Source organism: Rosa chinensis, chromosome 7 (genome assembly GCF_002994745.2).
Source record: "Rosa chinensis cultivar Old Blush chromosome 7, RchiOBHm-V2, whole genome shotgun sequence".
Taxonomy (NCBI): Eukaryota; Viridiplantae; Streptophyta; class Magnoliopsida; order Rosales; family Rosaceae; genus Rosa; species Rosa chinensis.
In genome coordinates, this window is record NC_037094.1 from 57,782,587 (window position 1) to 57,854,049 (window position 71,463).

The 71,463-nt window shown below is 37.1% G+C and overlaps 5 protein-coding genes across 6 annotated transcripts; all 5 read left to right on the plus strand.

Annotated features, from left to right (window-relative positions):
• The first annotated feature begins 4,415 nt into the window (after positions 1 to 4,415).
• Positions 4,416 to 7,870, plus strand: LOC112178937 (splicing factor YJU2). Its single transcript, XM_024317217.2, has 5 exons — positions 4,416 to 4,689; positions 4,807 to 4,941; positions 5,550 to 5,621; positions 6,632 to 6,703; positions 7,474 to 7,870. Exons 1-5 carry the CDS (start codon positions 4,498 to 4,500, stop codon positions 7,567 to 7,569), a joined length of 567 nt encoding a protein of 188 aa, XP_024172985.1. The 5' UTR covers positions 4,416 to 4,497; the 3' UTR covers positions 7,570 to 7,870.
• Positions 7,871 to 9,194: 1,324 nt separating this feature from the next.
• Positions 9,195 to 16,961, plus strand: LOC112178256 (organellar oligopeptidase A, chloroplastic/mitochondrial-like). Of its 2 annotated transcripts, XM_040512107.1 has the most exons (18): positions 9,195 to 9,378; positions 9,734 to 9,983; positions 10,140 to 10,319; positions 10,600 to 10,723; positions 10,916 to 10,992; positions 11,913 to 12,056; positions 12,139 to 12,363; positions 12,459 to 12,549; positions 12,776 to 12,897; positions 13,324 to 13,431; positions 13,548 to 13,784; positions 13,893 to 14,038; positions 14,541 to 14,658; positions 15,249 to 15,399; positions 15,492 to 15,523; positions 15,645 to 15,710; positions 15,816 to 15,887; positions 16,520 to 16,961. In XM_040512107.1, exons 3-18 carry the CDS (start codon positions 10,167 to 10,169, stop codon positions 16,586 to 16,588), a joined length of 1,935 nt encoding a protein of 644 aa, XP_040368041.1. In that variant the 5' UTR covers positions 9,195 to 9,378; positions 9,734 to 9,983; positions 10,140 to 10,166; the 3' UTR covers positions 16,589 to 16,961. The 2 variants fall into 2 exon arrangements, 1 of the variants encoding a protein (XP_040368041.1); XR_005804098.1 differs by lacking the exon at positions 15,249 to 15,399 and having other exon boundaries at positions 16,520 to 16,596.
• Positions 16,962 to 27,331: 10,370 nt separating this feature from the next.
• LOC121050865 (splicing factor YJU2-like) lies at positions 27,332 to 28,080 on the plus strand. Its single transcript, XM_040512255.1, has 3 exons — positions 27,332 to 27,585; positions 27,712 to 27,849; positions 27,943 to 28,080. The coding sequence occupies exons 1-3, from the start codon at positions 27,370 to 27,372 to the stop codon at positions 28,045 to 28,047; spliced, it is 459 nt and encodes a 152-aa protein (XP_040368189.1). The 5' UTR covers positions 27,332 to 27,369; the 3' UTR covers positions 28,048 to 28,080.
• Positions 28,081 to 47,875: 19,795 nt separating this feature from the next.
• On the plus strand, positions 47,876 to 54,446 carry LOC112178922 (serine hydroxymethyltransferase 2, mitochondrial). Its single transcript, XM_024317195.2, has 16 exons — positions 47,876 to 48,048; positions 48,134 to 48,184; positions 48,312 to 48,398; positions 48,528 to 48,649; positions 48,999 to 49,075; positions 50,279 to 50,403; positions 51,080 to 51,172; positions 51,706 to 51,798; positions 51,896 to 52,093; positions 52,302 to 52,406; positions 52,564 to 52,629; positions 52,819 to 52,896; positions 53,268 to 53,379; positions 53,467 to 53,577; positions 53,672 to 53,846; positions 53,970 to 54,446. Exons 1-15 carry the CDS (start codon positions 47,956 to 47,958, stop codon positions 53,818 to 53,820), a joined length of 1,560 nt encoding a protein of 519 aa, XP_024172963.1. The 5' UTR covers positions 47,876 to 47,955; the 3' UTR covers positions 53,821 to 53,846; positions 53,970 to 54,446.
• A 1,982-nt stretch (positions 54,447 to 56,428) lies between these two features.
• Positions 56,429 to 61,459, plus strand: LOC112178921 (oligopeptide transporter 2-like). The gene is given in 7 exon segments (XM_024317193.2): positions 56,429 to 56,950; positions 57,073 to 57,170; positions 57,944 to 58,507; positions 58,831 to 59,083; positions 60,400 to 60,582; positions 60,852 to 60,981; positions 60,984 to 61,459. Coding segments are annotated over 7 exon segments (2,226 nt in total).
• The last annotated feature ends 10,004 nt before the right edge of the window (positions 61,460 to 71,463 follow it).

Genomic DNA, 71,463 nt, shown 5'->3' on the forward strand with positions numbered 1-71,463 from the left:
GGCACAGGTCGGAGCAGGGTGGGTCAGCAGGGGTCGGAGCAGAGCGGGTTGGGTGGCGCCGCTGGGCTTGTGGAGTACGACATGTCGTCTGGAGAGGACAGGCCAAAGACCAGGCTGGCTTATTGTGCTCCGGAGGTGGACTACTCCTTTGGATGCTCTTGGGCTTCCTAATTTGGGTTGGGGTTGCTGGCCCTATGCCCAACTCTATGTTATTAGCTTTTGTCTAATTACACTATTTTCTCTTAACTGTCTGGCCTACAGAATGTTGATATTCTGCATTCAAAGAGGAAGAGTTTCTTGATGCACCGCAATTGAGCGCATAGGCTTTAGAAGCTTTTCTTTGCTATTATTCCTAGATAGAATATTGTTGTTCTGATAGGCTCCTGAATAAAGGAGCGGAAATGTTTCAAGTGTAATGACACCTAATCCCTTGTGGGAACTATATATCCGTGTCATTCTGGCCTGTGTTTTACCATTAATGATATCTTCTTTACCTCAAAAAAAAAAAAAAAACTATTTACAACAATTCCCATTAGAGGTGTAGAGAAAAAAGATTCATAATTTTATCAATCATGAATCCATAATCCTTTTTGTACTCGTACGCGAGGCTAGATTATTTTTTATATTTTTTTTTATCAAAAATGAAATCATTAATACAGTTCGGGCCCAAAGCCCGTTTTGACACCAATAGGGACCGGCCAGTTTCCTGTCGGGCCAGGTTTTCGGGCGTTAGGGCCCAAAAACCTGTTTCTCAGAAAATCATAACTCCATTTGAAGAAGAACGCCAGACAATCACAACCCCGTTCCTCATACACCCCTAGAGCCACCAGTTCGTAGGCAAAGGCTTTTGAAGCTTCCAAGAAATAAACGAAGAGAGAGAGTCAGAAAACCACATATAAGCTATAATTATATAGGAATTAAAATGAATGCTAATAGTACAGATGCAGTTTGATATATAATCATGAATTTCAATTCCAATTTGATACAAGAATGAACCAATGATTCATCAGTCAAAGTGTCAAATAATCATAAATGAACAACAATCAATTCGACTCCCCAAAATCATGATTCATGAATCTAAATCAAAGTTGGAATCTAAAACATGCCCAAGTAGGATCAATGGTTGTTGGGTACTTGCGTGATAAACACACATGACGTACCTAATGCCTCCTAGAAGCAGAGCTTGTCCTCTTCCTCCTTCCAATTTGGTCTCAGCAATCAGAGATAGAGCAGCGCAGTCTCGGCGAGCAGGGGAGAGAGAGCATCGCAGTCTCAGCGAGCTGGAAAGCGAGAGCAACCCAGTCTCGGTGGCCGAAAGTCAGATATGATGGAGGTAGCTGAAGATTGAAGAAATGAAAAGCGAAGAGTGAAGAGCCAATATGGGGGACCATTTGGAGCTGTAGAATGAAGACCCTAATTGACTAATCCAGTGAGTTCGACCCCATGATAAGGGTTTTGAGCCTTACCATATGGCCAATGATATATAAACATCTGTCTATTTTTTGTACAACAGGCCTAATGGGTCTTTTCATTTCTAAAACTCGAGGCCCGGGCCCGAACCCTTTTTTTGCATATCAAGGCCCGACCCGAGCCATTTTGATGAAAAAAAAATGGGCCCGAACCGTACGGGTTGGGCCTTCCCAGGCCAGTCCAAATTTTCAGGTTTTCGGGCTTAAAATGCACAACCCTACTATTTGAGCCCAAAATGAGCATTTTGGCCTGACAAGGCGTGTCTTGGAGAAATTGAGCCAATGTCAGTGGCTCAAGCTATATATTGTCGACAAGTTCGAAATATATTATTCAGAGGCTAAATAAAGCCTACTATGGAAGATTATGCAAGCTACAAGAAAAGGAAATGATGGAAGCATGGAAACGAAAAGTCAACTTTAGCACATTTTCCTACTTCGGCTAGGAGAAACCGAGCTAAACAAGGAAGGAGGGGCGGCAGACTAACCAAACGAAATCAAAATGAACTAAAACTTTGCAGATCCATTCTAGACATCCCAAAGATAATTTCTTATGAAGAGTGCCAGAGCTAGTTTTGAGTGGAAAGCCTTCAAACAATCAGTCCAATTTTCTACATAAGCAAAACTGGAAAACTAGACCTGTAAGGAGTCCAGCAACATTTCCGACCCAACCACATGGAAGTAAGCTCTGAAATTTTTCCAGAATGATCTAAACTCATGGTGGATCATTTGATATGAAGAAGTCAAAGGCTCATTATCATTTCTTGGTGGAGATAAGATTGAAGGAATAAAGGAACAGAAGGTGCTTAAACCTAACATTCCATTAGTGTTTAGGTGCTTAAACCTAACATTCCATTATGATTTGTTTAAGGCCAACCACTATGGCTTGGTAGCCTATATATAGAGGCTTCAACAAGTAACAAGACACACAATTCATCAACAACAATCTCTAAGATTATCCAAGCCTCTCTAGAGCAACCCCTCTCCTTCTCTTACCAGTAGTCACACACTAGTCCTAGTCTTCTCAAGAGCCGATTGTTAGTGCCACCAAACCTTCCAGCCAGCAAGTTCTCCTCACTTCCCAGTGATTCTCGCTCTGCTCGATCTACAACATCGAGTATCAATTGTGATTTTGAAGAAGCTCAGCAAAAGTCCTCGCCACGAGGCACAAAGAATCCCACAACGAGGTTGGTGCTCTCCTCGTCCACAATCGCTTGAAAGAAGTCAGGTCAATGGACACCCCCGACGATAGCACCTGAACGGTGTTGGCACGCTCGCGCGCAGAAAAGAGACTGTTGACCAGCTCAAGAAAAACTGGAGCTGAACACCTACTTTTTAGCCAGTCCATTTCTTCAATTTGTAAATAATCATGTAAAAAATTAAGAAAATGAGAAGATCATCAGTGATTTTGACAATTACATGATCACTGACATGATCATTCACATGTTAATGACAATGACATGACCATTTACTTTCATTGGCTAGTGACATGGCCAGTGTCATGGCTAGTGACATGACCAGTAACTTAAGGTTAACAGTTATCTGGCTATGGACCTGACATTGCCAGTGAATTCGCTGGCCAGGTACCTTAATGGCTAGTGACTTGGCTAATGACCTATGAACTTATTAAGCATATATTTGACCTCAACACCATCACATCTACTTTAGCAAAGCATATAACACCAACATACAATAGTATCACCAAGATGAAACAACATCATATCCATTTTATCAAAGCATAGAACCTAAACAGAAAAGCCACAAATATTCAACAAACCAACAATCAAATCGAAGGATTCCATTTCAGAATCGTGCAATTCCATGCTAAACAAAGCATGACCTCAAGTCAAACAAACATATCTTATGCAGAATCAAAATAGGCAAAACGAAGAAGAAAACCAAACCCATTCTCAATGTATCATAATTAATTTAATCAAAGTGAAAAGACAATAAAAGGAGCATAAGGTTACCTTGAGTGAGAGTAGGAGGATAGCCTAGAAGAGCCGGTTCAGGTTGCCAAAAAAAATCGCCCAAATCAGTTTGTACGAACCTTAGAATTAGGGGTTTCGGGTCGTTGGAGTCTTCGTCCACAGTGGAAGAAAAGTAGCCGTCGGCGATGGTCTGCACCGATGTAGTTGTTTGAGGAGGGGAGAATTTGGAAAAGTGAAAATTTGAAGCGGTTTCAGTTTTTTAAAATTGTGAAACTCTGAAAAGGATAGAGACGGGTTCGGTTGAAAACTGGCACTGGCAGTTTTCGTAATTACTGTTAATCTTAGTGTTAGGTTTGTAAGATGTAACCTAAATTATCATAAGGTATTTTATATAACCTAGCTAAACTATCATCTAAGTGACATTTTTTTTTACCATTTCCTCTTTAAAATAAGGGATCTTAAAATTACCCACTAAAGTACTAAACTATGAAATACATGTCCTAAGAATCCATCACCTTGCTATTTTGACAAAATATAAAAAATGGTTTTTTTCTTTTCTTTTCCTACAGGCGCATAGCGTGATTAGAAGGCTTTCCTTCATACTAGACTCTAAACACACCCTATGGGTGTGGATAATCACGTGGAAAGTTATTTCACAGCATGTGGAGAAAATTACTGCACATATATATATTTTTTTAATTTTTTTCTTTTATTTGTTAATTGACTATTTTGTCTTTTTAAAATATTTCAGTTCAAATGTTTTTTAATATTTGAGGGATATTTCGGTAAAATTTTTATGTTTTGGCTGACAAATTCTTTTTTTTAATAATAGTATAGATAGATTTGTGAGTTTTATTTTTTGAAATAAACATATATGTGAGTTTCGTAAAGGATGAAAAAAAGAGTGTTATTAAAAAGGGTACCGCCTTTGTACCAAAAAAAAGGTACCGCCCATGTGAAATACCAAACGTACCCCGACCTGGTGTGCATAAATAAAACCGCGGAGGAGGAAGAGTCGATCGAAATCCCGAAATTGAAGAGAGCGTCAGAGCGTTTGAAGAGAAATCCCGAAATTGAAGAGAGTTTGTAGAGAAGCGGCGATGTCGAAGAGGTTTGGTAATCTGTTGATCGGCAAGACCTACAGTCTCACAGTCCTCCGCCGTAGAATTTATCTGTTTCGCGAAGGGGAGAGGAGCATGATACTTCCGGTGAGCATCCACTGCAACACTTGTGCCAATCGCATGCCCCAAGGCACCAATTTGAACTATGTAAGACGACGCTCCCTCTCCAAGGTATTTGGCCTCGTTCCCCTTTCATCTTAGTAATTAGGTTTTTTTTTTCCTTCAATTTTTAACCTGAGGTCTTACTAATTCTAATCTAGGGCATTGACCTAAATTATTGGTTTGCAGACTTCTTTGGGAGCTCCAATAGTTACATTTTTCTTCAATTGTACCAAGTGCCGGGCACTCATCCGGATGAAGGAAGACCCAGAGAATTCAGGCTATGTTGTTGAGGATGGTGCTACTGAAGTTCTTGAACATGAGTTAAACTTCTGTTTATCTTTAATTGTTCCCAAGTCCTGATTTATTCTATGTAATCTTCATCTTCATCTAATCATGAAACATGAAACATCTGACTCTAATTTGAAGGTAATAATGACATGTTGCGTTTTGTGTATCTAGTTTATACATTTTGTACATATGATTCTTGTGAATACCATATTTAACAAAAGTTAGTATTCATCTTTTCATCTCTTCCGAACCCCAACCGTACACTAGTTTCTTTTTGTTTTTGATAAAGTAGTTTCTTGTACTTGGTACCTTGTGCTCTTTCTGTACAACTTAAAATTTGAATTCTGGTGTCAAAGATTTTTGAAACTTGTGCCGGCCCTCAGGCACCTTGTGGCATGAAAGAAATTGAAAGTATCCCCAGTTTGATTTTAGTAGTTGGCCTTAACTGTTGTGTACATAATAATCCATGTTTGATGGAGCGGCTTTATTGTCTTGTCTGTGTTACTGTAATGTATGATAGTAGGCTTATGAATTTTGTTTCCACATTCTTTCTTTTGTTTATCTTTGTTCAGAGGTCCAGATTAATTCTTTGTCCTTAGTAATCTTCATCTCCATCTAATGTTTCTTGTAAATTTATTCAGAAATCAGAACACCTTCGAAAGATTCGTGATGAAGATGGTTTGGATCCTGAAACATCTGACTCTAATTTGAAGGTAATAATGACATGTTGCTTTTTGTTCACTATTTATGCATTTTGGAGCATTTGCATAGCATTCCGGCTGACTTTCACTTTATGATGTCTTATTGTTATCATCTTGAGGTCTTGTTTAATGTAGCCCCTTTTCATGGTGAGTCAGGTTTTTCTAAATTTTAGCTATGAAAACTTAATCCTTCTTAGTAAGTCCATTAAATCAAAAAGTGACTTTTGTGAATATCGTAATAGAGAAGAAATGGTTCTTACTTCTCATTCCTCTCATCCCAACACCAACCTGTTATCTGATGTATAGAGTTTCTGCTTAGTTGCTGCTATGTTTGCACGTGTCTACAATTACATATGATTCTTGTGAATACCATATTTAACACAAGTTAGTACTTATTTAGCACAAGTTAGTGCTCATCCTGTCTTCTCTTCCGAACCCCAACTTTAGTATAGTTTCTCTTTGTTTTTGATAAAGTAGTTTCTCTTAATTGGTACTTTTGTTCTTTTTCTCTGATGTTTCTGCTTGGTTGCTGCTATGTTTGCACGTGTCTACAATTACATATGATTTCTGTGAATACCATGTTTAACACAAGTTAATACTCATTTAGCACAAGTTAGTGCTCATCCTGTCTTCTCTTCCGAACCCCAACTTTAGTATAGTTTCTCTTTGTTTTTGATAAAGTAGATGCTCTTGCTTGGTACTTTGTGTTCTTTTTGTACAACTTAAGTTTGGATTCTGGTGTCGAAGAGTGTTGAAATTGGTGCCGGCCCTTAGGCACCTTATAGCATGAAAGGAATTAAAAGTACTCCTTGTTTGCTTTTAGTTGGCCTCAACCTTAGCTTACATATAATCCATGTGTGATGGAGCCTCAGTTTATTGACTTGTCTCTGTTTCTGTAATGTATGTTTGTAGGGTTGTGAATTTTGTTTCCACATTCTTTCTTTTGTCTATCTTTTTTCATAGGTCCTGATTAATTTTTCGCAATTTTCGTCGCCATTTAATGTTTCTTGTAATATATGCAGAAATCTGGGCATCATCGAAAGATTCATGATGAAGCTGGCTTAGATTATGAAACATCCGACTCTGATTTGAAGGTAATAATGATATCCTACTTTTTTTGTATCTATTATTACATTCCGGCTGGCCTTTCACTTTGTGATGTCTTCTATTGTTCTCATCCCCAAGGTTTTGTTTAACATAGTCTTTTCATTGTGAGTCAGTTATAGCTACAATTAAAAACTGAATCCTTCTGAGTAAGTTCATTAAATCAAACAATGACTTTGGTGAATATCGTAATAGAGAAGAATTGATTCTATTCTCCTCCTCTCTCCTCTCATCATAACCCCAAGCTGTTATCTGATATTTAAAGTATCTGCTTGTTGCTACTATATTTGCATGCCTTTACAATTACTTATGATTCTTGTGAATCCCATATTCAACAAGAGTTGAATACTCATCTTGTCATCTCTTCCCAGCCCCAACCTGGTATTGTATGTACCAGTTTCTCTTTGTTTTCGATGAAGTACCAGTTACTCTTTGTTGGTACTTTGTGTACAGCTCAAAGTTTGGATTCTGATGTCAAGAAAAGTTAAAGTGCCGGCCCTTGGGTACTTTGGGGGCTGAAAGGAATTGGCAATACCCCTTGTTACCTTTTAGTAGTTGGCCTCAACATTTGCTTACACAAAAATCGGTGTTTGAGGGAGCCACAGTTGTTGTCTTCCCTTTTTGTCTTCTCTATGTTTATGTTTCTGCAATGTGTGGTAGTATGCCTATGATGTGTCTTTCCCCAGTTATTGTCTCTGTGTATGTTTCGGTAATGTACACTAGTATGCTTATGATGTGTGTTTCCACATTTTCTGTGCAGAGACAAAAGCTTATGATTGGGCTTCCTAGCAACCCAACAGAGTCGTTCACTCTTTCGCTCAAGCACAGAGGTATGCTAGCACTGAGGCAAAGATGAACCATTTGTTGCTGGAGGGATGAAAAAAACCAATTGTTCAAGTGATGTAGTAGAACTATTTTGTGGAACTATGATCATTATGATTAGTTACCTACTGTATTGTGTATTAACTTCTCATTCTCAGCTAGTCTTTCCCCATGTGGAGAATTTCGATTGTGAATTGCTCTCGAGATGATTTTTGAATTTCCACTACCCATTGATATTACGATTGTATGTACTTCCCTAGGCCCTAGTTGGAGAAATATTACTCTCTGTTCCAACCTTAAATATAATATTACTGAAATTCTTGTTCTTGTCATCATTCCTGAATTGTGCATGTCTTTTTTACATGACCCGATGACTCAATCATTTAATACATAAGTAAAAAATCTCACAGATTTTATGGGACAAGTAAAAATTGTTGTTTCTACAAAAAAAAAAAAAAGACAAAAAAAAGGTGCATGTATGATTTGTGGTCATTGGAATATTGATTCACAAAGCGATCAATTTCTATTTTTTTTTGTTTTTGTATTTTTTGGAGGAGTTTCGATCTTTATTTTCAAAGAAGATAGCATCCAAAACGTTATGGGTTTATTTGGAATTGGATGCGGGTTTATTTGGAATTGTTTTTCAGAAACCCAAAAGCACTTTTGAATTAATAAAAAAAAAAAAAAACTCAACTATAAATGAAGAAAACTTGCACAAACTTTGATAATCTGCACACGTTAAATCAATTGTGGCCTTATATTTTTATGGCACGTTTACTTACTTGGAATGGAAAATAATCATGAATCGGAGACAAGTGGAATGTGAGAAGAAAAGAATCAGTATTGATTCCAGAGGAATGATTCCTAAACCCATCTCCCCCCTTCGTAATCGAATTCTTGAGTATTCAGGAATCGATTCCTGATAAATAGGTGGGACCTACACCAATTCCGATTCATGATTATGGAGTAAAAACACCTCTGTGTTTACTAACACATGAATTCTTTTACCTGGAATCATTCCGATTCCTTTATGTGTTAGTAAACACAGAGGTGTTTTTACTTCGTAATCATTCCATTCCATTCCAAGTAAGTAAACATGCCCTTAGTTTTATCAAATGTACTGATGTGTTTTTTAATATAATCAATTATGTTAGTTTTATCAAATGTACTGATGTGTTTTTTAATATAATCAATTATGTCTAGTCATTAGTGTTTTTATCAAGTATTTTGTGAATTGAAAATTTAGATCTAATGAGTTTTTATGTATGATGATGGTTCACTAATGTAAATTATATTGTATGTGACTACAATTTCAAAATACATCGATCACCCAATATTTGGCAAGAAAGCCAAGAGTTAGATAAGATTGATTGAAATTGGTTAGTACAGAGGAACCAGTGATGAAATTAAAAGTGCAGGCACTCAAATGATTTAGAATATAGTTACAAGAGAGGGAGGTAAATAAAATGAAATGTCTCAAAAAAAAAAAGAGTTTCAAAAATACTTAGAAGTAAGTATTGTTGAGAAGCGCGTAGCCACATACTCGTATAAAGCATTTATTTATTTTTTTAAATGCGTATAAAGACATTTCTTTAAAATTATTTTAAAATTTTTTAGAAGCAAGCAATCCCAAACTAGACCGTAGAGAACCCTAACAGCAAAAGGCGGGCGATTTGCCCGCTCTCGAATACAAAATGACACAGTCTCTTTGCCGCGTACGGACTCAGCAATATCGTTTAGTCTTCACATTTTAAAATGTCTCCTCTTCCTTCCTTGGTCTAGTGTTCTCGAGAGAGAAGCAGCAAGCAGGGGCAGAGCAATCGCGGCAAACCATCAGATAAAGGTGAGTCGGGAAAGCCTTGCACAGCTTATTGTTCTACATTCTCTCTCTCTCACACACACAGTGGATACTAGCTAATTTTGCCTCAAATAGAAATCCTAGCTTCCATTTCACTGATCGATTTCCTTATCTAAACTCGGTTCTTAGCTAAGTCTCCGTCGGTGCTAAAATTAACCTCACTTGACCGATACATTAATTTCCACATTCAATTCTTAGTTAAGCTCTGATTTTTGTTGTTTCAAGTTGAAGTTTCAGCTCTGATCACTGCTCTCCTGCAGTGGTATATTGTTTGTTTGTTTTTAAGTAGAAACCCTAACTTGATTTCACTGATTTGGGTCTATTTCCACTTCATTTTAAGCTCTGCTAGCTGCAACAAAGTACAGTGAACAATGGCGGACGCTAGTCCCCCCAACCCCAAGAAACAAGTAATCAAGGACTCGGAAGAACAATTTGAGGACCCAACCCCTTTGAAGAAATTAAAAGTAGGCCGAACAGACAACGAATCTATTGAAAATAACCCTCTTCTTGAAGATCTTTAGTTCCCTCGTTTTGATGCTATTACTGCCGATCACATTCGCGATGGGATACCTATATTGTTGAAGAAGCTGGTATTGTCCTGTTCCTATTTTCAAAATTGTCCTCTATTTATTTTAGTTTCTCTTTCGATTTGTGAATTTAATCCTAGATTGGAATTAGTTCATTGGGAAAGTGGTTTATAATCGGTAATATGTGATTAAATAAGTATACGTGTTTCCTCTTTATAGGAAGAAGATTTTACTGAATTGGAGAATATGATAGAGCTTGGAGCAGAAGTGACATGGTCTACAATTGTATTGCCATTTGAGAAGATTGTTGAACGGTTGACTAAGCCTTGCGAGATTGTCTGTCTCCTTAAGAATCTTAAACACTCTGAAAAGCTTCGTGATGCTCTTAAAGAAGTCTTGGTATGTTGTCTTTCTAGTTACTTTTTTTCTCTATTGCAATGCATCCTGTTACTTTTTTTCTCTTACACTTCTAAGTGATTAAGAGCTGTTCTTGTTTCATATATAGTAGCCATATTTGTCAATGCCCTAATTCAAAGTTCTCCTTCAACGATAACTACAGTATCAGCATTGATACTTTGCCCCTAAGTTCACTTTTCGGGTCCATGAATGCTAAGTTTTTGGTTTCTACTTTGTTTTGATTTGTTTGTGGTTGGATGCTTAATTTGGTGGTGGATTGCAGCCACTCAAGGTGAGTTTTGATATGAAATTGACTCAAAGCAAAGCAATTTATAAGGCCTTCAAATCTATTCGAGAATCTCATGATTGGGAGACAATGAGCGATGCATGGAAACGAATAGTTGAATGTGAGTATTACTTTCAATTATATTGTGCAATCATATATTGGCAATATGCATATAGGCCTGAAGGAACTTCGATAGATTAAACCTATTTCATCTAGCCTTGCTTTTTCTTACACAAGAATAATGAAAAGAAGAAAATTGAAGATCTGCATTTGGTGCTTTAACTGGATCTTATTGTTGCTTATGCTTCTGCAGGGCATATCAAGGAGTCGGACCTGGCCGGTATCAATCTTGATGATGCTAAGAGAGAGTATCTTAGAGATATTGAACAGGTGTGCTGTATTATGTTTACAGAGCAAGGACATGAATTCTTTTTTCTTCTATCAATGTCCTGATTACTGTCTTTCTTTATTTATTTTTTTAAATTTTTTTTTATGCACCTTAAATACTGTCTTTGATATATACGGTTACTCTGTTTACTGTCATCATTATATGAGTTGCTAGTTACTAATTAATATCGGTGGAGGCATATTTTAGCATCTTCATCATCACTTTCTCCTCTTCCCTTGCTCCCTCTTTGAGGAAAGACAAACCAAATCAAAGCCACCCCTAAAAAGTATAAACCAAGATAACACTTTCAGCATTTTTGGACGTCTCATTAATTCTAAACATCTGAGCAGATGAGATTTTAGGATCATAAAATTTCACATGAAACTATGATGGCTTTGGGGAAAGCCTTTAATTAGTTCATCAGTTGCAAGAAGAGCAAAATAAAGGAAAGTGATGATGAATTTCGTAGATGATGAAATTCGAGAAGTGCTACCAGATTAGGAGAGAGAGATAAAGAAGGTTGGGGGTTCGGGGAAGAACAAATTGAAGGGACTTTTTTATTTGATAAGTCAGAGACAGGTGTTGGAGTCTCATGTTTAAACGTACCTGGGTAAGCAATACTGGCTGCACATAATTATTTCTCTGTGTTCTTCTCAGAGAGGGTAGAGGTTAAATTAAACCCCTTTAAGAAAAGTTCTCTCTTCTGCCTTTTATTCTTGTTTCTTCTTTTATGGTTTTTTTTGTATTTTTCAGGGATATTAAATATTGAACTGTTGTCAATTTGTTGAGATAAATATATTGAATAGTTAGAACTACTGCTACGCCGTCCAAAACGAAAGATATATTGAATAGTTTGTAATGATGATCTGCATGTCCTCAGCTTCGTATTGCAATTATTTGATTTTGGCTTGTTTATCTGCAGAAACTAGAAGATCAATATAAAAAATTTGAGGAGAACGTGCTAGACGCCACAGAAGCAACTCAAATGCTAGTTATCGAAGTAGGCAATGTTTTGGGATTGCATATTGGTCTACTTCAGGCGGCTGCGGAACGAGCAATATTGAAGGTTTTCACCTAGGTCCATGTTTCTCTGTAATTGATATTCAATCTTATTTTGTATCACCTTTCATATTCCTGTGTCTCATCAGGGACATGAAGATGCAACGTCTGAAAAGGGGCCTTGGCTATTCACTCTCGAAGATTATGAGCAAATTCAGATGTATGCTGAAAACCGGTCTTTTCGTGAAGAGGTTTACTTTGCTCTTGGAACTTGTGTCTCAACCGGAGATTTAAACAATACTCCAGTCATCGAGTCAATTTTATCACTCAGATTGCAGAAGGCTAAGCTTCTGGGTTATAATAACTATGCCGAGGTACATTTTTTCATTTTAAAAGAAAATTCTTCACAATTTTGGGATAAATTTTTCATGAGATTATAACATATCAGCTTGACGATTGATATCATCAGGTAAGCATGAAAACAAAGTGTGCTACCATTGAAAAAGCGAAAAATCTGCTAGAAGAACTCCAAAATAAGCTTTGGAAAGCTGGACTTGAAGGTAGAGTTCTAACATAGGCTCGTACTTTATGCAAAGTCAACTCTATGATCAATATTTAATTTGCATTTTAAGAAATGTTGCCTTCCATAATTACATTTTTCCTGTCTTTTCAAAGAGAAAACAGTTACAAGTAATGGCTATGATTTTCTTTCTTGTGCAACAATCTTTGAAGAAATATTTTAAGTTGAATATATTGAGGTTGGATTGATTTTGTTGATCCTTGTAGAGATTGAAGAACTTAAGCATATTGCTGGAGAACAGAAAGCTGAAGAAGCTGAGGACTTCAGGCCTTGGGACACCGCCTTTTGGACAGAACTGCTACTTGAAACCAAAGTTCCAGGCTATCAGGTTCAGTCTCTTTTATCTTTGCGCCAATAGTTCTCTCTTTATGTGCTATCTTGTTTTATGAAATAAATGTATGCATTCCGATTAGGATCATATTCTATAGTTACAACTTACAACTAGGATCCTGTTCCAATAGTATTCTTGCTTTTATGAAATAAATGTATTCATTACAATAGTATTCTTGCTTTTATGAAATAAATGTATGCATTCCGATTAGGATCGTATTCTATAGTTACAATATATTCTATCATCTATGCCTTATCAATTGGACAATTTTTAGAGTTGTGTTGGGATGAAAACAACGAATTTCATGGAATTGTACAAATTGCTTTATTGTGTTTTTCTTGCTTTCATTTTGTTTAGTTTACTGATCCCTTTTTTGTTTAGAAAACTTGTTTATATTCCTTTTGTGTTATATATGAAAAATGGGAGGGCACGAACCGGTACTTCATCTATTCCGATGTCAAGGATGCACTATTCCACTTAGCATCTGTGATGTTCGACATTCATATTGCACCTGCTGATGGCACAGCTCCGGTTATTTCAAACTCTGCTTTTGTGTTTCTGATTTGATTTGTTAAATGAATAGTAAGTTTTCATCTAATTCACACTACGTTATAAATCTGATTTATTTCTCATTTTCTAAATCTCAGGTTTGGCACAAGGATGTGAAATTATATTCTGTCTCAGATTCTCACACCACTGTTGGATACATATATTTCGATCCATTTTCTCGCCCTGAGAAAATGGGTGGGGCAGCGACGGGTGGATTCTTTTCCAGAACTGTAGATTATGACATGAGTTCTAGAAGGTTGCCTATGGCATACATTTTCTGTAATATAAGTCAGCCATCAAAGGAGATCAATCAGATTTTTATGTCTTTTGATGAGGTAAATTCAATTACACCTTTTATCATCATCTCATGGATAATTAACATTTTGTACTTAAAATTTAACTGTGCTGTTGACCAAATTTATAATCCAATGAAATTGTTGCAGGTGCGAACTCTTTTCCATGAATTTGGACATGCATTTCAGCATGTACTGACAAAGCAAGATGAAGTACTAGTGGCTGGTTTTCAGAAGATAGAGCAAGATTGTGTTGAGGTACCCTCCACATTCATGGAAAAATGGTGTTACCACTGGTAAATTCTCTTTCCAAATCCTTTGGACCAGTAAAATTATGTACTTTTGTACTAATCGTTCCAAAGATTAGGAATAGGAAAGGATTAACTTATGAAACATGTTTTCTCTCTTTTATCACACATTTGAAATTCTATCTTCTTACTCCACCTTAGAGGAACATTGTCCTGTGAGAATCTGTATCATTTTTATGAAGCTTGCATAAGGTCTCTGCGCTTCTATTGTACAAACCCTTCCATATGACAATTGCAATTGACTAGATTGCTTTATGCATCATAATCTTATAGCATCTTACAACTTAATTCTGTCGTAGTTTTGATCTATTTGTATATGTTTCTATACTTTTTTTTTTTTTGGTTATTTAACTTCCAGTAAGGGTTATTGGCCTTTAGTGCAATTCCCAAAACTCAAAACCCAATTTTCTTCTATGCAACAAATATTGAGCAATAGTACGAATCCAAAGTTTCTCACATTAGTGACTTGTTTTCTTATTGGATTCTCTAGGGACACTTTAAGAAGAATTGCAGGAGTTCAACTGAAGAGAAAAGGGAAAAAAGAGAGAAGAGGTGGAAACTTGCAGCCTCTTAAAGATAAAACTCCAATTTTGGATACTCTTGATGAGGTGAGTGCACCATATGGTTGTTACGCTTTCCTCTTAGCTGCTTTACTTATTAATACTAGCTTGCAAAAACATTCTGCATCTGTGAGAAAAGTCCCATTAAAAAATAGTAAAATTATTTTAAAAAAAACACAAGAAGAGAGAGTTATGGGAAGTTATCAACAAAAAGGAAGTTTTCTTCCTTTTCACTATTTTTTTCTTTCTGTTTTTTGTTAATTACATTTATAGTCTTCATTTATTAAACATTTTTTAATATCATGATGTGGGAGTATTTGAGTATTCTCACACTCACTTTGGCTAACAAAGTAGGTTTCCTTAAATATAGGATAGATACAAATCTTTTTTGTACTACTTTTGCATAAAACATAAAGTTGGATTAGAACAAAAATGAGAGAAAATTAGATTTAGTAAAAATGTGCAGTTATGTAAACTATAGGCACAAAACACCAAACAATTATAAAAAGCTGAAAAGTTAAAAAGAAAAACATGAACCGGTACAAAGCTACTAGAGTACCCTTACTGAGAAATAAAACTACGTATATAAGCGGAAACCCTTGCTTTATTATACTTCTAAGATATATTATTTAATGCAGATAAGGACGGCAATTGTTGATTTAGAGCTGCATACAAGTTATACACCTGCTGGGTCAGAGTCTATTCATGATGTTTATCTTCGACCACGAAGTGTGATTCCTGTACATCCTGGGGACAAGTCAATTTGTACCTGGATCCATATATTTGGAGGTAAATTTATTTGAACTTTGAATAGAGGTTTTAATCTTTAATCTCAGCTGACTTTATATGTTTACCTATGTGTTACTCTTTTGTTTAATTAGGTGGATATGAAGCTGGGATGTATGGCTATAAGGTATTCATAGTTAGTTTAATCTGTATTCTACGATTTAATTTATTGAATCATGGACTTTTATAATATTTGTACGATTTCTATTAAAATTTGTATTTTAAATGAAAATTGCTCGATTTTGTAGTGGTCTGAGATGTTTTCGACCGATGCTTTCTCAGTATTTGAAGATGCCGGACTGGACAATGAAAAGGTAATTTGGAGAGTGTTGATCTTAAATGTTAAATAGCAAGGTCACTGTTTACATGACAACAGTTTACACATCTAAAGTGATTTGATATCTTAAAAGTTAAAACAGGTTCTCATAACAAAAGGGTGCGAGTTCCGAGATTCTGTTCTTGCTGTTGGAGGTGGGAAGGCACCCGAAAAGGTTAGACAAATTATTCATATTTGCATTAGTTCTTAATCATTTTCTGATTCTCTTTTTACTTGTTTTTTTCTTTTACAACTATGGGTGATTCTGTTCATGTTTCCCCATTTATTTGTCAACTATGGCCTCATTTCTTACCTTTTTTTTTTTCCCCTTCATACCTTTAACTATTATGTGCACCTATTTGTGGCAACGCGAAATTCAAACGGTGGCTTGATCATAAATTTTAAAAAAGAAATAACAAAAAAAAAATGAAATTCAAACGGTAGAAGTGAAAATATTGAAAAGAACTAGGTGGTAGAAAATATACAGGTGAAGGGAAACGTGAAAGCATGACTTGTATTTGTCAATTACATGCTACCTGAAACTTTAATCGTTAAACAAAATTGCATGGAAGTAATCTGATGAGTTTGAGTATCAGCAAACCATCAGCGCGATACATGTTTTCCTCATCGTGTTTAATTGACATCAATTTCAGATTAGCAAGTTAGATGTTATTTTGGGACATCATAAGGCCATAAGACTATGCTAGCTAGTTCTCTTTTGTTTTCATTTGTTTTTGCTGATCAAGATTTATTTTCTACATTCATTTTATGGTTACTAGAGTTAATAATTTTGATTGTAATTTTCAGATTTTTGAGGATTTCCTGGGACGTCAACCTACATTGGATGCACTAGTCAAGCACAAGCTTAGTTTGTAGGAAAATTCTGAAATACCACACAATAAGTAGTCATGAGTTGAATATCAACCAGAAGGAAGGGGTATGTAGTTCTGAAGCACTTAGGCCTAGAAACAGAGACAACTAGGAATCAGTTAAGCAAGAAGTTCAAACCAGAATTCAGGTATCCATGCATCCTATCACATATACAGTGGATCCATTCTCAGACTTTTGAACTTGAATCACAAGGTAGAGAAGATATACAAAAAATCAGGATTACAAAAGGACACCATTTTGTTGGTCATCACAACCACAATTAGCTGCTACTCAAGTTATAGAAAAGGATTGTATTTTACTCCAAATCAAGAATACAAAAAGATTGAATGTTACTTGTGAGACAACAATCTGTGTTTAATTTAGGACCATCGATTAGCAGGAACCGCCAAACTGAAATGAACAGTATGTTTCGTGACTGAGCTTTACCACTTTTATTAGCTTCGAAGTAGTCGGTCAAATTGAATTATCCATTTGCTACGCCTAGAGGGATAAGGAACGCAAATTCAAAGATAACATTGATGTGCGATTTTCAGATGAACCATCGACCAGCGGCAAACAAACATAGCCAAGGGGATCATTATCTCATATCACCTTAAATTTTAATCTTGAAAATCTGAGGAAAAATAACAGCAGAAGTCACTAGGAAGCATTATCAGCAATCCTCTTCGCATTCAGTCACTAGTTAACAACCTATTATGGGCATTGGGCAACAAGCCAGAGAGAGCTCTGTAGTACAGGTAGCACCTAGTCTAATTTGGGCAAGTTTCTGAGTTAAAATTTGGCAGACTTGACAGAAAATTTTCCATTGGGAGACAAACGCCAAACAGTTTTCTCATACACACTAGCACCTCGGCAGCCTCCACCATATGCCCAAAATTTTTCCATTACCATGACACGATGTATATCATGAACAAGATGCAAATCAATCAGAGACAAGTAAGTTCTGCAAAGAGATTGGAATAGGCTTCGTTGCAATCAAAGCAAAGTTATCCATACCAGTCCAACCTACTGATACCGGAAAGAGATGACTACATTAATGAAGTAGTATTTCCCCTCTATATCAAAACCAATGTACTGAGATATCTTAGTAATAATATCATTGTTAGCAATGACAACTTTGTGTGAACAAAAGAAGATTATGCAGATATGAACACTCTTTATCATAGATTTTATGTAGTAACGTCTACGCGACCTCCAATGATGATCTGCAGTTTGTAAATGGAAGATAAGTTAGTTTCCAATCTATATTCTGAAACTGCCTTTACATTCCACTCGACTGTGCCCAAGAGAAGTGAAAAAAGCCTCTGCAAGATACTGTAACCTGAAAAACAATAAACTCATCCCAAAATCCAACTATCAATGAAATGGATATTAGACTATGAAATTATAACTCATAAGTTGTTCAAGCAACCTCTAAATATTGACAGCATGCATAAAGCTTTTCAGAGTAATTTCATTAGGCTTAGCATGCCATAAAAGCTTCTATGGTAACCCTTATGAAGCACAGATGCAAGGTGTTTAACTGGTGATCCACATATTTATATCACCAGTATTCTGCACAAGACGCATATCCCATCCTGAAATTGGTATAATCAATTGACATCTCTAACAATCATCATCCTTTTCGCGACATTTGAAATAAGTTTCACAGCAAGATGGGGTTCTTTATAACAGAGTAAGTGGTTATGAAGGTGCTTTTATGAGTCCATATGATGTCGCCAGATTCTTGTTATGATATGTAAGATAATCTTCCTTCTGGTCATCCTCCAAAACATGAAGTACTGCAGAAGTAGCTGGCACATGTAAGAGTCGTTTAATCTTGGGCAACAAGTCCCCTCCCTTTTTGTACTTTTGACTAGACTCTGGCTATATTATCATCTAAAATGAAGATATGTGCAGCATTTCTTATAACTACCAAGTTCACCCCAGTATTGTTAAACAGTTATCACCATTCTAAGCCTGTACGAACCTATGGCAATGTTCCATTTCAACCCAACCAAGTGAGAGTATGAACAAACCTGTCCAGTGCCCCATAAGTTTTAGTATACAGGTTTGTGAAACTTCTTTTCTTTAGCACCAAAGCAACTTATGATTGAGAGGTCCTATTATTGCCATGCCATTTTAACAACAAAATACAAAAGGAAGATGGCAATCTACTACATAAACTTTAGCTTAACATGTCAGATTTTTGGGGTATCTACTGCCTTAAAAACTATTGGAAAGTGTTGCCATAAGGATTTACCAAAAAGTAGCTTTCCTGCAAGGATCATTAAAGGAGAGTTGATTCTAAACCAGAGACAAATAAAAAGATACAATGACAGATGAGAACCTGAAGAAGTGCAGTCATGCAAGATATGGAATGCCTGGGAGTTCTGATCTATTAGAATAGAAGTTCGACCCAAAATGCTAGCGTCACCTTGCATCTGCAAGATCAGGATTCAGGAGTAAGAAAAAGAAAAAGGAAAAAAAGGTGAGTATTTGCATCAAAGATTCAAAGGTATCACCAACTACTTTTGTTTGGGTGACTGAAAGGCCCAAACAAGTTGTCTAACTAAACCTTTATTTGATCTCATTGGTATGTAAAGAAATTAGTATCACAACCTCATTTTGTTCACTTAATGGCACACTTCAAGTCATTTTAAAGGCTTCTTATTCTACTATATCTCAGATGTCATGGTTAATTAGGTATTTTACAAATTTTCATCCCTCCAATAGAAATTATAAGCTATTCATAGTAGTTTGTGCTTACCACCCGAAGTAACTGAAATCCAATACCCTGGTAAAGAGAAATAGGTGTGGATCGTTTGGATCTTGATCACATAAGGACCACCCATGCTCATTCCATAACAACCCATTGGGGGACCTAGATCACTACTGTACATTCCACCTCCATACATCTGAGAAGACACAGCTCCATAGACAACATAATATGCCCCATATATAGAGCGCACCAGAACCTCCCAGGCTCCCACATACATGCTGTTGCCACTTGCTGCATATCCTTCCTCCATATAGTCCTCCACTTCCACCATATGAACCATACGTTCCAGGCATTTGAGACCCATAACCTGAGTTATACTTCACAGTAGAACCATAGCCTGTAAAGTTTAGGGTTGATGTTAGTTCAGTTAAAAGTGAGGTTGAGCTTTACTCAATTGAGTTCTATCTCCAACTGGAAAAATGCGATATTGTGCAATTCACAGGGAGTCCAACAGTTGTATCCTCAATTGTCAATCAAATACATCAGGTTGTAGCATACTGTTGTATAACTAAACAGTCCCAGCTTTGTTTTCGATCTACCTGTGTGATAAACAAAACAGTTCTCATACATTATATCAATTCTATTCACACCATTAATAAGGATGTGGTTGGTTCCTTATACTAGAGTATTAAAAGTGTTCAATATTTTATAATACACCCGTTCCAAAACAAGTATATTCCTTAAATAGACATACCGTTCCTGCGTTCCATATGATTTATAAGGGCAGTTTGCAGAAAGATAAAATACCCTTATGATTTTCAATCAGTTAAACAAAGACAAAACATATTATCTAGCAGATGTATACAGAATCTTCTCAGTACAATTTACCATACCGACGAAAGTATACCTTCTGCATGTGTTACTTCATAATTGGGTGCCTTGACGAGCAATGTGTTTTAGGTTGCGACGGGTCTAGATTTGATTGGTTTGCTGACAACTTGCATGTCCAAATTGCATATTTTGATGGTTTAATCTACAAATCTCAAGGTCTTGACAGTGGTTCTATTGTTGATAATTATCTTCAGAAGGCTGAAGATTTACCTTCAGTTTTTGCTTCTTTTTCTATAAGTAATTTTTCTATAAGTGTTTCAGAGCAGTATTTCATTGTACATGGAAAAATTGTTGGTGTACGTAGTATACCTTTTTGTTGGTTCTAGATTAGCTCTAGGATCATGCCATTTTTGGCCTTTATGTTCTACCCATTGGGATGCCCACTTGCACGATTTCTATCGTTAATTCAATGAATTTTGCCTTAAAAAAAAAAAAAAAAAAAATCACCACCTTGCTATGTTAATAAAAAAAAAAACATGTTTTTGTTTAAAGATATCTCTATTTGTGTTTAGCCCAAACTCTAGGTTACTTGATCTAGTGGTAATAGGGTTACATTAGAAGGATTTAGATTCATATTCAATGTATGATTACTTTCCTTGTATGATTTGGATTCTATACATTGTAATCCTCTATATAAAGAGGCCCCTATTATCAATGAGAATATACATCAAATTCCTCTCAATTACCGTTTTCCTAAAACACGTTATCAGCACGAGCCCTAACACAAGCTATAAGCCTAAAATCGGATTAGCCTCGCCTGTGCTACTACTGCCCCCGCAGTCCCCGCGTCACAATTCAATGCTAACCCTAGCTACCAGGTTAGCCTCGCTGCCCCTGCAGCACCTGCAAGCCCCGCTTGCCTCCTGTCCTCGCCCCCGCAAGCCCTGCTTGCCTTCTACCTTCGCGCGCGTTTGCTTTTTCTGCGAAAGCTCGCCTCCTCGCGCAACCCCCATGACTCCGCACCCTGCGACACCGCGACACTCCCGCAACATCGCTACACTTCCGCGAGATATCAGTATAGTACCCTCGCGCGCGCTCGCTTACGCTCGCCTGCCCTAGCGACTCTGCTTCTTCTCGCCTCCGCATCCTCGCGGCTCAGCATCCTCGCGGCCCCGCATTCTCGCGGCTCTACATTCTCGCGACACCGCTACCCTGCGACACAGCAACACATCCGCGACACGCCAACAACCCCATGACACGCCCGCGACACCGCGACCCTGCGACCGCTCAACCACGCGGCCACGCGACCATCTCTCTAGTCTGTTCGCCTAGGACTAAAGCTCGCTTTGCAATCCTAAAAGGTAAACTTTTCTAAAAGTTCCCGTTTTTGAAGTTTTCATTCTTTTCTTCTTTTCTCGGGGACTTCCAACATCCCTTCTTCTACCCCCCTTTCTTCTTCATAGGGGAGACCAAAAGCCGAACTGTGGGGGTTCGTGCTCACTCCAAGCTTGGAGCTTGTAGAGTCCTCCAAACTTAGAGTTTGTTGAGAAGAAAACGAGCGACCACATACATCGTTGTTTCGATCTAATCCAACACCCCTCTTGGAATCAGATTTTCTTGGAAGCGACTACGCTCAGAAAATCCCTAAATTTCTTGGAAACAACTACGCTCAGAAATTTAATAGTTTTTCGTGGTAGCCTTTTTCGCTCCGAAACTAACCCTAATTTCTTGTTCTCTTTCAGGATGAATAACCTGAATAAACTGGACTTCGCTCCATTGGGAACAACTGGCTCTGGATATCACAGGTGGGTTCGTGATGTCCGCTAGCATCTCAAAGCTGATGGAATCTTGGATATGATTCTCGAACCTAGACAGGACGTGCTAACTATTGAGCAAGCTCAAGCTTTGAAAGCAAATAGAGCAGCCTTAAAGGCAAATAAGGCGAAAGCCACCATCCTAATGACTCGTCATATGGATGATTCGCTCCAGTACGAGTGTATGAATGAAGAAGACCCCAGAAGGATATGGGTCTCACTCGAAGAAAGATTTGGCAATGTCCGTGACTCCCTGCTTCTTGACCTAGAAGTGAGATGGCATAGCCTCCACTTTTGTGATTTCAAGTCAGTTCTTGATTACAACTCAGAAGCACTTCGCATTAAATCCTTAATGGAATTCTGTGGTAAAGAGATCACAAATGCGATGTTGATTGAGAAGACTCTCTCTACCTTCCCCGTCTCTGCATTGATGGTTACTAAGAACTATCGAATCGATGTTACTGCAGGACGGATCACAAGGTTTCATGAGCTTGTTGGAGCTATGAATGTCGCTGAAAAGCATGACAACATCCTTGTGAAGAACTATAATTCGAGATCCGTAGAAACAGAGCTTATTTCGGAATCCAATTATAGTCATGCCCCTAAGAGAGGGGGTCAAGAGCGAAACCCTAATCTTAGGGATACTTCTGGACGTTTTGGTCCATATAATCGCTATACTTGGGAAGGTAACCGCCAAAATAGGCGAACACGGAACCGAAGAGGTCAACGTGGAAAGAGAGAGGGAGGCAACGCCTCTGGCCATGTTGGTGGCGCCACCAACACTAAGAGCCATCTAAATGATGCTTTCAAAGCTCCTCAATCAATGGAGTCCAAGAAAAGAGATGCATGTTCTCGATGTGGAGTATCCAGTCATTGGGCACACATTTGTAGAGCTCGTGAAGAAATAGTCACTGCCTACAAAGCATATTGTGAAGCAAAAGAAGCTCACAATGTGGAACAAGAAGATCAAGGAGATGATCTAGAGTGAAGGGTTGAAGACTACAAATCTGGCTGGGATCAATAGATCGCCAATTCTGTTTAAGTCTTTATTTTTCCAAGAGATGTAATGGGAAATTGCCATTTTGCATTAGCTAGCATTTGGATTAGATTCCCCTAATGGTTAAGAGACAATGATGTACTCCGTTGGCTTATGAATACAATTTCGAGTTCCTTTCATTATGACTCCATTTTGATTATGAGCATAATTCTTTGTGACTACGATGGCTTGGCCATTAGTATTAATTCAAGGACATGGAATAGCCAAAGTTCCTCTTGCCAAATGGCACCTTGATTACTGTCACAAAAACTCTCTACTCTCTTAGGGAAAATCGCACCTATGAATAGCCAACGGATTCCGTGCGAAACCGCATGTAGAGAACTGAAATGAGTTCCTTTGCAATACCTCTAACGATTGCGAACAAAGGCGCATCTTAGAGAAGTTTATGTGTCCCTCTAATGGACTCTATGTCACTATTCGAGCTATTAAATCCAATGAAGTTATGAGAGAAGATCTCTTGGATTTAGACACATATTGGCTTTGTAACGACAGGATAGATCATCCTAGTCATGATATGATGATCCGTCTACTAAAGACTTCACACGGACACCCATTCTTCAGAGTGAGAAGAAGCAAGAATAGAAAATTGATTCCCGGACTTAGCGTAACTGCCGCTACCGCCGCATCCGGCGCTGCCGCTGTCCTTAGCCGCTGTAGGGCAGCGAAAGTCCTTTGTGACAATTCCATAAACGGTGCCAACCATGGCCACTCCGCCATGAATGTTCCTTCCCATGGCCATGCCGCCATGGATGCCACTTTCCATGGTTCCACCACCATGATGGGTGATGTAGTCACATATTTTGCTTCTAATAGCGCTACAAACGCTTATGCCTAACCAAACTCCTCATTGGTTGCTTCTAAGGCACCTCGCTCATTTTGCTTAGGGAAATTAGGACTGAGACCGTCCTATGCAAAGGATATAAAAATACTTATTATGTTCTTACATAGAATCTGTGGGAATTCTGTGGACTGATCCAACCAACTTGCGGACGTTTAAATATCTCATGATGTTGGTTGACACGCAAACACGCTGGTCACGTGTTGTACCATTGTCCACTTGTAATGCTGCTTATGCTACACTCCTAGCACATATCATACAACAACGGGCTCACTCCCCGGATCATCCTATTCTGTCAATTGGACTTGACGATGCTAGAGAGTTTACATCAAAGACTTTCGATGGTTATTACATTGGGACTGATGTTGGACATCATATTACCATGAACACACCCAAATGGTCTCGCGAAAACGACTACGATGGTAGTTCGGTCATTGGTAATGCGCACCAATCTCCTTATATCCGCTTGGGGTGATGCAATATCGCATGCAGCTATGCTAGTTCGTCTACGACCCACCGCCACTCAATTTACCTCTGCGTTACAGCTAGTGATTGGGTACAAGTATCGTACTTACGCATATTTGAGTGAGCCATTTATGTGCCAATTGCGCCGCCACAGCGCCCTATGATGGGTCCTTATAGACGAATGGGCAACTACGTTGGATTTGAGATTCCCACAATCGTCCGCCACTTAATGCCCTTGCTAGGCTATCTCCTTACCGCTAGATTTGCGAATGTCACTTTGATGAGACAGTCTTCCCATCGTTAGGGGGAGATAAGAACACAGATGTTCAACAGGAATGACAGGAATTGTCGTGGTCTGTCCCTACTATGTCTCATCTCGATCCCTGTTAAAGTGACGAGATCACACAAATAAGCTGTAAATATGCCTGCAAGAAAGGACATCCCTATAAGAGGACGTAGCACCACCCTACATGGAGGTAGGCATGGTGCCAACGCCAAAGAGTGTGGCACTCTGGCGTTACAGGTCATGGCCCCAGCTAGGATGCGGGGGAGGCCCGTAGGTTCGAAGGATACTTTGGCACATTCCAATCCTTTGATCATCAAGACTCAAAATCCATCACATGAGTATCTTCTGGGTTATGGTTATCATTGGGGGACGCCTCAACATCAGAACCTATTCCTGAGAATATAGAGATCTATGAAAATTACACTAGTGTACATGAGACGCGGGATAGAAACTTCATCATAATTGATGATGTAGTTGTGCATTTTGTTGCGCATAAGTTTATTGAGTCTGATGATATCGAACCACGCTCCGTTGATGAATGAATGCCTACGTAGAGAGATTTGGCCTAAATGGAAAGATGCGATCCATGTTAAGATGGATTCTCTAACGAAGAGGAAGGTTTTCGAGCCAGTGATGCCAACACCTCCTATCATAAAACCTGTTGACTAAATGGGTCTTCGTTAGAAAGCGTGATGAGAAAAAGAGATGGCAATCTCACCTTATGGCGCAAGACTTCTCATAAAACGCCCTGAAATTGACTACGATGAGACATATTCTCTCGTAATGGATGTCATTGCACTCCACTACCCTGTCAGTTTGGTAGTTTCTGAATAACTGATTATGCAGCTTACAAATGTGTTCACTACGTATCTCTATGGGGATCTAGATACGGAATATACATGAAGGATCATGGTGAACTTCATTTACCCAAGTCAAGTGGCTCTAGACCACGGAGCGCGTTTTATAAAGAGGTTAAAACGCTCGCTAAAAGTGTCTACTTGATTGGGAAGAGATATGCCCACGCGTTTCCATAACAAGTTTCGGATTCTATCGCGGTTCATGTTGGACATGATCTTTATTGGAAGCCCTTCAAGAGTTAAAGGAAACCGTTGAACACTTGAAATCCGAGTATGAGATGAAGGATTTTGGAGAACACGATTATGTCTCGGTTTGGAACTTGAGCATCGTGTTGATAGATGCTTAGGCATTTTAACAAGGTCAAGCCTTCAAGCACCCCCATGATCGTCCGTAGTCTTGATCCTGAAAAGGATCTTCTTCGTCCAAAGGATGATGGAGAAGATATGCTAGAGGCAAAAGTGCCCCACATAAGTACAATAGGCGCATTATTGTACTTAGCTCAATGCACAAGACCGGATATCTCATTTGCCATGAACTTGTTAGCTAAGGTATAGCTCTGCGCCAACGCGATGCCATTGGATTGGTGTAAAAGATATCTTTCAATACTAGATGTACGACTGATATGGGCATGCTTTATCCCTACAGAGAGATGATGGATTCGGACCCATCACACACCAAGAACGACGCCAACACTGGCTTGCGTCCTCTATCCCCATCCCAAAACAACATGTTTTTTGGAAGGTTTTGCTGATGTTGGGTATCTCTTTGACCCACACAAAGGTCATTCCCAAAATGGTTAAGTGTTCACCATGGGAAAAGACCATGATATCTTGGAGGTCTACAGAACAGATCCTAGTCGGTATATCTTCGAACAATGCAGAGATTATTGCTCTTCACGAAGTGGTTCGTGAATGTATATGGATTGGATCCATAATTACGCATGTTCGAACAATTGTGGTTTGAAGTCTACCACAGATGAGCCTACGAGCATTTAGGATAATGCTGCTTGTTTTGAACAAATGAACCAAGGCTACATCAAAAGCGACAACACCAAGCATAATCAGCGACAACAGACTCTCCTCAAGATCAAAGTGAACTAGGTTCAATCTGAGGACAGTGTGGAAGACTTATTCACTAAGTCATTGCCTAAATTCCACTTTCGAGAAACATGTTGGTAGCATCGTTTGTAGAAATTATCTGAACTCCCATAATCGTAGTCATCAGGGGGAGACGTAGACATCAGGGGGAGATGTCTACATGTTCATCTCGAAACGTGAAGGCTGTGTTGTGCTCTTTTTCCCCTTCGACCGAGGTTATTTTTGTCCCACTGAGTTTTTGTTACTCGGCAAGGTTTTTAACGAGGCAACGAGAGAAGCACGGCGTTTGGACAACACAAGGGGGAGTGTTTAAGGATATCTCTATTTGTGTTTAGCCCAAACTCTAGGTTACTTGACCTAGTGGTAATAGGGTTACATTAGAAGGATTTAGATTCCTATTCAATGTATGATTACTTTCCTTATATGATTTGGATTCTATGCATTGTAATCCTCTATATAAAGAGGTCTCTATTATCAATGAGAATATACTATAAATTCCTCTCAATTACCATTTTCCTAAAACAGTTTTTATTATTATTTTATTTTTTTATTTTTCACACGCGCACATAGCACCTGCATAACCGCATAAGGCCAGTTCCTTTCATTTGTGAGTGTTTTATGAGGAAGAAAAAAGAGTATTATTAAAAAAGCGACACAAAAAAAAAATTAAAATAAAAATAAAGCAGCACTGCCCTTGTGAAATACCAAACGTATCCTCTCTCTGGTGTATTAATCCAAAAACGCCGAGGAGGCAGGTAAACCGTAAACTCGACCGAAAATCCCCAAATTGAAGAGAGAGAGAGAGAGAGAGCAACAGAGATGAAGTTCTGCAATATATTGATCGGCAAGCCCTACAGTCCCGCTCCCAGTTTCCACGTACTTCGCCATAGAATTTACCTGTTCGGCGAAGGAGAGACGAGGGTGTTACCACTGAAGAGCATGATACTTCCGGTGAGCATCGGCTGCAGCACTTGTGCCAATCACATTGCCCAGGGCACCACTTTGACCTATGTAAAACGGCACGGCTTCTCCGAGGTATTTGGCCATCGTTCTCCTTTCATCTTAGTAACTAGGGTTTCTGGTTTCTAGGGTTTTCTTCAAATTTTAACCTAATTTCACTAAGTGGCTAGGGAATTAACCTTATTTCATACTTGTTTGCAGACTTCTTTGGGAGCTCCAATAGTAACATTTGTCTTCAATTGTACCAAGTGCCGGGCACTCATCCAGATGAAGGAAGACCCAGAGAACTCAGGCTATGTTGTTGAGGATGGTGCTACAAATTTTTTTGATGAACATGAGGTGACCGTCTGTTTATCTTTAATTGTTCCCAAGTTCATGATTTGTTCTCTGTAATATTCATCTTCATCTAATGTTTCTTGTAAATTTGTGCAGAAATCAGAACACCGTGGCAAGATTAGTGATGAAGATGGTTTGGATCATGAAACATCTGACTCTAATTTGAAGGTGATAATGACATGTTGCTTTTTGTGTATCTAGTTTTTACATTTTGGAGCACTTATGTAGCATTGGGGTTGGGCTTTCGCCTTCTGATGCCTTTCTATTGTTCTCATCCTCGAGGTCTTATTTAACACAGCTCCTGCATAATTAGTCAAGTCTTTTTCAATTATAGCTGTAAAAATTGAATTTCTGTCTTAGTAAGTTCATTAAACTAAATGATGACTTTTGTGGATCTCAAGTATTTCCCAACCTGTTATCTCTTGTATAAAGTATTTTGTGAATTTCCTTCTTGTTGATGCCACACGTCGATGACTATTGAATACCATAATTAGCACAAGTTAATTAGTACTTATCCTGTCACCTCTTCTGAACCCCAACCTAGTAAAGTATGTTTTAGTTTCTCTTTGTTTTCGATAAAGTGGTCTCTTTTTGTACAACTTAAAGTTTGGATTCTGGGGTCCAAAAGTTTTGAAACTTGTCCCGGTCCTCAGGCACCTTGTGGCATGAAAATTCTCGTCTGTGTTTCTGTAATGTATGGTAGTAGGCTTATGAATTTTGTTTCCACATTTTTTATTTTGTTTATCTTTGTTCAGATATCCTGATTAACTCTTTGTAATTTTGATCTCCATCTAATGTTTATGCAGAAATTTGGACATTATTGTCGAAAGATTCGTGATGAAGATGGTTTGGATCATGAAACATCCTACTCTAATTTGAAGGTAATAATAACATGTTACTTTTGAGTATCTATTTATACATTTTGGAGCACTTGAATGGCATTCTGGCTCGGTTTTTACTTTCTGATGTCTTTTATTGTTCTGATCCCCAAGTCTTATTTAATGTAGCCTTTTCATGGTGAGTCGGGTCTTTCTCAATTGTAGCCAGAAAAACTGAATCCTTCTTACTAAGTTCATTAAATCAAATGATGTCTTTTGTGAATATTTTAATAGAGAAGAATCGATTCTATTATTCCTCTCCTCCCCTCTCCACTCATCCCAACTCCAACTTGTTATCTAATGTATAAAGTATTTGCTTGTTGCTGATATATTTGCACGTCTACAATTACATGTGATTCTTTTGAATACCATGTTCAACATGAGTTAGTGCTCATCTTGTCGTCTCTTCCCAGCCCCAACTTAGTGAAGTATGTACGGTTTCCTCTATGTTTTAGGTGAAGGAACTAGTTAGTCTTTATTAGTACTTTCTGCTTCTTGTGTCATAAAGTTTTGAAACTTGTACTGGCTCTCAGGTACGGCTTGAAAGGAATTTTGACTGTATCCCTAGTTACCTTTTAGTAGTTGGCATGGCCTCAACATTGATTGTGCAAGCAATCGATGTTTGATGGAGGAGCCACAGTTGTTGTCTTCCCTTTTTGTCTTCTCTATGTTTATTTATCTGTAATGTATGGTAAGGCTCACGTGTTTTCACATTTTCTGTGCAGAGACAAAAGTTTATGATTGGGCTTCCCAGCAACCCGACAGACGTGTTCACTATTTCGGATAGCTCAAGCACAGAGGTATGCTCGCACTGAGCATCTTTGCAAGAAAACCATATGTTGCTGAAGGGGTGAATAAAATCAATTGTACAAGTGATGTGTTAGAACTATTTTGTGGAACTATGATACTTATGGTTAGCTACCTACTATGTTGTGTATTAACTTCGTCCCGTTTTCATTTATAATCTTTTTCCTATGTGGACATTCTTTGAGAATGTCGCTTGTGAATTGCTCTTGAGATTTTTTTTTTGAATTTCCACATCCCATGATAACTGTATTAGTGCTTTCTTTACAAGATTTTTCAAAATTATGCAACAATTTTCATGCTTAAACGTGATGTTTTTTTATGCTTAAACAGAAGAGGTTGCTATATAGTAATTGCTGCAAAGTCATATATCAATGCAGAAAAAGTTATCGTTTGTATGTGACGACACTTTAGGGATGATTCCGAGGCCATGTTCTTATATATTGCAGTGTTCATAATTACTGCAGTTTATAACCATACTGCAAGGATTGAAGTTATAATCCTTATTTCCTGCATGTCTAATATACAATGCCTACAACGCCAACCAAAAATTCATCTTCGTGAATGCAAAATATGGATACTAGGTCTATGCTCCTCTTGGAAGGTCGTGCATCCATTCTAAAAACCAACCCAAACTAAGACCCTTCTGAAAAGCACATTTGAATGCATACGCGCTCTTTTAGGGTCATTCGAATACTTGGGCAATCACAAGCTGAAACAGTCAAAGCACGTGCATAACGCTCGCCTATGCATGGTTGCAACCGGTTAAACGTAATTACAATCAAGCAATGAAAAGTTCTTGTGACATGAAATCAATCAAGAAGTGACTAAAGTGAAGCAAACCAAGACAAATGCAAGTTATGTGAAATAAAATTTTATATACCACGTGCAAACTATTCTATATTTATCAAACCAAGTAAAATTGAATTCAAGCAAAGTAAACTGCAAACTGCTGTTCAAAATTTATAATCGATTTTCTTGTACATTCATGTCATGCTCAACCTTACAAAAGTTTCATCCTTTATCTCTTTCTTCATTTTCAATGTCATGCTCCACCTTACAAACATTTCATCCTTTATGTCTTTCTTCATTTTCAATTATTATTTTGGACCATGCTTGTGCTTGAATTTTAATGTCACACCATTTCCACATCTTGACCAAATGCCCACGTACTCCATTAAAATATTTGTATAGATCATCTCTGCAAAATTTCAGCTAAATTGATAATCGTTAAGACATTCAAAACTGCAATTTACAATAATGAACGCAAACGGTTCCGGTTCGACAGATTTGATTCGTTCATTAGTTTAATCGAGTTTGATACCTTAACGATCATCAATTTGGCTGAAAATTTGCAGAAGTGATCTATACATTATGACCTAAAAACTGAACGGTTAAGATGTGAATATGTGCTCGAAAAGTGGTCAAAAACTGGAAATCCGTTCCTAAGCTAAGGTAAGGGAATGACTGATATATATATATATATATATGTATTCAATAGGATAAAAAAAAAAAAAAGGATTACGTATATAACCATTGAACCATATTTTGAGAAAATAAAAATAAAAATAATGCAATTCTTTTTGTTAAACAAAACAATGCCTTATTTGAAAGGCTGGCTTGACCCAGTCCGACGCTAATAGACGGGTAAAGGTTGGCATATTTAAGTCCCGAGCCGGCCCATGATAACCCCTATGCGGTGTACTTTTTGTCAAATTTAATTTAATTTAATTTTTTTGAAGCAATCCACAAGACCTAGAAAAACCCTATCATCTGTAGCAATTGGCGGGCAATCTCTCCCCGTTCTCGAATACAAAACGACACAGTCTCTTTGCCGCGTACGGACTTAGCAATATCGTTTAGTCTTCACATTTTAAAATGTCTCCTCTTCCTTCCTTGGTCTAGTGTAGAGGTGGCAAACGGGCCGGCCCGGCCCATTTTAAGCGGGCCTAGTCGTGCTTCGTGCCGGGCTTGGGCCGGCCCATTTATTATCGTGCCGGGCTCGTGCCGGCTCATTTACTTAAACATTAAGCCCGGCCTGGCCCATGGCCCGAGCCCATATTGTGGCGGGCTGTGCTTGTGCCGGGTCAATAATGGGCCGTGCTTGTGCCTACCCATTATAAAGCACAATTTTAAAATCTTAATTTGAACAAATAAAAATTAATTTTATTTAACTATTTAGAAAATTAAAATAAATTAAGTTATACAACGTTTTTCTTAATCTTAGCTTCTTGAGATTAGATTTCTAATAATTTTTTATATTCCACTATAAGAAAGAAAGAAAAAAAACTCAAAATATATTGTTTTTAGTATATTATTGTGAGATTAATCTTTATTAATATAATGAAGATTTAGTATCTATTATTATTTCCTTCAATCTATAGTTGTATTATTATGAGATTAGTCTTTATTAATAAACATATATTTAATATTTAGAAAAAATACTTATGTCAAAACAAGGATATAATGTTTTGTTTCATTATTTTGACAATATAAAAGAAAGCATTGGTGGAATTGTCATGAGATTTTAAATAAAAATGTCTCATATTCAAATCTCATCATTGTAGTTTTTTAATATTTTTTTTAAAAAAATAAAATTTTGTGTTTGTAACGGGCCGGCCCACAATATATCGTGCTCGGGCCGTGCCGGGCCCATTACCGGCTCGGGCCGGGCCGGGCCAATGGGCCAATATTTTTAGGCCCAGCCCGACCCGTTATTCTAACGTGCTCGGGTCGTGCCGGGCCGCTTTTAAGCGTGCCAGGCTGGTGCCTTGCTCGTGCTTAGTGGCCCGTTTGCCACCTCTAGTCTAGTGTTTGAGAGAGAGAAGCAATCGCGACAAACCATCAGATAAAGGTGAGTCGGGAAAGCCTTGCACAGCTTATTGTTCTACATTCTCTCTCTCACACAGTGGATACTAGCTAGCCAAGTTGATTTTGCCTCAAATTGAAAACCTAACTTCCATTTCACTCATTTCCTTATCTACACTCGGATCTTAGTTTAGTCTCCGTTGGTGCTAAAATTAACTTCACTTGACTGATTTCAACTGATTTTTGTTGTTTCAAGTTGAATTTTAAGCTCAGACTCCGGTAGTGGAATATTGTTTGTTTTGAAAGCAAAACCCTAACTTGATTTCACTAATTTGGGTATCTTTCCTTTTCATTTTAAGCTCTGCTAGCTGCAACAAACTACAGTGAACAATCAGATCAATGGCGGACACTAGTCCTCCCGACCCCAAGAAACAAGTAATCAAGGACTTGGAAGAACAATTTGAGGACCCAATCCCTTTGAAGAAATTAAAAGTAGGCCAAATAGACAACGAATCTATTGAAAATAACCCTCTTCTCGAAGATTTTCAGTTCCCTCGTTTTGATGCTATTACTGCGGATCACATTCGCGATGGGATAACTATATTGTTGCAGAAGCTGGTATTGTTCTGTTCCTATTTTCAAAAACTGTCCTATGTTATGCAAAGTTTTGTATTTTAGTTTCTCCGTTTGATTTCTGAATTTAGTTCTAGTTTGTGAAATAGTTAATTGGGAAAGTGGCGTATAATTGGTAATTTGTGATTAAATCCGTATATGTGTTTACTCTTTATAGGAAGAAGATTTTACTAAATTGGAGAATATGATAGAGCTTGAAGCAGAACCGACATGGTCTACAGTTGTGTTGCCATTTAAGAAGATTGTTGAACGGATGACTAAGCCTTGCGAGATTGTTGGTCTCCTTAAGAATCTTAAAGACTCTGAAGAGCTTCGTGATGCTCTTAAAAAAGTCTTGGTATCTTGTTTTTCTATTTTCTTATTATATCTATTGCATCCACTTCCTTCTTTTTTTTTTTTCCTCTTAAACTTCTATTTTCCTCAAAATCGTCTCGGCCGAATGAGGGCCGAGGAATTTGTGGTTGAATCGTCCTTCTAAATTGCGCGGGCGTGCCAACTCGCTGCCGAATGGCCGACTGAGGTTCAGATCTGATTTGCGCTTGTATCCGACTACTTTCAAATGATTGTAGGCCGAGGAAGGAACCCTCTCGGCCGTTAGGTTCTAGTGCCTCTGTTGTAACTTCGGTTAGGCGTTAATGCTGACCGGGATCCTCTATCACGTTCACTTCTTGGATAAACTCAAAGGTTCGAATGACAAGCGAGAGGTCTATCGGGTGAAGATACTCGCAAATCACGGTGAAGACGAAGGTGAAGTGGACTCAGTTGTCAATGCGTTGTGAGATTATATGTGTGTGAATAGCGAATTGCATCGATCCAATCCGGACTGGCCGAAAGAGATCAGGCGGATGTTGATTCTATGTTACGAAATACTCCTAAGTGCGAAAAGTAAAGTGCGGATAAATAAAGAACAAGAAAGTAAAGTGCTTGAATGTAACGACTGAAATAAAAGTAAGAAACTAAAAATGAAAACAAGTTATGAAAGTTGAATAGAAGGCAAATTACTTATGAAAGAGTAAGAGAAAGGTTTGAGTAAAAGTTGTATATTGATTTAACCTAAGCTATCATCTAAATGACCTTTTATTATCATTTTCCGTTTAAAATAAGGGGTCTTAAAACTACCCACTAAACTATGAAATACATGTTAAGTAGTTTCATCACCTTGCTATTTTGACAAAATAAAAAATGTTTTTTCTTTTTTTCTTTTCCTATAGGCATATAGCCTAGTTAGAAGGCTTTCCTTCATATATGTGATTGAGTTTTTTTTATATATATATTTTTTAAATAAACATATATATGTGGGTTTTTCATGAGGAAGAAAAAAAAGTATTATTAAAAACGGTATTGCTGAAGAACATGATACTTCCGATAAGCATCCGCTGCAGAACTTGTGCCAATCACATGCTCCAAGGCACCACTTTAACCTATGTAAGATGACTAGGCTTCTCAAATGTATTTGGCACTCGTTCTCCCTTGATATTAGTAATTAGGGTTTCTGGTTTCTAGTTTTTTTATTTTTTCATTTTTTAACCTAATTTCCTGCAAATTCTTCATTGACCTAAATTCATATGATGTTACTGGTTTGCAGACTTATTTGGGAGCTCCAATAGTTACTACTCTCACTCTTGGATATTTAGGGAATCAAATATTGACATGAGACTTATGTTCATTCTCATACCCGTATATGTTAGTAAACGCAGGAGAACTCAGCTATTGAAATCTATTCTTCCATGCTCATAACTATTCCAAATTATTAAACGTGTTTTAAGAGTGAATCCGGAAAATTAAATAGCTATTTCAACTATTAGAACAAATGTCAACAAATAAACCAATTATATAGAAACTCCAAATTGTGTGCTACATTCTTAAGCGATTACCCTTTTGCTTGATCAACCTATTTGTCAAGAACGTGTTTCAAATCTTCATAAATTTCCTGAATTTTTATGATGTACCCCTAGAGCTATCCGTTTGGATCTATTCGGAATAGTTGGTGAATCTAAGTACTTACATAAATGTGCAACCACTGAAATTTGCAAGATGAAGCTTCCCATTCCTTTTTTCAGAAGATTTTATCAATTGGACAATTTTTAGAGTTTTGTTGGGCTACAAAACACATTTCAAGAATTGTACAAATTGCTTTCTTGTGTTTTTCATGCTTTCATTTTGTTTAGAAAATTTATTTATAATCCATATGTATTACATATGAAACATATATAGGATGACAGAAATCAATACTTTACCTTTCCTAATGTCATGGATGCACTATTCCACTTATTATATGTGTTGTTTGAAATTCATATTGCATCGACCGATGACACAGCTCTAGTAATTTCAAACTTTGCTTTTGTGTTTTTTATTTGTATTGTTATATGAATAATAAAGTTTCATCCGATTCACACTACATTATAACTCTTATTTATTTCTCTATTTTTTAATATTTTTTATTTATTTCAGGTTTGGCACATAGATGTGAAATTATATTCTATCTCAAATGCTCACACCACCATTGGATACATATATTTTGATTTATTTTCTAGTCCTGAGAAAATGAACGGGGTAGCAACGGGTGGATTTTTTTTTTAGAAGTGTAGATTGTGATCTGAACTCTCTAAAAGACTGCCTATGGCATACATATTCTGTAATATAGGTCAGCCAGAAAGGGAGAGCAATCAGATTTTTATGCTTTTTGAGGAGGTAAATTCAATTACACCCTATATGATATCTCATGGAATTAACATCCTATACTTGAAATTTAAGTATTAACTGTTTTATTGAACGTGAAAAGATGTGAGGGAATTGAAACACAATCTTCATTCTTTTAGTTACATAATGTTAATTCATCCTTTAATAAAGCTATATGAAGAGAAGATGATCGAAGTATATCGTTTATTGTATGCCACATGATATATTTGGCTTTTACGGGTATGGTTTTGTACAACATGTTAAAAATAATTTATGGAGTACCCTTCACAAATTTGGGTTGTATAGTGGATGCCACAAATTTGTAGGTTTATTGTTTTACAAATTTACACAATAATGACATCTTTGTAGGTACAAACTATTTTCCATGAATTTGGACATGCATTTCAGCTTGTATTGACAAAGCAAGATGAATTGCTAGTGGCTAATTTTCAAAATATAGAGAAAGATTGTATTGATGTACCCTCCACATTCCTAGACAAATGGTGTTACCATGGTTTACAGGTAAATTCTCTTCACAAATCTTTTAAACTATATTATGCATCTAAATCTTCTTGATTTTGTTAGTGAAATTACATATCTTTATACCAATATATTGTTCTAAAGATTAGGAAAATAACTTTATGAGACTAATGTGATGGGGTTAAGAGAATTTCAAATTGATTTCTTGTGTTTTTCATGCTCTTATTTTGTTCAGTTTATTGTTTCTCATTTGGATAAGAAAACGTATTTATAGTTCATATGTGATACATATGAAAAATAGGAGGGCATGAATCAATACTTCACCTTTTTTAACGTCATGGACGAACTATTCCACTTATCATATGTGTTGTTTGAAATTCATATTGCATCGGCCGATGGCACATCTCCAGTAATTTCAAACTTTGCCTTTATCTTTCTTATTTGCATTGTTAAATGAATAATAAAGTTTCATCCGATTCACACTACATTATAACTCTTATTTATTTCTCGTTTTTTTTGTTTTGTTTTTTATTTCAGGTTTGGCATAGAGATGTGAAATTATATTCTATCTCAAATACTCACACCACTATTGGATATATATATTTTGATGAGTTGTTCGAAATAAATTCTAATTCTCGATAAATCAAAAGAACAAGGTATCGAGACCACAATTTGTACTAACTAGGACATTTATTAATTTCACGTAAGATACACAAAAATTCAGGTCATTACAATTTTATTAAGAACATAAAATAAAATACAACTTAAAGAAGGGAGGGACTGGGCCGCTTGGGCCTTAGCCTGCTTTGTGGGTTTTTTTCTTGGGCTAATTGGATTAGGGAGTGGGAATCCATCTTTGTTGTGGGTTAGAACGGAATGGGTCTCTATGACCCACAATATTGTTGAATTTTTGTTTGGGTCGCAAAAATCAGTGCCTTAGTTGGAACATTTTTATGTAAGCTTCGAGGTTACTAGGTTTTTGTTAGAATAAAAATGCGTGAATTTACCAAAAGGTGGGTGTACTCGGGATTTTTGGGATTTTATTCGTCTAGAATAGGGTTTCATGAGGTTCTAAAAAACTATTCTTTCTGTCGACCCCATAGGGGTGTTTCGTTTTTATACTGCTTGCTGAATTATAATGAAATGGCTGACCTATTACCATAAAAAAAAAAAAAAAAAAAAAAAACAACCTAAAGAAGGGAGGGGACATAAGCCTTATCCCAATAATGAGAAAAAAAAGACAAAAGGAAGTGAAAAAATTGATGGCGAACTTCAAATTTTCCCAACTTCCAGATACATAGTTCACAATGCAAAAACAATGCAATGAAAATAAATAGTTGCACAGTCAGCCAAGAGAAGCCATTGGGTCTAAGTTTCATAATCAAACCAAATAACCCTAGCATCTTCATGTCCAAGTAATAGCCACCAACTTTTACATAATAAGAAAAATTGAAGAAAATATAGCAGCTAATTGTGATATAGATCCAGCACCAACCCATATGCCAAAAACAGAATCAAACATGATGAAGTAAGGGAATCCCAAATCATCCATACAAAGTTGGTACATTACAACCTGTTCTCTTTCTCTTGTGAGGCTAATGAAGATTCAACCAATTCTGAATCTTCATTTTCATCATCATCATTGTCTGCAGTTGTAGTTATAATGGAAGGAACAATAGCATAGTTAGTCTTTTTGGCACTTCCATCAAATAACAATTCCAAAATAATAAATAACTGACCTAAGGATAGCGTGGTATTCCCAGCTTCTATGACTACTTCAAATGAGACTCTATCAGCATGTTTGTGATCATTGTTGCACACGTCTCCGACTTTCAAATTATTATCTTGCACGAACTTACTCCAACCAAACTGAAATTTAGCTCTTGCTCCTTCATTATTTAATTTAACAGACCAAGTTCTCTTCCCTCCCGAAACACAAAGGGTAGCATATGTAGTGTCCGAAGTAAGATGTGTCTGGAAAAACTTAGAAGGCAGCCACTGAAAATTTTGACCAAACAAATAAAAGACTTGTGATTCTGTTGTGTAAAAAGAGTATCGTTGCTCAATTCTTGTTGATTAAGACAAGATCTATAATTCTATAAAAACAATGCTTACCAAGAGACGCTTGATATAAGATGGTTGTATGACAATTTTGAAAGAAGGGTTTATCATTGTCCTCATCATTTTCGTTGCTGTCTTCTTTATCACCGTTATCTTCATCGATGTCTTCAGGTCCATCCCAAGAGTGGAGGTGATATGGTATATAGTCAGTCTCTATGACACTTATATCAAACAACAATTGAAAAATCATAAGTTACCTGCTGGCAAGATGCAATTTACAGGTTCTATGGTGCGGTCCTTGTGGAAAATGACAACTTCAAATAGAAGTCTAGCATGGTCAATCAACATAAAAACACATACATCACCAACTTTTAAATGATTGTCTTGCATAAAATCCCACCAACCAGACTGGAATTCGGCTCTTGAGTTTTCACATTTCAATTCAACATGCCAAATTCTTCCATCCGAAAGCTGAAGGGTAACCTCACCAGATTCATTAACAAGATGTGTCCTCATAAACTTGAATGGCAAGCACTGCAAAAGAAAAAGAATAAAAATGGAAGGACAGTAAGAAAATTTTTATAGAGAGAATATTTGTGATTCTACTTTATATAAGGAAGCAAGTTTTGATGTATGTGTAAAAAAGTTGAATCTCACCAATATCATTCGATAGATATCAGTGGCCTGCACTTCAATTCTGAAAAACTGATATTCAGATTTGACTCTCTGAGTAGCCTCGGATGTTCTTTAGAACCTTTGATTGTTAGACTTGCCTCCCTTGGTCTTTTTCCCATAAAAATCTTGTTTCCCTATTATAGTTTATAACATGACACATATTATAAGCTAGAACAGAATGGCATAGTGTACAATAATGAAGTCAGAAATATAAACCAAAATGCCTAATCATACTTTTCATTTCTGAATTCTTAATCCCCTTTCTTAAGTTGAGGTCAATTTCTGCTTCACCATCATCTTTTTTTGCTGGAAGATCCCTTTACCTTGTTAAAGCTTGTAATAGGATATAATCACAAGCTAGAACATATAGGCAGGCAAAAAAAAAAAACACAATACATGGTAACGTAACAAAGAAAAAAGAAAAGAAATTGCATATACATTCCTTACTTTTCAATTTTGATCTGGACCTATGTGTAACTTTGGTTTTTATTTGTGATTTCTCAAGACTTGGAGCCTCCTCTTGTACTTCTGCTTTACCACCACTTGAACTTGTCCTAGTTCTGCTATGAAGCAGAGGATTTGGTTGAAAATCATCTGCATCAGTTTCTATCAACTTCGGTATTTATCGAAAAGGGAAACCTAGAATGTTGAATTGCCTTCATATCCAAAAATGAGGAGGTCGTTGTACTCAAAAGAGTAAAAGTTTGAGAACTCTTCCCAACCCTTGTCAAACCAAGCCTCATCTTTGTATCTTTTAAGTTTCATTGGCCATTCTCTACCGCGAAACTTAAGATGTGTAGGATTTGATAGCTCATCTCCATTTTCCTTCACATACTTTCTTGGAAGCCTCTGCACAAAAAAATACAGCCAATGTATCTTCTTTAAGCTTTACAACATATGTGCTTGAATATGACAAACTTATAGATAGAGTTGGTGATGAAACTTACAACAGATCGATAAGCAAAGTATTTGAAAATGACATATATAGAAGCATAATGTTTAAAGAAAAGATGCTTACAAGTTTTTCTTTTTGTTTTCTCTAAAAAATACTGGAAGAATATGTTTTGAAATCTTGGCCGGCAGTCAACTTGGGGACGAAGAGAAGTCATGGTTGAAGTTCTAGCTAGAGCTTTAGTGTTTATTCATGATTGCAGTTTGATCTGTTCTCAAGCTGGAAAAAGGAGGGCTAATTTTAGTTTATATGATAGAGAAGTAATTGAACAGTCCGGAAGAGCAAGAGGTCACTTAATGTAGTCATTCATTAATTATAAATCAACTCAACTGCCAATACCCTTGGGAATACAAATAACACCTAGTTAAATGTTTTCCTTTATTACACACTTGTTATGGTTGGTATAGATTATAGATATAAATTTGGTTTCAACTTCCAAAAGAAGTCATTTAGAATATATCTAGGCATCTAAAAAACTGTCATTTTTGGAATGTTGTTCCAACGATGTTTTAGTACAGCTTATGTGACTTTGTGTACTACTTGCAAGAACTAAGCTAGAATGAGGTCATGATAAAGATTGATAAAAAACGATATTGCACTCTACTAGGCCGAGTGTGAAATTCAGCGGCCACAGTACAAGATTCCACAAATGATACACATCGATGCAACGAGACCGGAAGGCATCTGGTTTTGCATTTCTAATGTAGGGAATTCAAGACAGCTCATAAAGGAAATCTTAAACTTGAGAAACAACAAAATCCTCGCTCGATACTTACATAATGTGCACACATTCTGATGCATCAGTTAAGGGACCAGCTGCAATCTTTTTAATATCCATTGGAAGTGCAAGAAGTAATTTAATTCCTTGTCTCTAAAACAAGTCATGCGTATGGGAAAGCTGTCAAGTTATCTTTGGTCATAGTGAGAGTCCTATTGAAACTTGAATTTCAATTAAGTGGTGTCATCATGTAATATTGGCCTTGTTGGGGAGATTAACGTGATTGAAAGTTTACCAACAGAATATACTCTATTCTTTGGTGAGTGATTCCCAAAACCCTATCATCTGGTTGAGTGACTCCCAGATTAAACCCTAGTACACCAGCACTCTATATACACCTGCATCACATTCTGGATTATTTTAAATTGTAATTAGTTTGGCACCATATCACTGCAACTGGTACCATTCTGTCAATGAACAATCTCTCAACAAATGAACATTTGTGCCCAAACATTTTACCAAGATCCAGTAGAAGTGGCCTTCGGTCCCTCAATGTAGTCCCCGTAGAGCACACCAGAACCTCCAGCATACATGCTGTCGCAACTTGCTGTACATCCCCCCCCACCATATAATCCTCAACTTCCACCATTTGAATTGTACATCCAGGCATTTGAGAGCCATAACTTGAGTTATAATTCACAGTAGAACCATGTCCTGTAAAGTTTATGGTTGATGTTAGTTCAGTTAATAGTAAGATTGAGCTTTTACTCAAATTGAGTTCTATATCCAACTGCAAAAACGCGATATTGTGCAATTCAAAGGGAGTCCAACACATGTATTTTCAGTTATTTGTAGCATACTCTTTTATAACTAACAGTCCCAGCTTTGTTTTTGATCTACCTGTGTTGTCATGATGATAAACAAAAAAATTCTCATACATTCTATAAATTTCTATCTGAACAGGTAATAAGCATGTGGTTGGTTCCTTACACTAGAGTATTAAAAGTGTGATAATTTTCAATACACTGTTCCAAGAGAAGTATATTTCTCAAATACACATGCTGTTCTGTATGATTTATAAGGGCAGTTTGCAGAAAGATAAAAGACCCTCATCATTCTCATTAGTTGCACAAAGACAAAACAAATCATATAGCAGGTATACAGAATCTTCTCAGTATAATTTTTACCACAGTGAAGAAAGTATACCTTCTGCATGTATTACCTCATAGTTCTCCTCAACTACAAATGCCTTCTCTTCTATCTCTTCAGGTTTAGCACACAATATTTCCTTTCCATATCATGATTTTCTATCCCATTCTTTGATTCTTCAATCACCTTAGTCAATCGCAGTTAGGATTTTGCGGTGGTAATATGACTAATATCAGTGTTCTTCTTATCAATGTCCTGAAAACTGAGCAGCATGAATTAAGGACAGACGCTTCATTACAGCAGTTCAGGAGTTCGATAGTGATGCATACACTTACACACTGAATGTCATTGACCTTGAAGTTCTTTAACTTTTACTTTCACCACAATTGAAGTTCTGAGGCCTAGAAACAGAGACAACTAGGAATCAGTCAAGCAAAAAGATCAAACCAGAATTCAGGTATGCATGCGCCGCATAGCATATATAGTGGATCCATTCTCAGACTTTTGATTTTGAATCACAAGGTAGAGAAGATAAATAAAAAAAATCAGGATTACAAAAGGACAGTTTTTTGTTGGTCACCACACCACATGATTGAGCTACTCCAGATTTACAAAAGGACTGTATTTTACTCCTCCCTTTAACTCTGTATTTGCATGAAAAAATAAGAATGATGGTCACATTTGAGGGGGGTGGGAGAGAGATATCAAATTCAGAGACAAGTCATACCACTGTGTAAATTTCTGCAGTATCCCTGATAAGGGATTCTTTATGGAAATAATAAAAGTATAATCAGCACAGATGATTTCTTGAATCAATACATCCATGGATATATTCTCATGACCTAGTTTAGCTTTACTATATTTAATAAAAGCTCTTTGATTCCATTTTGAAGCCCAAACCTGTCAAGAATAGGGAAGAAATAAATGTCATAATAGCATCATATGATGGATCTTAAGTCACCGTAGTCTTGTATTCTTAGTTTCTTACAAATGCATGTCCAATAGATCTTCCATCAGATACTTTAATTGAAGCCTAATTCAGAGCTTCATTCTCAAATCTTCCATCCATTTCAGGATTGATAATCATGGAACAAAATATTGGCCTATGGAATGTAACCAGGGATATGAGAATTAGCCCATTCTAACAACTGTATGATGATTTTTAGGTGTTTCCTGAAAAGATTGTCCGAATGTATTTGTTTATCAGTATCTACTTGAAGGGAAACTCATGTCAAATTATGATCTCTTCTTCTTTTATTTATGAAGTGTGCTCAATTCTAAAGAACCATAATAATATCCAGCGGTTGATTACAAAAGGAACTTGAAACTCATTGAATTTAGTGCACTAGAAACAGCGTCTTGCAGTATACTTTTATCTGAACCAAATGCGCATAAGGAATGAATTTCTAGCTATCTCAATTTTCTCAATTTTCAGGAAAAAATTTACCCACTGATTGTTTAGAATTGAAATTCGATCAAATGATAATAGAACTGATGTACAATAAAAATTCAGTGTATAACAAATTAAAAGGTCAAAAACACCAATCAGCAGGTCTTTTTTGTAAACAATACCTTATTAACATCTTCTAATATGACCTTTTCAAAGGCTCCAAATGGTATGGCAACTGACATGGGAATTTTAATCCATGCTGGCACCATTCCTCTCAAAGATCTTATCTTGCAAGATTCTGCACCAACCTATGCTGCAGAAAATCATCAGATAACATGAACATATGCATAATCTCATCTATTCGACTTGAGAAGAAATTACTTCAAACTTAAAAAGTATCCAAGAAAAAATAGTTAAAGGTGTGTGAATCTCCAGAAATTCCTTCCATTTATGATGCCTCTGCAGGTTTTCATCAATTGTACTGTATGTACATATCAATAAAATAAATATATATATATATATATAAATTTGAAGCAAAAAAAAAAAATGTTAGCTTACCATCTCATTGGTGAATCTTCAATCTAATCTTACCAGCCCAAGTTAGCCACTTTTCTAAGAATAGGATCAAAGCGATTGATGAGACTCATGAGAGTAGAGAGAATAGTCTCTGATCCAGCCCTTAGTAACTCCTCAGAAAAAGTATCAATCTGATATCAGGGAGAAGACATAAAAAAGAATCATCACTCGTTGTCTACTATAGATGCAATAGTCAAGCAACAACAACATACCACTGACTTCTGAACACCAAGCACATTACCAAGATATTTTGCACTGGGCTGGATCTTCTTTTGGTAGCACTGAGACCTATCAGCAAGTACTAATGGTAAGCAATCAAAAATAGCCTTTGATTGTAATGCCGACTGATCATTATTGGGTTTATACAGTTCACTAATACGGTACCAGTTCTATGACAACACCATAAAAGCATGAGTTAAGAAAGGGACTTCATTGGACATTTAAATTTCAAAAACAAAAAAGGATTTAAACATTTCATTTCCAGAAGTTGAAATAGAGCAAGTACGAAAACCATAAACTAGAAGTTCCCTAAATGATATGCGAGAAAAGATCAGCATGACAGCATTCATGGAGAGACCTACCTTGGTGCAGTAAATGAGATCTTCATTGTTAACTGTGTACAGTCATAAATTTTGAACACCAAGGAAATGAAGAACATAATCTCATGTTTTCAGTATCCTAAAAAAGCCTAGAACATTTTTGTTTGCATAATCATATCTATTGACATTAATTACTCTAATAATTGAGTAGATATTTAGAGCTAACAGCATACTTGATGGTTACCGGTGGGTTAGAAAAATGTAGATCTGTGAGTCCCCTTTCCAAGGTTGTTTCGACAGCTGAAGCCAAAGCAAGATCAAGGAACAGTATATCTTTTAATCTTCTGTGGGAGATGATCAGAAGAGGGCGACGCTCAATACAAGATTCTAGTAACTTCTGAAACATGATTTTAAACTTTACAATGATTCCTGAATAGGGACATGAAAAGTTAAAGGTTTGTAACACAGTATAACCTCCATATTCCACTACTTCATCACCATGACCTTTGACAAAGTTTAGGTACTATTATTTGAAGCGCAACAAGAGAGAGTTTTATCACTCACATAAGGAAAAGTGTTACAAGAATGATTTCAGCATAAGTTGACTTAAAATACAAAAAGGAAAAGTTACCTGCAGTCTAGGGGACAAATAACAAACAGTGGTTGTGAAATCATGATACTGGAGATCAAGAAGGAAAAAGTGAATCAGTTATTAGGCAAAACTGCATCAGAAATTCAGAATACACTTTTGACAGTAAACAAAGGGGAAGTTCAATAGTCAGTGAAATCTTTGATTAGTTCACAAACATTACCCTATTTGAGGGAACCAAAACTTCAGCAGCAGATTCAAGGTCAGCATCTGAATGAACAGCCTGTAGAAATGTTGATATATCAAATAAGAACTTGAATAGTAAAACAACAAAACTCAGGGTTAAGTAAAACGTATTAAAAAAAAATAAAATGAAACTCCCAAGTATGGTTGATTTGAAGTATCCAAAATCAGAAAGGCTTATAGGTTGCAATCCAACACAATTAAATGCTAACAAATCCAATAATAAAGAAAATTGTAATCAAACCTTTTTATGTTGCAATCCATCTATGTATTCTACTATATTTCATAATGAAGTATCATATTCATGGGTCACTGTTTCTTACAAAGTGGAATTTATTCTAGAAGGCTCCTGAAATCAAGACGTTCTTATGAAAACAAAAGATTAATCTAGCTAGATTTGTACAAGTTCTAGATTAATCTAGATAACTAGAGAATAGTTGAGAAAGCTCCAATGTGCATAACTGTTTTAACATTTATTGACACATGTTTCAGGGTTGGTGGTGATTAAGCGGCTCTGAAGCTTAATAATTTGGTTGAAGGTTGCACTGAGTTTGACTGGTTGAAGGTTGCACTGAGTGCGTGCAGCTTGGGGACGGAGCCGATTTGAGTAGCATTGCTTCCACTTGAATGGGAGCAAATTAGCAGCCGCCGTTGCCATCAAATCTGTTTGTATAGATGAATTGAGAGGGTGAAAACTTTGTTAGGGTTTTTTCTTTTGAGAAGAGGGTAGAAGTATGATGATTCCTTTTTGGAAAATAGACATAATGCTTCCTCATGGTACCCATTTTGAAAACAAGTGACCATGATTGATGTCCAGTTTACCAAGTTCCAAGCTTGCAAGCATCAAAAACTTACACTGTATTCCAAGCCTTACCACACACTTCCATACATATCAATCCTTCCACTGCTTCGAAAGACATCACGCTTTATGTCAATCATCAATATTCGATTGTGAACTTGCTTGCATACCTAATATCAAATCCTTAACATGTGCAGGAAGCTCAAAGTTGGTAATATACGATATACTAAATCAAGCACTCACCAACCATCATACCCAAAATCTGCATTGCTTCATTTACATGCCCATGTTCTAAGAACCCTTTTACAGCAAAAGTATATGAAAGCATATCATAACTTGGCACAGTTTTCGATCAGAACCATCATATCCCCTTCAACTTCTGAGCATCTAGAATACACAGGAACAATTGCATTTTTAATATACCGATAAGCAATCAATTTAGACTCCAATACATGCCTATTACACCGATCCAAGAACAATATTTCTGTCGGGCAAGCAATCAGTACAAAATGTAGACAATTGAAATTTGATCGCGTTTTGCTTGCAAGTTTATTAGAGAGCGGGTCTGAAATATGTCGATGATGTTAGATGTTGACTGGAAATGATCATGAGATGTTCATGGATTGTTTTGCCAATTCGTAGGTTCTTAGTATTAGCTGCCTATTTTAAAAGCTTAATGGGATCATGAAGAGATGCTCAGGGATCTACATTTGTTTGAATAGACGCTGGCCTGGGCTAGTTTCTTGGGAGTTTTCGAAAAAGGGTTCTCAAAAATCTGTTAGTGTAATCAGTTCTCTCCAAATAGCACAAATCCGACAATTAATAAGGTCACAAAACCATTCTGAGGATTAAGATTGCCCAAATTTCATAGCCTGATCGTACATACTGTGGTAATAACTCATTACAGAAATGATCATAGATCAAAACTCAAACTGTGAAATATTCAACCTTGATTGGGGTGTATGAAAATAGCACAGAGAGGAGTTCAAGTTATATATGTTATGCGAATAAAAGTACATTGCAGAAAATGCGAGTGTTAAAGCTTACCATGTGGTAAAGGAAGTCGCCATTGCCTTTGACGAAAGATTATAAGTATGGAGCTTGAGAGGGAGTCAGAGTTTGTAAAATCTGAATGAATTGATGATCGTTGGGCTTCTTCTGACTTGAGAGCTGGCTGGGCGGGTCATTCTGGTACCAGGGTTCGCGCTCACCCTTCTTGAACCAAACGACATCGTTTGTATCCAACTGATTCTATTCGTTTATTATTCTTTTGGAGGATAATTTTTCACTTTGAATTACCGGGGCATGAAACTAAAATCCTGTCTTCCTCCTTACGAGCTGGACGGGTTTCTATTACAATTACAACTGCGGCGCGCACCGATCTTAAGTGAAGTGACAACGTTTTGTATCTAATTGATTTTTATTCATTTATCATTTCTGTTATAGTATAATTTTTTTATATTTTAAAATACTCAAAAAAATTCATATAACCGATCAAGCCAAAATCCTGTCACTAGAAACGAGTATACTAGTTTTTACATGTATTTAAAAGAGGGTAGTGTTGGTATACTACATACATTTTCATTATGCCTTCACTGCAAAATCATCCAAACAACACTAATACCTAACATTATCATCAAGAGACCAAAACACGCTGACATTACCTAAAACGGATAGAACCTCAATAATACCTTATGAAAATCAAAATGTCTTACTTTATATATACATGTATGACATACAAACAGAATTTAACAGTGTGTAAGCCATAAATAGATCATAGTGACTTACACAAAGTCATATCCAGATTCTGCGTGTAAGCATACATGACCTTATGAACAATTTTCGTAACTAGTTGAGGAGCAAAATGTCAAGTCCCATGAAACCATTTTTGGCAACTCCTCGCCTTTTATTATCGTCTAGTGACGTCGCCGCCACTAAGTGACGAAACCCCAAGTCCCGATCTGCAGGACCCACGTGGTGTTATTACAATCAACGTCACCACCCACCCAACCGCACTTGCCCACTCACTACGCAAATATCACAATATAACAATAGAGTCATAGTGACCGCCTCTCTCTCTCTCCGTCTCACCACTCCCCACCAAACCCAGAGACACACAGAGACACCCCTGACCTCATGGCAATGGCGCTTCGCAGGCTCTCAAGCGCCATCAACAGGCCACTGCTCAAACCTTTCGTCACTGCCAATGGCGGCTCCGTCTACCACATGGTAATCATCTTACCTATACGTTTTGCTTCGGCTCTCTGTTCATCTTGTTTTATGTTCAGCGACTTCATGTTGATTTGGATTGCAGTCCGCACTGTCCGGCCAAGCAGCTCAGGAAAAGGAGCAAGCTCGTACTACTGTATGTTATGAGTTTTCTCGCATCGTATATCATTTTGATTATGAGTTTTCTTTTGGATCTGGATTTCTCTTTCATGTTCAGTCGTATTGATTCTGATGTTGTGGAATTGTGATTTGATTGAATTTAGTGGATAAAGCAACTGAATGAGCCGCTTGAGGTTATTGACCCCGAGATTGCTGATATCATCGAGCTTGAAAAAGCTCGGCAATGGAAGGTATTTTTACTGTTTACTGATTGAGTTTCGTAGATTCGAGAATGTAATCGGCATTGAGAAGTAATGAAGTGTTGAGCATATCCAAGTTTAGAATTTGATTTTTTGTGCTTCTGGTTGCATTGGATATAGGGGCTTGAGCTTATTCCTTCAGAAAATTTCACATCACTGTCGGTGATGCAAGCTGTTGGTTCTGTCATGACAAACAAGTACAGCGAAGGATATCCCGGTGCTAGATACTATGGAGGGAATGAGTAAGCGGATCTTCATCGAATTCCTTTGTAGTCATTTTATCCAATCCAGTGTAAATATGCCGTTTTAAATCTGTTTTTGGGGGGGGGGGGGGAAGGGGGCTAGGCCTGTCATTTGAGAAAAACCGTGCTGTCTAATCCAGTATTGCTATTTGTAAAGCTGACGAGGAAGTGACAATTTTTTTTTTTTACTATTATTATTTTGTACTTTTTTTCTTCTACTTTTTGGGTTGTGAGTTCGTAATGCATGCATGCTCATATATGAGTCCCTGTATTTTTTTTCTTGGTCATGTTTTCTCTCGAGTTACACTTGATTGATATGACATCTTTTGCTTTTTATGTATTAATGTAGATACATCGACATGGCTGAGACCCTGTGTCAAAAACGCGCATTAGAAGCTTTTCAGTTAGATCCTGCAAAATGGGGAGGTAATGGAGATAAAACTTATAGTATACATGTGGCCCATCAGTTCAACTTACACTTTCACATTTGGTTCTCCTAAATTGAAATTTCGCAAGTTTGAATTGATTGCTAGCATTCCACAAGTACAGCCATTTGACTTATTTGATTTGTTAAAGGATATTATTTTGTAGTTTGAACTCCTTAAATGTCCAGCAAGGCGTTTTTATGTCTAGTTAAAGATACTGAACCTGCAAGTTCAATTGTTAATACGATAAAAAAGTATAATGCTTTTGCTTTGTCTTGCTCTATATTGATTGTGGTCAACTGGGCATGCTGGAGCTTGAATATGTGTGGTAAAACTTGATTGCTGTTTTTTTTATCATCTTCTTTACCGTTCCTAAACGGTTATTGCCTAAAGCCCTTCGTTTTTTTTTTCCTCTCTTGTTTTCTTTCTCCCATATTATGAATTTGTTTTTGGAAGAATTAAAAATTGGCAACATTCTTTTATTTTGTCAGTATGTAAATTTTGTACTCTTTAATTGTTTTCATTTGCAGTGTTTTGTACACTCTAGTTTTTCTAAAGTGCACTCAATAGTCAAGAATAAAGAAAACCCTATTTTTCTACACCATCATTATCAAATTGCTAAAGAATCAAAGCCAATGCCAACTATCCATTCTGATGTAATTAATAATGTGCCTAGCTAGGGTATCTACAACCTAGAGAGAGCCTGCTAGACTCTAGAAACAACTAGACTAGACCATATATTATCATATAATAGTGGAGTAGGGTAGGGTAGACTAATTTTGTTTTAGTATTAAGTCTTTCATGTGGCTGTAATATTATGGCTGAGTGAAGTTTCTGAGGAGGCCTTTCAAAAAATCTGATTTTTAAATGCTTAGCCTTTAATGTATATTATCTTGAAGTTGGAAGTCTTTTTGTAAGAAAAATTAGTTTTTGGAATTGGATGGAAGTAGAAGTATAACTTCTGCTACATGGCAACCTTGAATATGCAATTAAAGGACTTCTCATGTAACATGTTAGTGTAAAACATGTCGATCATTATTTTGAAACATTATTTGTGATCATTTTTTTTTTTGTATTCTGCACCGTCTTATGAAACATGTCACTCTCTAGATCCATATTAAATAGTGATCCAATTTTTCACGTATTTACTAAAGTAATGTATATTAAATACCTGTTGAGGATGTCACGTGCTTTATTCTTTCAGTGAATGTCCAGTCATTATCTGGATCCCCTGCTAACTTCCAAGCGTACACTGGATTGTTGAAACCTCATGAAAGAATCATGGCTCTTGATCTGCCTCATGGTGGACATCTTTCTCATGGTTATCAGGTTTCTACATCTTCTGTTGATTATTTTGCTATAATGTTCTGCTTTTGGAGGTTAACAAAGATGACTTTGTAGTTGAAGGATAGTCTACTGACTTTATTTCTCGTTTTTTTTTTGGCATGGAAAGTAAATTACACTGTCTGTGGTCTCACCTGTTAGTGTTCACATTCAACTTGGAGAAAGATATAACAATGTATAACTGTCCATCCAGATGCCAGATTAAAGATATTTCCATGAGCAGATGTAGGATATTAACTGATTTGTAGAAAGATTGAGGATATTAATGGAGTTCTAGTTTTTGTAATGTGTTTTAAGTTTAGTTTGTTACGTAAGAGGATTCAGGAGTGGTTTTGTCTACTTAATAAAGATTGAACCTTGATGGGTGCTGAGCTGTTGAATTAAATTCATAGGTTGCAGGAATTTTCTGACTTAAAATTGTATAGCAAAAGAACAGAAAGCATAGATGACAGTAGGCAATCCCATCCTTAAGAAGCTTAGACAAAGCTCTTATCAGTCGGTGCATAATTAGCCTTCCATATAGAAGCCTTATATTATAGTTTCCAAGACTTTCCACCTATGATCATAAATAAAAGAAAATGACTTATTCAAGCAACAGCATATCATACATAAACCAAAATGCTACTGTGTGATAATTTTTTTTATTTTTTATTATTTTCAGACTGACACCAAAAAGATATCTGCTGTCTCGATATTCTTCGAGACAATGCCATACAGATTGGACGAAACAACTGGTTACATTGACTATGATCAGGTACAGTGCTTACCCTTTCTCCTTTCTCGAACTTCTTTATTCTAAGGATTGGAAAGTCAACTTTGTATCATCATGGCATGCTTCTCCATATGACTTGCTTTCATTCAGGCTCAGAAATAGGATGTGAGAGGTTGTTGTCTGGTTTATTGTTATGCAGATTATATTAATAAAATATGTATATAATGATGTAGATGCCGGTAATATTCGACAGTATTAATTGTCATGACATGCTGATCTTTGCCATATTATTAGAACCAGGAACATAATCTTTATTTAGCTTTGGCCTTTGGACAAACTTGAATTTGTCTTGTTCTTTTTTTTGGGTACATGTTTGCCTAAATATTTGGCTTTCAAGTCCCTACTTTTGTAAGGAATCACCATCATGTGACAGTACTGTAATATATTGAAACTATTTCTTTGCATGGATAAGTGCTCTGCTTTTTGCCAAGAGCTACTTTCAGTCTTTTACTTTCCTTCAAATCTTAATCTTTGTTTGTTGAGGGCTGACCTATGCCTCCAAAATATATCTGCAGTTGGAGAAAAGTGCCACACTATTCAGACCCAAATTAATAGTAGCTGGTGCCAGTGCTTATGCACGCTTGTATGATTATGCACGTATACGCAAGGTAAGCTTTTGCTTTAGGTTCGCCATTGTGGCAATGATCATGAAACACCTATAATACTGCATCCTTAAGTGAGATATTTTTCTTGTGTTGTTGTCAGGTCTGTGATAAGCAGAAAGCTATTTTGTTAGCTGATATGGCACACATCAGTGGATTGGTTGCGGCAGGTGTTATTCCATCTCCTTTTGAGTATGCAGATATTGTTACAACCACAACTCACAAGTCACTTCGTGGCCCTCGTGGGGCTATGATCTTCTTCAGGAAGGGGGTCAAAAATGTAAACAAGCAAGGACAAGAAGTGAGTTATACTTTTTAATTTTAATAAAAATTAAGTGAATAGAAGTGAAAGACAAAATAAGAAGAAAGAGGAGTGTAAGAAAAAGGTTTTATCTTACTCTAGTAATTTTGTTTGCATTGGTCAGTTCTCGTTCTTTTGGTACTACATTTAGCAAGTCCCAAAATGCTGCATCTAGAATGAAGTATAAATGTTAAGTTTCCTTCTACAGGTTATGTATGACTATGAAGACAAAATTAATCAGGCTGTCTTTCCTGGACTCCAAGGTGGTCCACACAATCACACCATATCTGGGTTAGCAGTTGCACTCAAGCAGGTAATTTGTCTGTGTTTTACGAAATATCTATTACATATGATCAGATTCTTGTGTCTTTGTTCTTTAATGATTATCCAATCTCTCTTTCTGTCTCTGAGTTTTCTTCAAGAAAATAGCCACTAATAAATTTGCATTGCTGATTATATTACAATTCTAGGCCACAACTCCAGAGTTCAAAGCTTACCAAGAGCAAGTTCTCAGTAACTCCGCAAAATTTGCAGAGGTCTGTGATCGTCACCTTTCCAACACATTTATGCTAATTAGCAATACTTTTCGTTTAGTTGGTTCTAATTAAGCTCTCATGAGTATTTTTGCCATCTAAAATGCACACAATACTTTGTTTCCATTATTGTTTTGAAAGTATATGTCTCACTAGTTTTCTCTTATAGCCTTATGCCCTCTAAACATGCAGAGCTTGCTAGAGAAGGGCTATGATCTTGTCTCTGGTGGAACTGACAACCATTTGGTGTTGGTAAATTTGAGGGACAAGGTAAAAGGAGATTCTTCCTTCCTATTATTATTTGTTCTTCGTTTTCTTTTCTGTATCAGGGAGATTTATTTGGACTAAGTATATTCTTTCTGCTTGTTAGACAAAATCCTAGGCCCTCGGGAATGATTATGACATGGTTACTTAAAGATAATATCACTGGACTGAACAACTCCAAAAGAGAGAGTATTGAACTCTGGAATAGATCTTAAGTTTCAAAGTTAGGTTCAAGAGTCTCACTAGCCATTTAGATCTTGTGGATAGCCAAATTTAGGATTGAAAGATGGGTTTTATGATGAATTCACTGATTCTGCTGTGATGCATGATTGGTTATGCATGAAAATATCAGCATATTCTTTTGGAACTTTTGACAGGGAATTGATGGCTCAAGAGTTGAAAAGGTTCTGGAAGCTGCTCATATTGCAGCAAATAAAAATACTGTCCCAGGGGATGTTTCTGCCATGGTCCCTGGTGGTATACGTATGGGTAAGACCTGGATTTTAACATTTTTCCAGCAGCTAGTCATAGCTAGGTACTTCTATTCTGATCAAGGTCCTGTTTTTGATTCTTCAGGAACCCCGGCTCTCACATCTAGGGGTTTTATGGAGGATGATTTTGAAAAAGTATCTGAGTATTTTGATGCAGCCGTGAAGATAGCCTTGAAGATTAAGGCTGCTACAAAAGGTGTATTCTGCAACGATATACACAATATATGCACACACGCACACATTATAGTTTGTAATGCTCATGCAGGTTTTTTGCATGCATATGATTGCAGGTACCAAGTTAAAGGATTTTGTGGCAACTCTGGAATCAGATGGTCAAATACAATCTGAGATTGCAAAGCTACGCCACGAGGTTGAGCAGTATGCTAAAGAATTTCCAACTATTGGATTTGAGAAAGAAACAATGAGATACAAAGAATGAAGAGCAAACCCCTGTCATTGTTACAGGTTGGTCAATCCCCTATCTGCACCTCCGACAACTGAACTACCACCTTGCTAGATGTTTATGAATTATTTCGGAGCATTCTTTTTGGGAAACGTTATCTTATTCATTTTCTTTCATTTTTGCAGATAAATTTGTTGAACAGGCAACAATTGTGCTTGCAAATGACTCCAATGCCTAAGCAGATATGATAAAACCTCAAAGATCTGCAATTTCATACAAGGAACACGTCAGACATTCACCAATACAATAATGAAGGAATCTGTTAGGTATTCAATACATGTTTGGATCTTATTTCTTGTTCCACTGATTCCTGTGCCGATTGTAATTCTTGATTATCTTTTCTTCAAAGCTTGTCCGCATTAGAGTAGATATTCGTCATCCTCTCAATAACCAAGGCTATTTTTCTATCCAATGAGTTCTCGTCAGCATGAAACTGTTGTAAACGTCTTTATTTATCCCGCTTTGATCTGGTTAATGGACAGTGATTCAGCAACCAAGGAAAAGTGGAAGCTAGTGTGTCAACACAGCAAGCATGAAATTTCTGCTTATGTAAATTTTATCAGAATGGAAGATTCATGGTAACTTTGAGATAAGTAGAATTTTATAAGGCGCAATTCAACTTCTTTCGAGACATACTCAAAAGGGCATCTGACTGAAATCAATTTTGGTATATCTGAAGGAAAAATGGAAGCTAGTGTGTCAACACGGCAAGCATAATATTTCTGCTTCATTTAAACTTTATTAGAATGGAAGATTCATCGACTTTGAGATGCGTAGAATTTTGTAAGGCGCTGTTGAACTTCTTTTGAGACATACTCAAAAGGGCACCTGACTGAATCAATTTTGGTATATCTGAAGGAACAACCAACAAATTGCGTACGCTACAGTAGGGCTTTTCAAACAAATGCTACCTGTTTGTTTTATTTTTTTATTTTTTATTTTTTATTAAATGTAGATAGAGAATCTTTTCATTATTGTCTTTTGTGGCAAGAATGTTGTGTGGACTTGTTTTTGTGAGAACCGAGAAGAATCATACCTCAGGTTCTTGTGAGAACTAGTGAAGCTCGAGCTCTGAAACCTCAAAAACAAAAGCGGAGGAAGAGAGCAGTCTGTGAAAAGAGGAGGATGACCACTCCACTTCACTCCTCTCATCCCATTCTCAACCTCTTATCTGATGTAAATCATTCTAATCTCAACCTGTTGTCTGATGATAGTAAGCTTATGAATGTTTGTTTGCACATGTTTGCCATGCAGCGACGAAAGCTTACTGATGAATCTCCTAGCAACCCAACAGTGGCGTTCACGATAACCAGTATTTCGGATAGCTAAGTACCTAAGTATATAATGATGATTGGTTCTTGACTATATTCTTTATCAACTTTTCCCATTCTTACCATGAGTGTAACTTGTGAATTATGGGCATAGCTCTCAAGGCAATCATTTTGAATTTCCAGTTCCTATTGATGATAGATATTGCGATTGTATGTCCCTCTCTTGGCCCTAGTTGCTGCAGAAATAGTTGACCAATATCCGAAAACTGACATCGAGATGAATGATAACATAAAGTCTCAACTAGTCTAAATAGAGAAGATGAATTACTCAAATTCCTAACATAGAAATAACAATTACTAATTGATATCATGAGCTAATGAGATCCAAACTCTAACCACAGTTATCGTCATTTTTCCTTGCTACTAAAGGTCAACCAATTCCAAGAGTCACGACATGACCTCACTACCAACATTATCAACCCTCTTGAGCACTTTGTCCCAAAACAACTAGATTACGTAAAAGAGTTCACCATCACGTACTTTGACGGGAATAAGGCCCTCCAATTTTGATTATGAAAGCATGTAGTATAACAAAATGTAGTTATGTGCATTTGATGGAAGCATTACGTATAAATTTTGTGTAAATTTTCAAGAAAAATAGACGAACCTACTATTATATTTCATGACTACGCAGTATAGAGCTTGATCTAGAGGAACACGTACCATGGACAGAAACTTGAAAGCGAGTTTAATCTAATTTTGTTAGAAAGTTTCTACAAAATAAGCCATGCATGAATGAGTAAACATAACTACTAAAATAATAGAGCTAAGACTACTGAAATATTGTAAAGCATCTTCACTTCCATGTTTCATTATTGAGATACTGTTGGAATGTTTCTACAAACGTAACCACTAAAACAATAGAGATCGAGACTAATGAAGCGTGAAGCATCTTCTTGTTTTACACGGCCCTCTCAAACTCACAGCTCATTCGTTCCATTTATTTAACTAGTGTTTGTTTCTGTACGTTTTTGTTTATAACTTTATATTGATTCTATATATGCGAAATTTAAACCAATCCACATCGATCAGACCGACCCAGCATTCGGCAAGTCGCTGGAATTTCTTGTCAAGTCCGGATGAACAATTCCAGCTGACGTACCGTGCCGGGCCTGCCGGCCATGCACGGTAACAGCGTTTCAGTAAAAACATATGGTAAAACTGTAAATCGATTGTTCCTAAAGAAGAAACAAAACAGTAATACTTATAAAACCGTATACTCTTAACTCTGACACTCACTCACTCTCAAATTAATGGCTACCATACCTCTGGAAACCGAGCTTGTCGAGGCCAAACACGGTGGCAAAGAAGTTATCGACATTGACGATGAAGACGATGAGTTGTCACCGATCGAGGAGGTTCGTCTAACAGTGTCAAACGAAGACGACCCGACGCTTCCAGTATGGACATTCCGCATGTGGTCCATAGGCCTCTTCTCGTGCGCCCTCCTCTCCTTCCTCAACACCTTCTTCTCCTACCGCACCGAGCCCCTCGTCATCTCCGTGATCTCCGTCCAGGTGGCGAGTCTCCCCCTCGGAAAGTTCATGGCGAGGACCCTGCCCACGAGGAAGTTCCGAATTGGCTCGAAAGAGTTTTCACTTAATCCTGGTGAGTTCAACATCAAGGAGCACGTGTTGATATCGATTTTTGCAAATGCCGGAGCAGGGTTTGGGAGCGGTCCGGCTTATGCAGTTGGGATTGTGACTATCGTAAAGGCGTTTTATGTGAGGAACATATCTTTCTTGGCGAGTTGGATACTTGTTATTACCACGCAGGTAATGTTTTGTTGTATATATTTTCCTACTATACAGACAATTACCGTGTTTTTTCAATGCGACATATTAGCTAATTGATTAGGCAGACAATTAACGTGGGGTTTTGTGGCGGCAAAGTGCAGGTTTTGGGGTATGGATGGGCGGGTATTCTCCGGAAGTACGTGGTGGATCCGGCTACAATGTGGTGGCCTAGTAGTCTGGTTCAGGTCTCTTTGTTTAGGTATGTCGTTTCATAAACAGTCCTCAATCCCTTCCGAAGATTTGAACTCAACTCTGTTACGTTTACATTTATTTTTCTTTTCGATGACTCGTGTTATATGTGTATGTGAGACAAGCTAGTGTACTGGTGGGTATGAGATACCCTCATTTACAACTATTTGAATAAAAATTTACAAGTATTTGAACCAAAATTACAACATTGAGAACAAAAGTTACCATATTCATTTACACTATTTACATATAGTTAAACAAAAATTACAATATTGACAACAAATTTGTTCAAAATCTTGAATAAATGTCGTAAGAGGTGTAATTACCATTATTAGAACTAAGATTACAACATTGACAACGAATTTGTTCAAAAACTTGTAAAATGTCGTAAGAGGTGTAATTACCATTATTAAAACTAAGATGATACAAAGTAGGACTCAAATTACAACTTTGAAAACAAAATTTGTTCTCATTTTTGTAAATGTGGGTATGAGATACCTACCACTACACTAGAATTTCCCTATGTGTATGTGTGAGTCTGTGACTTGATGATGAATGACGTACTATAGCTTGAAAACTTTGTCTTTGAGAAATCTGGATAAATATTATTTTCCTGTTCATTTTTATATATATATCACATCATGGGGCGAATCTATAGGTACTCTACCCTACGTGCACTATATAGGCTTTTGCTCAAACTCTCATGATCTACATAAACTACTAATGCATTTATGCGTCTAATTAGTTGTAAATGTCAACTGATTTATATGCTACAATATGAAGGGCTCTACACGAGAAAGACAACAACCGCATGTCCAGAGGAAAATTCTTTCTGATTGCGCTGGTATGCAGCTTCTCTTGGTATGTTGTCCCAGACTACCTTTTCACAACTATATCAACCATTTCATGGGTTTGCTGGCTTTTCCCCAAGTCAATAACAGCACATCAAATCGGGTCGGGCATGCGTGGACTTGGTATTGGGTCACTTACATTGGATTGGTCTGTCATAGCCTCGTACTTAGGCAGCCCACTGATCAGCCCATTTTTTGCCATTGTCAATATCACTGTTGGCTATATTCTCACCATGTATGTGGTATTACCGACTGCCTATTGGGGATTCAACTTATACAATGCCAAGAACTTCGCAATCTTCTCTAAAAACTTGTTTGATGACCATGGTGAAATATATAATGTCACGGCCATTGTCAATGACAAGTTCGAAATTGACATGCCTGCCTACAAAAAACAAGGACATATAAACCTCAGTGTGTTCTTTTCTCTGACCTACGGGATTGGCTTCGCTGGTGTTATATCGACCATCACACATGTGGCTCTATTCAATGGAAGGTGATAAACCTTTATAAGACTTAAAAAAATTTATTTTTGTTTATTTTTTAGTTGCCAAAGTCGGTGCCCGTTCTTATTTTTGTCAATTAAATTGTTATCTTCAAGATGTGACGAATGTCCTATGTGCCACTACGTGTAAGATTACCCTTGCTTTTGCATGCCCTGGAAAAATGGCCAATGTACTCTTGCCTATTGTGTCACATAGGATTTTCGCAATTTAACTCAAGGAGATAAAGAAACGGGTTAATAAGAAACATCGAAATCTCCCCATTTCGAGCTGTGATTTTGGCAATAGATTGAATGGCTGTTCAAATTATTATCAGGGAGATGTATGAGAAATACAAAGCTGCACATACTGGAAAGGTGGACATCCACACCAGATTGATGAGAAATTACAGAGACATACCTACCTGGTGGTTTCATATTCTGCTTTTGTTGTCGCTTGCACTGTCTCTGGCGTTATGCATTTTCATGAAAGATGAGGTACAACTGCCTTGGTGGGGACTCCTTTTTGCAGCTGCAATTGCATCGGTTTTCACTCTTCCGATTAGCGTTATAACGGCAACAACGAATCAGGCAAGTTTCATACTCTTGAACAACTCTCTCATTGGCCTGGCAAGCTTAATGATAATCACTTAAAGAACAATATTAAATCATATTGGGACCTTCATATTTGTTCATTTGACCTCACGTGCTCTTTATACCTCCTATTTGCTTTTTGAAAAGTAAAATTTGCTATCTAAACTTCTTTTAAATACCTGAGTTAACATTTCCATGCTTAGAGCATTAAAGATGAGTTTTAGTGCTCCCATAATTGTTTGTTTACCAAAAAAAAAAAACTGAAATAATTATTGCAAAAAGGTCATACCTTGGTAACTAATATTACTATAATTGTTTTCAAGCCTAATGTTTCATATTTTATGGTTGCTACTGTTTTAGCTAGGTTACAAAATTAAATTTGCTCATTCTATCGTTTTATTTTGCTTTATCTTATATGCCACTTCACAAGATTATTTGGTTTAGTTTACATGATGACTCTTTATCCCTCGTTTTATGATCTTTTTATACTAATGAGAGAAACCTTTTTCTAATTTTGTTCCTATTGCATCATACTTTTGTTCTTGTATAATTCACCAAGTAATTTTGAATGCATTTTGTTTTTAATTTTTTTTTTCTTCGAAAACTTTCACGAACAAAGAAACAGATTTGAAATGGAAATGAATAATAAAAGTAATTTGAATTGTATTTCTATTATTATCAAGCTTTGGAGAGAGAACAAAAATATATACTTTCTTAATTTGGTGTCTGTAACAGTCTTTTTATATAAGGACATATAAGTCATTTAATAATTAAAAAATGAGGGAGGTCTAGTAAGTAAATTAGGAGGTCTCAATAGAAACTCTCATCATCAATTTTGTTCCACCATATAAAGATTACAGTCTGTTAAGTAAGTACGTGTTAGAAGCCTTTTTTCTTTTTCTTTTTTTAAGAAAGAATATCAATTCACTGATAGTACGAATTAAAAATAAATTAAATTCAAAGTTATATAATTTATTTTGGAGAGCTATTCAGTAAGCTCCTAGCCTCCTAAAATTTAAAAAAAAAAATGTTAAACATGCTCTCCAAAAAAACGTTTTAGTCTACTGAAAATACTATTAAGACAATACCATTTTTTTTTCAGTTAAAATCCTAAACTTATTTTCTTTCCAAAAAAAAAAAAAAGGTGTTAGATCATAGCATAATGGATTAGGTCAATCAAATAGCACATAACGTAATTAAAAAGAAGAAAGAAAAAAAGTAAGGTAATCAAGGATTTAAACCCTCAGTCAATAGACTCGAACTTGCTTTTTATTGACTCCCTTTTTTTTTTCTGTGTTTTTTTGTGGTTTCAGTCACCAGGACTAAACGTAATCACAGAGTATATAATGGGTTTGATATTACCTGGAGAACCAATAGCCAATGTATGCTTCAAAACCTATGGGTATATAAGCATGGCGCAGGCAATTTCCTTTCTGAGTGATTTCAAGTTAGGTCACTACATGAAGATCCCACCCATATCGATGTTCATAGTTCAGGTACATCTTCCCCTACTATATTAATTTTATACACTATGCACTTGTTGGATTTTGAATAAATGCAATGTAATATGCAGTTTTTTATTTATTTTTCTTTTCAAAGTTTGACTCACAGACTAGTACTTAAGTCGGTAACCATTTCAATAGTAATATCCTCCATTATATTCTTAATTGCTAATTTGTGAAAGTAGATTAATTAATTGACAAGAATGTTGCAATTATCTACCTAATTACTCCAACTTAAGCTACTCTTCGTTGCTTTACAAAAGTGCATAGGAACTGTGATAGCCGGAACAGTCAATATTGGGGTGGCATGGTGGCTGCTAACTACTGTGGAAAACATATGTCAAGAAAGTTTACTCCCTCCTGATAGTCCTTGGACTTGTGTCAATGATGCTGTGTTTTTGATGCCTCTGTAATTTGGGGTCTGGTCGGGCCAAAGCGAATATTTGGCTCCCTTGGATACTACTCAGCACTTAACTGGTTCTTCCTATTCGGTGCAATTGGACCTCTCATAGTATGGTTGTTGCATAAAGCTTTTCCAAGTCAAAAATGGATCGCGCTGATCAACCTTCCCGTGCTTTTGGGAGCAACGGCTGTAATGCCACCGGCTTCAACTGTGAACTTCAATTGCTGGATTATTGTTGGACTTGTTTTCAGTTACTATGTATTCAGATACAGAAAGACATGGTGGCAAAGGTACAATTATGTTCTTTCAGCTGCCTTAGATGCTGGAGTAGCTTTCATGGCGGTGCTTGTATATTTATCAATGAATGGTAAGGGCATATCTTGGTGGGGAACAGATGGGGAACACTGTGAGCTGGCTACCTGTCCAACAGCTGAAGGCTTGGATCTTGGTCATGCTTGTGTATGGTGAACACTGAATTGTCTGATTTTCTTTTGAAGGCTATGTGGTTTAACATTTTGAGTTTTGGTGAAGGTTTCATCTAAAAGAAAGGCATTGTAATGATTGTATATTCCAAAGAAGTATCCTGTCTTGAAGTCTTGTCCTTTCCTTGTGTCATTTGAGAAGCCCTAATGCTTGCAATATGCCTTTATTACTTTTCTATGAGAAGCGTCGGCCAGTGAATAATCGTCGGTGTGGTTGTGACGTTTTTTTATTTTTTTACATTTTTTTTACAGAAGGCATTTAACGACCTTTTTTTTTGTCGGATATGTCCGGTTTTATTCTACTCTTTTATGACTGACCTTTGCCTACAAAAATACGCGGCATATATGTTTTTTTTTTTTTTTGTAAAATTTTTATAAGTGTTTTAGGGAATCGATATTTGAGAGAAAATTGATGTGTATTCTCATTGATAATAGGGACCTCTTTATATAGAGAATTATAATGCATAGAATCTAAATTGTATAAGAAAAGATAATCATATAATGAATGGATATCTCTAAGATATTCTCTGAGATTATCTCTAATTAAAACCCTATTACCACTTAGGTCAAGTAACTTCGCGTTTGGGCCAGACACAATTTGGATTTACTTAAACACTCTCCCTTGTGTCGCCCAAACGGGTTGCCTCGTCAAAAACCTTGCAGAGTAACAAAAACCCAGTGGGACAATAATAACCTCGGTCGAAGGAGAAAAAGAGCACAACACACCCTTCACGTTTCAAGATCAACATGTGGACATCTCCCTCTGATGTCTGTGTCTCCCCTTGATGACTACGATCATGGGAGTTCAGATAACTTGCGCAAACCAATGCTTGCAACATGTTTCTCGAACGTGGATTTGGGCAATGACTTAGTGAACAAGTCTGCCACATTGTCCTCAGATCGAACCTGGTTCACTTTGATCTTGATGAGCTTTTTGTTGTTGCTGATTTTAGAAGAATTTAGGCGATATATGCTTGGTGTTGTTGCCTTTGATGTAACCTTGCTTCATTTGCTCAATGCAAGCAGCATTATCCTCATAAATGCTAGTAGGCTCATCTGTGGTGGATTCCAAACCACAATTACTTCGAACATGCGTAACTATTATTCTAAGCCATATACATTTACGAACTGCTTCTTGAAGAGCAATAATCTCTGCATGGTTCGAAGAAGTAGTGACTAAGGTCTGTTTAGTAGACCTCAAAGATATCGCGGTCTTACCCATGGTGAATACATAACCAGTTTGGGAACGACCTTTGTGCGGGTCAGAGAGGTACCCAACCTCAGCAAAACCTTCCAAAACACTTATGTCATTTTTGTTACACCCCACATCCGATTTACCCCTTTTACTGTGTTACAAAAATTACTGTATGTTTTACCATTCGCGGTTATAGTTTTACCTTTTAGGGGGGGGGGGGGGGGGGCTAGAAGTTGACTTTTTATGGGTTAACAATTTAAGAAAATTTCCTTCACGTAAGTTGTAGGGAACGTTAAACCGAGTCCGTGGACATGTGGTACACTTAAATCAGAGTTCGTATGTGAAAGTTATAGCTTAAAATGTGGAAGTTACTGTTCATGGTAATAAAAAAATATATATGGAAAGTTACCACTGTAGGTTTCCATTTTCGGAAACCCACGGTAACTCTCTCTCTCCTCTCCCCCGACTTTTCTTCCTTCCCCTTTCGGGTTCTTCTTCCTCCCTTCGATTCCACGTCTTCCGGCCACCAACCGGCGTGCAGCAGGCCACCACAGGAGCGCCTCCTTCCTCCCTGCACCCTAGCGGCCTTGGATTGTGACGATTTGGCCGAGAAACCCCAGATCGAAGCAAAGTTCTTCACAGCTGCAGTTTGGAGCTTTCGTCGATTTCCAGCAATTCCGGCCACCTCCGGTCACCAAACTAACATCGAAGGTCGGATTTTTGCCAAAGATCATTTCCCCTAAGGTCCTGCTTTCCAATTTGCTGTGTGGAGGCCGGATTGACAATCGCAATTTCTAGGGTTCTTGGGTTTTTTTCTGGAAAAATTTCACCGGCCAAATTGGAGCCCTTCAAGGTAAAATTGGAACTTGTTGTAGTCGTGAAAAATGTTGGGTCTGTTGAGTAGGTGGTGCTGCCAAAATTTGGTGGTCATTGGTGGTGGTTGCCTGTGGCGCGTGGGCCCCACGCACGGCCACTGTGGGTGGTGTATGGTGGCGCGTAGAGCTGCGTTTTATTTACTGTTTTGGTTCCATAAATCCCTTAACGATTGTAGAATTTTATACATGAAGTTTGGTGGAAATTGGAGGAATTACGAATTGAGAATGAATTGTTGATTGTTGATTCACCTGAATTCGATCGCCGAATTTCTTTCGAATTCACTTTAGAATTTAGATAACGATAACTGAATATTATTGGAGAATTACGGATGGATTCGATGTGAATTAAGGAGTTGGATTTTGTCGGGGGACGTTCTGAATTTCAATTTCTAATTATCGTAAAGTTAATTTCCGTCCTGTAAATATATTTTTACGAGTGCTATTCGTACAAGACAAGAGGAGTCTTTGTACGAGGAAAATACCGAGCGACGTCAGGATTGACCATATACTGTGAGTGGACTTTTATTTTCAAAGAATGATGCATGCATTTATTTATTTATTTTTGAGATGATAATTTGTTTATCGTATTACTTTCTCGAGCATATGGTCATTTTCGGAAATGGTTTTGGATATTTGATTATTTGAAGATTTTCATGGCGTGCGGGGTCACGTCATTGGATTATGCTTATTTTCTCTTATTTATTTTTGAATTTGAGTTTATCTTGGCGTGTGGGACACGTCATGGGAATTCTTTTGCGGGAGTTGGGGAAGCCTTATGTATTTATGATTTTACTATGGTTTTCGGATTTTTGGATTTTGGGTGACTTATCATTGCTAGCATTGATCTTCCGCCTTTGTGGCTAGGTGATGGGATCACCGAAGCCCTCCGCCTTTGTGGCGCTGGTTACTGTCTCGGTGACAGTAATTCTGAAGCCCAGTATCCTATCGCTACACTTAGTGGCGTAAGGGTATATTACGGGAGTAATGGGAGTACTTTAGCCTGGGAGGCTATCACCAGAGCTTGGGAGGCTCACTTGTATGGCTATCGTCTTCCCTTACTCACTTTACTATTTTGACTAGCGGGGCTAGTTCGATTTCCGTTTAACCAGCGGGGCTGGTCTTATTTTCTTGAGTACCGGAGTTCCACTCTTTTCATTTAGTTTGTGACTAGTGGGGCTAGTCGGTTTTTCTTGTACAGAACTTCTCTTGTTTTGTTTTCCTTAAAACATTGCATGCATCGAGAGTTTATAGAGAAATAAATGGGGAAAGTATAAAATTCCTTTTGTTTAAAATTGTTTATTTTTGGTCCACTCACGCTAACGTGTTTTAAATTACTTTTCCCTTGGGCCCTTCGGTTTCAAATGCCCAGTTTACAGTGTTGCTGCTCGGCGTTCAGGAGTGAGCCATAGTGACCGCATCCGCTTCCGTCATCATATTTCGTAGGTTACCTGTTTAGCCTACTATACTCTATGTTAATTTATGTTCCTAGAATTACTCTGATTACTATGGGATTTGTGACCCAGACTTGTAAGGAATTATATTTGAGGTCTACGACCTAACTTTGGTGAATTGTAGTATCTTTAATCTTGGAGTTTTTTAGACTTGAAGTATTTGATACATTATTATTATTTTTGAGTTTGAGTTGGTTGAATTATGGGAGCAGGGTGGCTCCAGGAGTATGTGGTTGGATTATTAGAAGTGAAATTTTGTTTTCCACAGGTTTTTGGGTTGTCAATTTTTAAGGGAGGTTATGCCGAAATTTTTGGTAAACTTTCTTTAAAAGTGGGTCCCGCAGGGCCACTTCTGATTTCAGGGTGGAATCCGGGGCGGGCCTTGTCAATTTTGGGATGGGGAGAAAGAACACAGACCACTGTTAGTGGCGTTCTTGACATATGATGGGTTTGAATCCATCGTCTCTCTGTAGGGATAGAATAAGCCCACATCGATTGTACCACTTAGGTATCAAAAGATTTCTTTAACACCAGTCTAATGGAGTCGTGTTGGCGCAGAGCTATATCTAGCTAACAAGTTCACGGCAAATGAGATGTCCGGTCTTGTGCATTGTGCTAAGTACAATAATGCACCTATTGTACTTAGATATGGCACTTCTGCCTCTAGCACATCTTCGTCGTCTTCTTTTGGATGGAATGGATCCTCCAGATCAAGACTACGGACGACCATTGGGGTGCTTGAAGGCTTAACTTTGTCAGTATTAAAACACCTAAGCATCTTTTGGGTATAAGCTGATTGATGAATCAGGACACCATCTTCACGGTGCTCAAGTTCTAAACCGAGGCAAAACCGTGTTTTCCCAAGATCTTTCATCTCAAACTCGAATTTCAAGTGTTCAGCGGTTTCCCTCAACTCTTTAAGGGTGCCAATTATGTTCATGTCATCGACATAAATTGCTACTATTGCAAATCCGAAACTTGTTCTTTTTATGAACACACATGGGCATAGTTCATTATTGACATATCCCTTCTCAATCAAATAGTCACTTAGACGGTTATACCACATCCGTCAGGATTACTTCAATCCATATAGTGAGCCTTTCAATCTTATTGCAAACGCGCTCCGTGGTTTAGAGCCACTTGATTTGGGTAACTGAAGACCATTTGGGACCTTCATGTATATCTCTATATCTAGATCCCCATATAGATACGCAGTAACCACATCCATAAGCTGCATGTTTAGTTTTTCGGAAACTACCAAACTAACAAGGTAGCGGAACGTGATCGATAACATCCATTACGGGAGAATAGGTCTCCTCGTAGTCAATTTCAGGGCGTTGTGAGAAGCTTTGCGCCACAAGGCGAGCTTTGTACCTTACAATCTCGTTTCTCTCAGACGTATGGTGTAGACTACAATGAAACGTTTGCTCCTGTTGCCAAGATGAACACTATTCAGGTTCTGCTCTCGTTTGCTGCTAGTTTAAACTGGCCACTCCGACAGTTTGATGTCAAGAATGCATTTCTTCATGGAGAGTTAGTCGAGGAAGTGTACATGAGCCTTCCACTTGGGTATGTAGTTGCTTCTCCTGGTGATTTTGTATGCAAGTTGAGAAAGTCTCTGTATGGTCTCAAACAGTCGCCTCGTGCTTCGTTTGGGAGATTTTCATAGTTCATGCAGAAGGTTGGTTACAAACAGAGCAATACAAATCATACCTTATTCCTCAAGCATCAACAAGGGAAGGTGACAGCTCTAATTTTTATGTGGATGATATGGTAATCACCGGCAATGATACTGTTGAGATGGATAGACTGCATAGACAGCTAGCCTCTGAGTTTGAGATGAAAGACTTGGGTGAACTTAAGTACTTCTTAGGAATTGAGGTAGCCAGGGGGAGAGAAGGGATCTACCTGTGCCAGAGGAAGTACGTTCTTGACTTGCTAACATAGACAGGTTTGTTGGATTGCAGACCTATTGATACTCCTATTGAGCAGAATCATTGTTTAGCTGAGTATCCTGATCAGGTACCTACTGATCGAGCTCGCTATCAGAGGTTAGTTGGGCGCTTGATTTATTTGGCTCATACTAGACCAGATGTTGCATATGCAGTGAGTGTGGTGAGTCAGTTCATGCATAACCCGAGTGAGAGTCACATGGATGCTGTTATGCGAATTTTGAAGTACCTGAAGTCAGCTCCAGGAAGGTGATGTAGGACGAGATTTTAGCCAATTTCAACAAAGAATCCGGAAAAGAAAGAACAATTTATTATAGACTAAAACTAGAAAACCTAATTAAACCTCATTAAATAAAAATCAGAAATAAAACACTAGATACTAAAGAATATTACGCAAATATATAATTGGAATCCCAACCAAGATTTTGTTTGAGAATCCCGATATATCCAAAATAGTAATTTATGATTAATTCCATCATTAAGAAGCCTATTTGAATACCAATTTTCAATATTCAAATTATTCTTCTTAATGTGAAGACGCTTCTTTCTTTTCCGGATTCTTTGTTGAAATTGGCTAAAATCTCGTCCTACATCAGAAGGGGAGTATTGTTTTCTAAACACAACAACATCCTTGAGGTTTGTGGCTTTACAGATGCAGATTGGGCTGGAAATATTACAGATAGGAGGTCAACATCAGGTTACTTTACCTTTGTGGGAGGTATTTTGGTTACGTGGAAGAGTAAGAAACAGAAAGTTATGGCACGATCTAGTGCTGAGGCCGAGTACAGAGGTATGGCTCACGGAGTGTGTGAATTGTTGTGGCTGAGAAATCTGTTACGTGATCTGGGTTTCAAACTCAAAGGTACTATGCAGTTGTATTGTGACAACAAGGCAGCCATTGACATATCACAGAATCCAGTACAACATGATCGTACTAAACATGTCGAGGTTGATCGTCACTTTATAAAGGAGAAGCTAGATGCCAAAATTATTAGCTTTCCTTTGTTCCAACCGAAGAGCAACTTGCAGATATGCTTACCAAAGGAGTTTCCAGGAACGCGTTTTATGACTCACTAAGCAAGTTGGGCATGGTTGATGTGTATGCGCCAACTTGAGGGGGAGTGTTAGCGTGAGTCATAGCTTAACGTTAGAAATAGAATATATTGTAATTATTCTGTAGTTAATACTTACCTATTGTACTCTTGTAATATTCTTTATATACCTCCACTGTGAGATGAATCAAATATCAGAAAATTCATTCTCTATATCTCGTCTTATTTGACTCTTCCAACAATGGAGAATACTTCATCTGCTAGCTTTCTTATGACCTTTGCTCTAGGATCATAGTTCTTGTACACGCGATGCCCAAAACCTGACATCTGTCGCTTCTTGGACAAATAGAAAACAACGTTTCAATAATAAAAATTTCCATATAAGGTCGCTTCACCAGTTACTTAACCAGTTAGCTGTAAGCATATATACTTGCTCTTCACACCCTCAATGAACTCTGGAATGTTCTCAACAGATCCAGTTTCACTTAGCATCTTAAGCACAGCCTGCACAAATCAATGCAACAACAGATAAATGCTAATTACAAATAACACAAGGGAAATAATGAATAGAAGAGCACTCATCATAATAACTTATAAATTCCAATCTTCCAATGTTGTGGATAATGGACTTCAACTTATCATTTTTGTTTTTAAGTAAGAAAATTAAATATACAAGCAATTACCTCATTTGCTCCACCATGAAGGGGACCATATAGAGCTCCAACAGCTCCAGAAAGGGCAGTGTAAACATCCACACCACTACAAATACAGAGGCAGATGTGTTATAAAAGAAAACCAAACTTTATTCAGCTTCCACCTAAACCAAAAAATTTAAAATGGCCTAATGTGTTCTACTCTATAATACAGCAGCAAAAAGAGAAAAAATTTAAAAATTCTGAAGATAGTATAAACAGCTAACAAACTGACTATCAAGATATAAGACGACAAGAACAAGGTATTCTAGTATTAACATACAAGGAGTCTAGCATGTATAAGAAGTTCTCGGAATAAGAAAGGTTGTTAATTAGATGGGAGAACTGGGGGTCTTCCTGCCAATCTCAAATAAGCTGCTGCTGCAATAGTTGGTGCCTGGAAATAAATTAAGTTTAATATGATAGATTCCTAATTACCGACAGAGACTCAGAAGTACAGGCATGCAACATTGAACCTAGATATATAGGCTACATCCATTCAAGGGAATTTATTAACCTGATTTCAGAAAACTTCATAGCACAGTTCCGTACATATAGAAACTAATTATTGATATACCTCAACAATAGAGGGGACGGATTCCATCTTAAGAATAGGTTGAACAGCCAAAACTGATAGAAAGGCATCAGTGTTAACTTCATAGCTAATCAATTGAGGATGTCAAGTCAAATAAGTTCCATGGAGTGAAAAATTTAGATGTGCCAGAATATTCAATGGAATTTCGAATGACAAGAAATTTCAAAGAAAATTTGAGAGCAGATAGTCCACAACAATTTCTCAAATAGAATCAAAGTTGATCAAATCCTCACCGATCTGCCTTTTTTGGCAATATAATTATGGCACGTGCCTTGTTGACAGCAGCTCTTTCATATGATTTTGTTAAGCTCAGGCTACAACTGCAAATGAGGGTGCTTATTAGTTAATCTAAAGACCTACTATCCATAAAGGGATACCTTATTAGCTTTACCTAGAAGCTATGATATAAAATGGATCCAAACATTATATACTTGACAACAAACTTGAACACAAAACTTAATTGAAACAACTGCTTTAGTTGAAACTTAAAAGCTACTGAAGTCATAACTGGTTCATATGCTAACTATAAGTGGAAATGACACTTACAATATTCACTTCCCTCCTTAAACCGCTCATCCATAGCAACATTGTTGAAAATGCAATCTGAAATTTCACTCTCAAGGATTAAAATCAAATACTCATCAATTTCTGAAGCACCATTCATTCATTTGTATAAAGTTCCAAAATTGCTCAATTTCAAAAATTGAAAGGAAAACAGTAATCGTGAAATTGAACCAATCAATGACCAAAATGCCCACAAAATACAGAAACCTAACAACTTCCACATGAAATCTGAAAGAGAATGCTTACTAAATCGACCTAGGGTTTAATCCCGAAGCTCTTCCAAGCTTCGCGCTACAGCCTCTGAAAGTTTACCAACCTCAAAAACCTAGAATCGAGAAAGAGGAATAGAATCACAGAGAGAATAGTTGAAAATTAAATTAGAGCAAAAATCAAAGACACTCGCGCATCAATTTCATTGTGCAGCATAAAATCAATAATTACCTTTGAAATTCGGAATTGCTTGCAGAGCACCGATTCAGTGATTCGGTACTACTCGGAAGCTTAGATTTCAGATCCGGAGAAAGAGTGACGGCGGCGGTGATGATGATGCCGATGCCGGCGATGGCGCGGTGCTTCTTGGGCATTATAGTCGATTCCGTCAGCCATCCCAGTGATTCCACGACCACCATATCTATAGAGAGATTGGGTAAGGAAATAAGAGAGGTGGTTATGTTCAGGGTGGTCATCAAAGAGGAGACGAAAAAGAGCAGAGAGAGAGAGGAGGAGAAGAAGATCGAAGAGAGTGTGGAGACACGTCTAGACTCTAGCTCTTTTTTCCTAATAATTCACGCGACGGCAGGGCTAATGTGTTGCAATTGGTTTTAATTATACGACGGAAACATTATATCCGTCACAAAAACTCAAAAATATACTACGGTAAAATAGGTGTAGCATACGCCGTCGCGAAAGTTGACTTTTTGCGACGGAAAAATTTTTCTTCAAAAATTTTCGAAGCAATTGCAATTCTTTTTAGTAGTGATGATTTATTTTGGCAATTTTCGTACTTATATCAGGATATAAGTGTGTGTTTATGATATCATGAGTTTAGAAGTCAAAAACCATTCAATTCCATGCAGTTTCTTAAATTCTAAAGCCTTTATACGTACATTCTATCATTACCTCCACTTGTTAGAATTGTTAGATTTCAATTCTTTCTCATTGCGTTTTACTAGTTAAATTTGTTTTTAACTCGTAAACATTGACCAACCAAGGAAAAAAAAAACAACAACCAAGAATTAGGGTATTAATTTGCTAAGAAATACACAGCTCTTAATTTCTCTTTGGGTTTTTGGAGGAAATCAGTTTAGAGAATCCTCAGTTCTTTTTATTTTTTTCGTTCTTAATTATACCAACATTGTGTTCATGTTGGGAGGAAATTATGTCAGCTGAAGGTTCTTGCGTGTTAGGGTGAACTAAAAGGTCATTCTCCACTAATTGCACTGAGAAAGAACTGTTGGTATGTCAATTGACATGTACGAGGGTGTGTTAAGAGGCTAGTTCTACTATGATTCAAGTTTTCAAGGAAAAATCAATATTCTAATTAGAGTAGATTTGTAATTAGAATTGTATTCAACTTCGAAATCCTTTTTTTTTTTTTTTTTTTTAAAGAATGTT

Bases quoted from the DNA above. Each gene is read 5' to 3' on its own strand.
- LOC112178937 (XM_024317217.2), top strand. From the start codon at position 4,498: ATGTCGAAGAGGTTTGGTAATCTGTTGATCGGCAAGACCTACAGTCTC. The intron at 4,690-4,806 runs GTATTTGGCCTC...ATTGGTTTGCAG, and splicing joins GACGACGCTCCCTCTCCAAG to ACTTCTTTGGGAGCTCCAAT. The intron at 4,942-5,549 runs TTAAACTTCTGT...AAATTTATTCAG, and splicing joins CTGAAGTTCTTGAACATGAG to AAATCAGAACACCTTCGAAA.
- LOC112178256 (XM_040512107.1), top strand. From the start codon at position 10,167: ATGATAGAGCTTGGAGCAGAAGTGACATGGTCTACAATTGTATTGCCA. The intron at 12,550-12,775 runs GTAGAGTTCTAA...TGATCCTTGTAG, and splicing joins TTGGAAAGCTGGACTTGAAG to AGATTGAAGAACTTAAGCAT. The intron at 14,659-15,248 runs GTGAGTGCACCA...TATTTAATGCAG, and splicing joins TTTTGGATACTCTTGATGAG to ATAAGGACGGCAATTGTTGA.
- LOC121050865 (XM_040512255.1), top strand. From the start codon at position 27,370: ATGAAGTTCTGCAATATATTGATCGGCAAGCCCTACAGTCCCGCTCCC. The intron at 27,586-27,711 runs GTATTTGGCCAT...ACTTGTTTGCAG, and splicing joins AACGGCACGGCTTCTCCGAG to ACTTCTTTGGGAGCTCCAAT. The intron at 27,850-27,942 runs GTGACCGTCTGT...AAATTTGTGCAG, and splicing joins ATTTTTTTGATGAACATGAG to AAATCAGAACACCGTGGCAA.
- LOC112178922 (XM_024317195.2), top strand. From the start codon at position 47,956: ATGGCAATGGCGCTTCGCAGGCTCTCAAGCGCCATCAACAGGCCACTG. The intron at 52,094-52,301 runs GTGAGTTATACT...TTCCTTCTACAG, and splicing joins TAAACAAGCAAGGACAAGAA to GTTATGTATGACTATGAAGA. The intron at 53,380-53,466 runs GTAAGACCTGGA...TTGATTCTTCAG, and splicing joins CCCTGGTGGTATACGTATGG to GAACCCCGGCTCTCACATCT.